A 72,089-nucleotide genomic window follows, 5' to 3' on the forward strand; every position below is an offset into this window, starting at 1 on the left:
AAGTAGGAGAGCAGAATCCAGTTCCCTCTGCCTAAGTGCGTATGAATCCACCCTCTGCCATCTCCCAGAACAACTTAATACCAGGCTGTAAGACTTCCCGGGACAGTGCCTAGTCTTTTATTAACATACTCTTTGCATAAACACATTTTCAATTGAGACAGACTGGATTCCAGGCTACCAGCAGGGCAAGTGCCCTCAACATCTCAATCGTTCATTCTTCGATCCCCTTTTCTAAACTGTTTCATACTGTAGAGGTTTCTTCTGCTGAAGATTTTCAAGACCTCATTCAAGGATTTCCTCTTAGGTTGGCAGCTAAAGCACTTGTACAGTTTTAGATGGCATCAGTTTAAAGCTCTTAGGTGAGCACCCCAAAGGTCAACTGGGTAAAATTGGGATTGTCATCCCCGTTCTTTTCTAGTTTGTGAATTGAAGCAACTGATTTCCAGTGCCTTTTAAGCAAAGTGTTAAGCTTTGAACCAAAAAAAGAAAAAAAAAAAACTTCACTTCTGAGAATCAAAACTGAAATTCTGCTTGTCCTTAACACCTCCCCCCCCCCCCCGTCTCCATTAGAACTCCAGTGTCTGCGGTCATTCCTCACGCTCCTCTCACCTCCAGGCTAACATGCCACACCAGAACAGAGTCCGTGACAAAACCCACAGGAGGGAACAGATACCACGTCCCACTGCACACACTCACAGTTCTAGTGACAAAGTCTGCTGGGCTCCAGCTGGAAAGCTCTGCCACGGTAACACACATGCTTTATAAACTGCAGTCACTGGGCACCAAATGCTACGGTATCTTTTACTGAGGAAAAAAGTAAGACAAATACATCATCTCAAAACTAACCAGAAAAGACTTGTTTTGTTCACGAGTTTGTTTATTAAAAAGGTAGTATAAAACACAACCCCTTTAAGAAACAAAATTGAAGACAAATCAAGGGATTCTTAGATGCTGTCACAGGTCTAGATATTATTCAAACGATATTTTTTTGTTAAAATGTTGGTTTTCTAAAGGATGAATGAAAATGATCAGTTTAACTTATGGAAAGAAAATAACCTGTCAGAAAAATTCCAAGACAACTTACTGAAAAGTTTAATCTAACAATATACTTCCGTATTACAGAATGAGCAAAAAACAATTTGCTGCAAAAGTTTTCATAATTCTATAAATATTTTACAGACCTTTCAGAGTATCCTGACAGTAAGACTTCAAGCCTTGTATAATGAGCACTAAAGTACACACAAGTCAAATCAACACAAGTACACAACTTACATAATTCATTTACCATACTGCAGTATGTTTCCTCAAATTCAGAAATAAAAATAAGAATTTTAAATCCAATTAAAATCTATAGGTATGTACGTATTTTTTTCAAAGAACTTGATTAGGTTATACAGTTCAAGAATCCAGGGTATGGATATTGATTTTACTGGCAAATTTAAAGGCAAGTTTGCGTTTCTATGAAGCATCCAATACCTTTAAGTTTTCTTAAGTGAATTAAGCTAAGTATTTATAATTGTAAATAGATTAACCTTAACTGAATAATGCCTAGGACATGTTTTAGCTAAAATGCACTGCATTTAACATAGTAATGATTTTAAGTGAATCGCAATCCTTATACAAAAGGTAAGTTGTACGAGGGACTGAAATTCAATTAAAAAAATTAAAAAAGTCAGCAGGAGAAACAGATAACATTTTGATGCAAAATGAAACTAATTCTCTTTACAGCTGTATGTGAACTTTCGAGAACCTGCTACAACTTATGTGCCTTTTCTTTTGGGGCCTTTTGTTTCCAGATGTCTACCTTGGCCATGCTCCTCAGACCATGTCATCTCTGAGGAACACTTGTAACTCTGTACAACTACCCTGCCAGCAAACCACTAAATGGCATTTGATTTTGAAGCAAACTAGCAATATATCTTGAAGCTAAGCACGTGATTTTGTATTGCATGGTTAAGAGTGATTATCTACGTTGAATTATGCTGAAGTATCAGTTAATACTCTTTCCCTGCTGTTTTATTTAAGTGGCTTCACAACCACTTTTTTACACTGTGTGGATTAGTAGAAGCAGCTACTTCTCTAGTTCAAAACTGCGCAACAATGATTATCCACAAATTGTTTCAACCTGCTGCTGGTTATGGTTTTCATAATATACGGAGGGAAGGAGACAGTTTTTCTTAAAAGGAACCTCTCGCCAAAAGCCTGGGGATGAAGGATACTGGAACACTGGCACGGAACCTAAGAAAAATTAGAAACTGAGCAAAAAGGTCGATTTTGTCACTTCTAATGAGCAAGACAAGTCATTAGAAAGCACTTTTAATTAAACAATTAATATAGTGAAAACAGCAATGGGGTTTTAAATTCTTACCAATTTATTTATGATGCTGCTCAGTCACAAAAATCTAAGTTTAAAAAGGAACTCAGCTTGTTCAGCTTCAGATTTGTTAAAATTTGGTATTAAACTGCTCTATTCTACAAGATTTTCATGATCATACTTCAAAATAGTAAATTTAACTTTTGTGAAAAAATTTTATTTATGTTAGGATTAATTTATAAAAATTTGCATAATTTAAAAAAGGAAAACATCAAAAGAATTCGGTCTCGATGAAAATCTGCTGAAAAGAAAGTCACAGCTGCATTAACCTCTCCATAGACCATTAAATGCCTCAATAACTCACTGAGTAGTTTATAAAAATAGATTTTTACATTTTACTGGGGAGTAACAGAGGTAGACAAAAGGAAAATACCAGTTTGAGTGTAATGCCGCACTTCAGAACAACGTATTTGCATGGAAAAAGAGACTTTATTTTCTTAAGGATCCTAGTTAATAGGAAAACCAGTAAAGCATTTGGTCTCAGTCTTTGTTGGTGCTGTACTTCAGTGTGAAGTCTAGAGGAAAAGGTGAAAAGACTAACATCACATTTCACTTTTGAAGCAAGCCAATCAAATCTGTACATCGACTGGAGAGAGGAAGGTTACTGCACATAATGAGTCTTTATTTTTCAAAGTCTTTTTTCAAACACTAACACTAACCTTATTTTTTATATCTGATACCATGATAAGGCTTCATAGAACTGTACAATATTTATACATTTCTCAATAGTTTTCCTATATCAGTTGCAATTCCACTGCGAAACAGGTGATTTAACTGTGTAGAGTGTTATATGACTAAGCTCTCTTAAAAAAACCCAAAAGCTAACAAAACACAGTAGTCTAACAGATCTAAAGCCTAGAGTCTAGAAGCTGGAAGAAATGAAAGGAGCACTGAAAGCAATACCCACCACACTAAATTACACTCTTCATATGGCAAAACCTTCAGCCCTCCAAGGTCTGTGGTGCTTATTACCAGTAAAAGTAACTAGGGCAGAACCAGCACAAGCCAGAGATGTGATGCGAATATGTCACCACGTGCAGCTACACACCAGGCAGTACTTCAGATTCCCTGAACTGTTCAAACACCTGTTTTGCTAAAACATACAATTTGCACACTTGTAAGGATGAGAAAATGGTCTGTCTTAGCTGGCCAAGAGTTACAGCTCTTCTTTATAACACAACTCCAAATTGGAAATTCGTCATGCCAGCGTATAATGAGCCCCGAGACTTTTAAACCCTAAATTCAAATATCACCTCTGTTGTAACACCAGATATTTTGTCACAAAAAGATATAATTTATAACCATGGTGCCAAGTATTAACTTAGATGCTCTGGTTGGCATAGCTACCCATACATATCAATTACATATAAAAAAAACACACAAAAAACACAACACCAAAAAACAACCAAACAACCAAAACCAAGTACCACAGAGTTCTGGAAAAAATACAGATGGTAACCTCAGAGCACAAAGTTTGAAAATACCCATTTTCAGAGTATTCTGAATACTTCAGGATGGAAAGAACTGGCATCTATGGTTTCTTGCAATCCAGTACAAATTAAAAAATTCAAAAGACCCTCCTTACAATTGCACACTAGTAACTATTCATATGAACAGCATGCTATGAATTTAGCACTAATAATTTAATTTAGTGACTAAATCTGTATTCTTCTATCCTTAGGTATCAAAATAATGGGATTCTAAAATCAGAAGGACTATGCCCAAAACAGCTCCCCCAGAATTATTTTTGAAAGCCTGCTACTTATTAAGATATCTAAAGTTAGAATGCCTTCTAAATTCTTGACTCTGCAAGTATTTCTAAGAGGGCTAGCATTTGCTTTTTCCATACAAAAGAATATTATTTGAAAGCATATTTGCAAGTATTCTAACTTTTGCACAACAAACTGTAGTTCAGGTTGCAGAGCCTCTAAATTTTAATCCCCACTTTGAAGAGCATGTAAGGCTAAACTAAAACACTGAAGAGAACTCACACTCATCATCTAACCAAAAGTTAAATGAAAACCTTTACTCTAATATTAAAGCAAAAACTAAACAAAGCAAATACATCAATCAAAAGCCTATTTTGCAGACTTACTGCATGCAGACCATGAGGGTTTAAATCAGTCTTATTTCATTATGGCCTAGAATGTGTGTGCTCATGCATATCTAGTCTCCTTTACAGAATTCCAGCCTCAAAAAAAGATCCAACTATCAACAGAAGATCTAAACGGGAAGAAAAAATAGTTTACTGAATGCTGTGATTTAATTATCTTCACTCAGTTTGCCTCATGTTGGCTATGGCAACCTCGTTTGTTTTCCACTTCCTTTAAGTTTGTGACTTGGTACTACTCTTATCATTTGCTACTTAATGCATAGCAACACGTCCAATGCATTCACCCTATACATATCACAGCATCTGTTCCATAAAATTATCCAAAGTACTCAGGAGAAGAATCATTTTTAAGGATGAGATACTGAGTTCCAAAGGGTACAGGAAAATTAGCAGTAAAATCCAGAAATCGTGTAATAGCTTTGTATAACTGAAGTCACATATAGTTACATGGACTTGGGTGTTCCAGGAAGGGCTGGAACGTATTTCACACTTGCATAATGAAACACTAACAAGCATAGTTAGAACAAAAAAGCCTGATGAGTTTTACCGCATTCTTGGCAACTTTACCTGAATAGCCAATTAATACAAACTTTTAGAGTCTCATTAAATACTGCTTTTAATGAAAACTTCAAAGCACACGGTTGATGACATTCTAATACGCATATATGAATACGAACATTGTCTGCAGTCACCCTGAAGAAAGGGATAAACTCAAACATCACCCTAAAAACCATGCTTTCGTCAAGCGTTAAAGATGTTATGTATCTGCTTCAACATCACTGCCTGCAAGGCTGCTGTCTGTAGATGGAGCACCATCTTCATTAATACCCTCACCATTATTCTCCCTCTTACGGGCTTCATCATTTACATCCTTAGATGCGTCATTAACTTTTGAAGGCTGTCTGCCTTCAGGTGGCTTAACGCTACTTGTTGCGGAATCTGAATCAGATGTAGGCTGCTGCTCCTTTCCATCAGGATCCTCTAAAAATGATCCCCACACCTTGAGCCGTTCTTCCCTCTCTCTTGCAGTCTCCTCCACCTATTAAAGATACATTTATACACACCATTACAAAGTCACACTTGTAAAAATGAATACTTACACAGATAAAACTACACAAACATTTATATTGCAGTAATATCTCAAGACTTCAAGAGGCCCTGTTGACTGTGAACTAGCATCTGTACATCCAGTGGCTAATGCTCTAAGCTGACATCTCCAACACACAATTTTTAACATGAAACAGGTCCTTTAAATTTTTGCCAAATTTAATAATTAAGGGTTTTTTTTTTTCTTTGAGACTTCCTGGCAGTTTGACAACAAGCAAGATGGAGCAGGTGTAGGAAGGGTAGCGGGACGGGAACACGAAGCACTTCTCAAATTAAAACACATTTTCAGTTTGGAAGGAGTATTTGATGAAGTACGACCATGAAAGGCTACCTGATAATCCGTTACACCATCCCATGTTTCAGCACTGAGCTGACGGCCACCAAACCACCTTCCATTTAGAGTTAGCTTGCACAGGTCAGCTTCTGTTGCTTCTTTAAATGACACAGAAGCCACGCCATCAGGGTGTCGCTGTAAGGAGAGACAACTTTCATTCAATAGTTTTCTAAATAGTGTATTTATTCCAAAAATCTTTTAGACAGTCTTACAAAAATCCATCAGGACATAGCTCCCTCCCAATCATACGCAATTGTGTTTGAAAAAGTCAGTTTGCAGGTTTACACATTTTGTTCTACTGGTACAGAGAACCAACATAGAACACAGAAAACAAATCTTCCAGTTAGTTTAGCTACAAATAAATGTATTTATAAACTCTCAAACTTGTGACATTTATCCAAGTTATTGGGAAGAGTCAGAGTTTGCCTTCACATAGGCTGAAATAGATAGGTGCTAATAAATTAATTTCTGAAACAGCTAATTTTAAAATAGTGGATGATTAGGCCAAGTTTCCATGAGATAAACACACAAAACAAAATAAATGCTCCACTCTTATTTAAAGCATCCTACGTGTTTTGCACATTTACAGATTACACCAATTCTGCCAACATGATCTGTAAAAAATACCTACGTCAAATATGAGAACCTTCTTTACTTGACCAAACTTTTCACACTCTGTCCGCAGATCTTCTCTGATCTCATTTAGCACCAAGGGATCCTCCTGCAACACAATCACACAGATTAAACAGGAGCACTTCTCAGCTTTATTTTTGCTCAGTCAATCACCAATGGAACACATCTGCCAATCTATCAGAAGTTCATTAATTAAGTGCTGTTATGCTGCATTTTCAAAGCCACTTGGGAGTTGACAGACAGCCCTTATTTGACTTTAATCAATGTACTTTATTAGTAAGGCTTTTTGTGCTGGCTTCTCCATTCTAACACAGCTACTGTCTACTCCTCTTTCCATCCCAAAAAGAAATATTGTCAGGATACACACAGTGAAAAAGGCTGGTTTGAAAAATATCTTTGTCTTGTTTTCTGGAAATAGATGAATGAATTTTAAACAGATGCTTGGTACAGGGGGAAAAAAAAAAACCCTGCCCAAACAGCAAGTTTAATTTTGTTCTCATCTGCCCAGAATTTTGCTAAAATTCTTACGCCACAAAGTTCAGACAATGTTAACAGCACAATCTACAGTAGCAAACTGCATCTTCCTACCTCAAAGTCCTTTGGGTGAAACATATTCCTGATAATAACGATGCGTTCATGTCGCATTCGAGTTGCACCATCTTTCTTCTCAGGCCTCCAATCCAGCTGTCTAATGAAATGAAGCAACAGTAAGAAGATATTGTTGCGGCTCTCTTCAGTTTCTACAAGTATTTGTTGAAAAAAAATCATTAATTTGGCATTTCTTGCAATACATCAACTAAAACATGTATTTTGACACAAAGAGTTAAATTACTCTTCTAAAAAATGCAATAATCATCCAGTTTTACCACTTCTCCTACAAAGGAGTTGAGGTTTTAAGGTACTCTAATGCTCAAAGAGGGACTATAAATTATGGTAAGAATCAAAGCATTTGATATAACAAACACTGAAAAAAAATCTTCAAGTTTTAACTCCTTTCTAATATCAGCTCAGATACAGGAACCAGCTGCTGGCAAGTATACAAAAATGTCAATATTTTACCATTTTTTCCTTATTTTGTAAAAAAGGAGATCCACTATTCCTTTTGGTAGAATTTAACTGCTTTTATTTAAACAAACATGCAAGAACACCTTGAGTCTTACACAGGCATTGCTGCAAGATGTACTTTGCTCCACAGTGCATAGAGCCACTGCCACAAACCGTAATGTAACTCAGGGCATCTGTTCTATGACTTTGCCTTCTCACAAAAAATGTTACTTCTCGTAGAAGTGCCTACTTCATATCCTATTACAAAAAAAGGACACATTCACTTACACTTCTAAATCTCAAAATCTTAAATTTGGAGTTCCTTCTTGTATCTGCTACTTCGGCTGAAGAAAACTTGGATTTCCAATGAAGATAGTAGCAAGTAAATTATACTCTTCAACTCAAAAGGAACACCAACTGAAGTCAGTTTATTCACAAAAATTGCTGTCAAGTTATTTTAACACTCTTATCTCCACACTGGAGACTTCTTATAGCAAGAACTTGCAATGTATCTCTGAGGCAGACACATTCCAAGCTGCTTTTATTTTTAATTGATGTCAAATAGACTTTTTTCCCCCCCTTTAACTATGCCAAAATACTTTTGCATTATTATTTAAAATGTTTAATGGAATGCTGCTTTCATTAAAGTATTAAGAGCCTACATACTTAAACTTTTTTCTTCTTTAATCCGCATCTTCTTAGTTCCAAAAGGCAAAAAACAATTTTTAAGTGACAAAAGCAATTAATCTAGGTATAATTAAAAAAAAATAAATGTCTTCAAGCAGAAAGAGAGGTCTGGGGGAATCTACAGAGATATTTTAGTATTTGCTCCTATGGAAAGTAGCATCTCTTGCCCTTTGCAATGAGTAAAGTATGGTACAAACAATATGTGGACAGTCAGAGCATTATTACCTTAAAAAATGCTGACAGGACCTGCATGCTCTCACATACTGAGAAAAAGTCTTTTTTTCTCCCCGGAGCTGTAATATTCTCTTCTATAACTGAAAGGACCTTCACTCCCTATCTATTACTTTAATGCATCCTTCGCTCCCTATCTATTACTTTAATGCATCAATCACGAAGAAGTTCATTATGTCAACATATAATTTAGGAGTTCCTCCCCTGCAAATGTGTATATTTAAACTATTTTGCTGTCAGGCAAACTTCAATTTTTGCATAACTCTTAGCATTGCGTTCAAAAGAAAGCAGCGCTTAACTAATAGCATTTAGAATTCAAGCAATGTTTTACTGAAATAAAAAATACAAACTTCTGTTGTTGAGACAACTTCTTCTTGTAGTCTTTACATTTCTTCTTCTTTTTGCTTGCATCATACTCCCCCTTCAGTTGAAACTTTGCAACTTCAACATGCAATTTATAGCCTCTAATTTCTGCCTCATCCAGAAGTCTCAATGCAAGTTGAACTGATTCTCTCTATTCGAAGATAAAACAGAACAAGCTTTAAAGCACATGGCACAGTCAAATTACTCCAATAACATTTAATTAAGGATATTATGCTAAGAATAAATTCCCTGTCACTGAACGCCATAATGCCGTGTCTCTTCCAAGTCTCGACACATGGTTGGCAATTGCTTTCTGTTATCTAAACCCAGTATTTCTTCACTACTGTTACAGCAGATCAATGCTCCCAAAAGCAACAGTGTACATTTCATTCAAATGTGTCATAAATGCTACTCTGCAATGGTCAAGCAAGCTGATGTACTCAAAAGTGACAACAAAAAAAATTCAGGGGGCTGATTTTCTATAAAGCATGTATCACATTTCCAAGAAGAGCAGATGTTGAGTCTCTTAAATAATTTTTAGCATTTTCCTAAAAGTCCCTTATAGAGTGCACGTCATCTTTATACTTGTGCACTAAACAGCCCTAACTACTACAATTACAAAACTAGCATAGATTACAAGGCACTTGATTTAGTACTGCCTGGTGCTTCTTGCAGAATGAAAGCAGATTGCACTTGCAAGCACTAAGTTTCCAAATGATTCACAGGTGAAACACGTGAAGGAAATAGTACTGCAGCCTAAACTTGTACAGGTTAATATAGACTGCAAGAACAGTTCCGAACCTAATCAGTTCTAAACTAAAAGCTGTAGAAACAGGACTAAGGTATGTTCTTTCCTGTCTTGTTATTTCTGTATTCTTGACCACAGAGTGACATATTTTCAAAGTAAAAGGTGAAGAGTCCCCCATTTCACCCCGTAATCACTGGCACCCAAGATAGGAACATGTAAAGACATGTTCAGCGGGTATGGTGGATGTTACTGGGGGAGGGTAAGAGGAAACGAAGGAGGTACACAAGCAGATGAGTGGGTGGTTCTGGAATAAATCTTTAGAATGGACATCTAAATGTTAAGTTATACTTTAGATATTTCAAGAATCTTCTGAATGTGACTCTGAAACAGCAGCCACAAGTAACAATGGGAAGGAAAACTGCATTTCAGTGCACCACTGACCTTTAGATAGCAACAGAGGCCATCTCCTTTAAGGTTTCCTTCCTTATCTTTGTAAAGTTTGATTTTGTGTTCTTCTGTCTGAGGATCTCGCATAATGATACCACATTTTGACATGACTTGTATAAATTCATCTTTTGTGATATCTGGAGGTAAACCTGCAAAATAAATTAAAATAGAAGGCTTGAGTATGTGCAATTTTTTTAAAAACCTCATAAGAACAAAACCCCGCAGTGCTGTGTTTCTTTAAATGAAAGATATCAAACTTAAGGATGAACTTTTACATACACAGTAAGAAGCCACTGCCCTTGGGACCAATATTTTTGCTATTACCTTGTAAATGTTACTTCACACCAATATTTTGAAAATCCTTTTACTTTTTATTAGATGTAACATACAGCAACATCTTTGTGCTCCCTAATATGCAGACCTAGAGCTTTAGTGCTATATCCAATACTGACATTGCAGTGGACATAACGGCCTACAGGAATGTAACTATCCTGCCCGAGTTTTGAGTTCCACTGCAGCTGTAGGGAGTGGAAACAAAAAAAATCCCTGAACCTATAACAGACATATATTTTCTCCACTTACAAATTCAACAACAACAAAAAAGCAACTGATAATATATGAAGTTTTCAAAGTCTGAACTTTGAATTGAGGACAAGGAAAAAACAAAATGGAGGAGAAAATTATGTGAACATTCCATGCTAGTTTAAACTCGATGCATTTTTTTGAGAATTCAGACGTCTGCATTTCTGTGACTGCTCAGACCCACCAAAGGTACCTCTGTGTATGCACCTAAAGACAGCACCCTGCCATCCAAAACCCGTGGAGAAATACCATCATAAACGCAGATAGTTTTGGTTGATCTTCCCCATTAATTTCCAGCTTTTTTGGTAGTTTCCTCCTTCTTATCCATAATTTAATTATGTATTTATAAAATAAAAATAAAAAGTAAAGAGTAAAACATTAAGTGATAGTATAGTCAATGCAATCTTATTGTAACTTATTCTCATTATCCTATTCCTCAGGAGTTCGCAAAGATTGTTTTTCTTGGCTGTAGCTTACTTTAAAAAAAATAAAATTAGTGACTTGGCTGATACAGCTACAGAATATCACATTTAAAAGATAAAAGCATGGAATATGTCCCTTACATTACTTTGCCACATCTGCTATTTAAAGGTCACAAAGATGTTACACAGTCAGGAACATAAGTTTAAGTGGCAGTCTTGCAAGTGGCAGACTGAATAGGTAATATTAGAAGTCAGTGAGACATATACAAGTCTCTTTTACCATCTTTAGCTCAAAGAAGATAAGTAAACACTATTACTTACCAGTTACATAAACATTTGTGTTTCTGTCTTCTTCAACATGAAACCATCCTAAAAACAGAGTTTTAATTCAGTTATGCCAACATATTAAACATGGGAGCATACACTAATGTTCACATTCCACCAGTTTTCTGAGAATTTTTGCCACTCACAAGAAAAGCTCCGAATAAGCCTCATTTTGCGTTTTTTCCCCACCCTGTAGATGGGGGTAGGAGGATACCTATGAAGTACCACACAATTTAAAAATCATTCTGGAGATGTTCAGAACTACATGGTAACACTGAACTATTGCCAGTTTCCATTCAGCACAACACAGGTTGCAGCCTACACAGAGGGAAACCCTTTGTCACTTACCTGGCTCAAGCTTCCGTTTTTCTGCTTTATGTTTGGGATCTGTTTGTTGTGGTCCTTTCTCGTTTGCTGATGGTTGTGTTCCTGATGTCTTAGAACTGACAGGTTGCTTACTTTCAGTTGCTGTGCCAGAAGCAGATGAACTGTCTGTATTATCTGCATGGAAGCCATAGTTGGCATGATACGTTGCAAGGAAATCTTCTGTTATCTGAAAAGAAATTAGGAAAATTAATCTAAAATTTCAAAGAGCTACAAATTGAGGTTCGTAAATGTTTTAGTTAGTGAATCAATGATGGCCGTTTTCTAATCCAGCAACCTAGAACAGAACAGTATTTTAAAACTTTTTATATCATCATTGTAAAGCTATCCATCAGTTCAGACATTACCTGAACTAGACTAAGATACTAATTCCATACAACATATAAACTTTTCAAACAAGTATTTCACAAGTTCTACCTTTTTTTCAAGCAAAGCTTTCTGCTTTCAGCATAAATTGGATTTGCCTGAGGGACAGAACCAAGCACTCCTGACCGCGTTGAAGACAGAAATTGGCACTGAAGGTAAGCCAACAACTTATCCACAGATGATGAGTGGTTGACATTTGTTGACATCTGCCTTTTCATAGACAACATATATTTGCGTTGATAGACAATAAATATTGCACTTAGAGATGTATCTCAATGCACTGTTTATAAGGCCATACATCCTACTTTATACCCTGCTATAACAAATAATTAGCTCGCTCTTTTTTCAGAAAGATGATATTTGGATAAAATACAAGATTGGCTAATGCCCATCTTTTAGACTGAAACAAAAACCCCTACGAATTACACCCAGTATTTCCAGCCAGGCAAATTTTAATACTAGCCACTAGTAATAACATGCAAAGAGATGATACATCATAGCTGATTTTGCCAGCTTCGCTGCACTACGAAGTACTTTCTGAAGTTACGCACTCTGAAATGATTTATTCACAAAGCTGAGCCTTAACCTTTGAAAACTGTACCTGACTCTGACCTGTGCTGCACTTGCTTCATCTGTATTCAAAAGGGAACAAAACTTAGTGTCATTCAGCTATTGTAAGAGAGCACAACAGACAGTAGCGCCAATGACAACAATGCAATCTTGTATCTTCCGTAATTATTTGAAGCTTGATGTTTCAACTCTAAGCTTTTATTACGACAAATACAAAACGCAGAATTGACAGTAACATCGTCATGAATAACGCAAGATGCTGTGGAGCATGAAATGTGTTTAGCATGAAATAGCTCCTACACTAAACAAGATTTGCAACCTACCTCGGTCAGGAATGTAAGTGGCTGCTCATACAGATATGACATAACGTCAAGAGAAAGCAAGAGTACAACCTTCCTACACACTTCTTAGTGAAGAAAAGAATACTTGTTCCAGTGAGGTTCACTGACACTAGCAATCTTAGCAAATCCTTAGTTTCACAGTTGATGAAATCCAGAGAATTAAGCTTTTAAACTTTCTGGTGAACAATGTTATTAACTTTCATCAGACAACCTACTGATACATTAGTGGTTAAACCTGCAACAACTAGCCACCTCCCTGCAGCAGTATATTTTTCAACTTCAGGGGGAACAGCATTCTCATGTAAAGCTATATTTATTCTTAGCAAATTACATACCATGGACTGGCAAATTTTGCAAGTCAAAAACAAAGGTTTTTTTCTTCCATAATATGTTATCATCCTACCATAAATACCCCTATACTTATTTAACTTTAAAATGCGTTTTTGCAAGCATAAAGGAATCTATACAAGTATAAAGGCTTTTATTGGAACTTATGCCATACCATACCTGGATGGAAAACAAGCACTCACAGAATTTCTTACTTGGGGCTTCAATCCAGTTCTGGTGGAGAACATCACAGAAACAGATCAGTTCTACCTCCGTACCTGCACAGCTGTACAGTTTGGGGCAATCAAGCTTGTTGGAAAAGACATACAATACTACAGGACATGCTAACATGTAACTAACTACTGGTCACGCTGAAATGGAAAGGAATAGATTAACCAGATGAAGGACAGATATCCTATGCTTACAGAGACATCCAACATCTGCTTTTTCATAGCAAGTGATGAAGGCAGGCAGATGAATTCAACACATGATTTTATGCTGTCTGTGAGGGACTACAAAAAGTTGGCAGCCATCAATAGAGTGCCATTGAAAGAAAAATCATTATAGAATACACAAAGTTGCAATTGCTTTTATTAAATATTTGACTGTCTCCAAATTTTTCTGAGGAATGTTGACAGTTAATATCATTAACTCTGCACCACTTTGAAGTGCACTTTAGTAGACGTTCAGCAGATAGTCTATTCCCAAAGCACAGCAGCAGCGCAATACTACTCTGTAGATGATGATTACTTAGACCAGTAGGAATATTTTCATCTTTTCTCAGACAACAGAGATAAGGAATTTTATTACTGCTCACAGAGTAGAGAAAGAACAATAACTTCTGGCTCTTGTGGTCTCTTCAATCTATTTTGATTAAACACTCTGTTGAATAATCATCAGCAAGATGGTGTAACCTGAGATACTATGATATACAGCCCGGTGACCTATCTATAACACACAGTGCTTTGCAACAATTCTTTACCAACTTCTACTATACATCATATTTACTAACAAACTCTGCTGTACCTATATAATCCCTCCAGCCTATATAACCACTCTAATGTTATCTCTTCTCTGAGATGGAAATTTGAGATCAGAGAGGCAATTAGGAAAGACCAATGCTCCTGAGAAGAAGAGATAAAACCCCTTTAAAAGTTACCATCCTTACTGGATACAGCACTCCACGGGGAGCCAGGAAGATTCAGTGCTCCGCTCATCTGCTTTGTGAGTCTGGATTCTTCACGTGTTTTTACCCCTCTGTAAGCCATCTGCTACACGGACACCTTACTAGGTTTACACACATACAAACTTGGCACTACAGGCTTCATTCTCACTCAGATTCTCTGAATTGCAATGAATTCAGAGTCATGAATAAGAACCTGCACGTCACAGTTACCAAGTATATGCTATAAATGTCTTAACATTTTTAAATTAAGTAATTGCCCTCATTCATTGTTACATTGTAACAAAATTACTATTTCATTTGCAGATCAGTAGATTGGCTCAACACATTAAATCTACGTCCCTCCTCACCTTGAAGAGCCACGCTGCTATAGTAAATTCGTTTTTTATACAGAAAATATTTAATTATAAAAAACCAAGATGAAAACCTGTAACGTATTTCCATTCCGTAGAATGCCTCTAAGCCAAACACACTTAATTTTCAAGTGCACTTCCAAGACCTAAGGAGATGGAGCAAGACACCTCTACACATGCATCGTTTTCGAATAGTAGAAGAGGGATATACTAGTCCATTTTCACCCAGACCTCTTAAGAAGCTTGTTCATTTCTTCACTGCCGACAGGAAGATAAAGATCGGCAGAGCTCCTGTGATAAAAAAAGCCCCTAAACATGTCAAAGGCAGTTCCAATTTGTTAAGATCCACAAATATAACTGTGACTTCATGCCAGGCCCGACCAATTCTACAGATTCGCAGCCAAGGAGAGAAGCCAACCTACAGCTCTTCACAAGAGAAGAGCAGAAAGCAGCCGGTCAGGGTACAGATGGTGACAACAGCAGCTGCCGCGGGTTTTGCCTGTAAAAAAGAGTGTTTTGGTGCTACAGAGACTTTGAAGCAGACGTCTACTTGGCTGACTGAACGCAGACAAGCGAGGCGCCTCCGTGCTGAAGGCACCCAGCATCAACTGCCCTTCTTTGTCACCCTTCCTTGGGGACCCTTCGGCACTCCACCGGGAAGGGGCTGCCCCGCGGCGGCCCGCGGGCGGGGGGAGAGACCCCCGCGAGGGAGCAGCGAGACCGGGGGGTGGGCGGCGGGGCACCGGGGCCACTGAGCCCGGGGGGAGCCCGACCGACGGCCCTCAGGCAAGGCCGAGGCTCGCCCCGCACCCACCTTGGGGAACCAGGCCTTCTTCTCCCGGTCCCACTCGTAGGCGGCCCCATCGGCCGGGTCCACGTAGGTGAAGGGGTCGGCCTCGGCCTCGGCCTCGCCCTCCTCGCCGCCGGGCCCGGCCTCGTACTGCTGCTGGAGCTGCAGCTGCCGGTAGAACTCCTCGTTCCCGTCCTCACCGCTCATCCTGGCCTGCTCGGCGGCCCTCGGCAGGGAACGGGGCGGGGCGAGAACACCCGCACCGGGCCTAGGCGCCGAGACACCCCCGCCGCCGCCGCCTGAGGCGCCGGCTCGCCCCTCCCCGCCCCCCCACCCTTCTCGGCGGCGGGGCCGGGGCGCGCCCGGGCGCGGGCACGCGCAGCCGGGAGCGGCGGGAGCGCGCGCGCTGACCCCCTCCGCCTCGCGCTGCCGGTGACCGCCCCGAAGCCCCACCGCGCGCAGGAGCGGAAGTAGCACCCTCCCACCAACACCCGCGGAAGGGCTTTTTTTTTTCTTTCTCCCGCCCCCATCCACGCCGCAGCCACTGAGCCGTGGGCTGACTGATGACGTGCGGGCAGCGGAGCCAATGGAGAGGAGAGCCCTTCCCGGAGGGCGGGGCGCTCGGGGCTGCGCGGGAGAGGGCGGGGCTCGCTTTCCCGCCTCTGGGCGGGCAGAGGCTTGGGGCTGTGGCGGCGGTACGCGGCAGGGTACTGCCTGAGGGAGCTCGAGCTGGCGTGGGGCCTCCTTGCTGCTCCAGGCCGGCCTCGCTCCTTTTCCTTAGGCTGCAGCCCTGTTTCACCACAGGCGGGGCCTTGGCATGAGGGCCTTGAGGCCCTGGGCCCATTGCGGGTGGGGAGATGTGGGTGTCGAGATGGGCTTTGCATGGAGGCTGTTGAAGTTAAACCTGCTAAGGGGCGTGAAACACTGAAAGTACTCCTCCTGCAATACTTTTCTCTAGTGTGCCTTGGACAATACTGACCAGTCAAGGTCATTCTGTCAGGTGGGTGCTGTGCAGTCAGCTGGCCCTGAGGCATCACTAAGATGGACAGTATGTTTTCATATCCTACTAGAGGTGAAGATAAAAAGAGGTAGATAATACTTAAATTGTATGCTAACTGTCAAAAAAAATCACATTGGTCTTTGCTCCACCCCGGCACAGGTTGCTGGTGCAAATGGTTTGACCGGTTAAGCCTCCTGGGGACAAGGAGCTGCTGCTTGTGTCTACCCGGGTGACATAAGTGTCTTCCTTCCACAGAACAGGGATGTGACAGGCAAGAGTATCTATAGAATCATAGAATCATGGAGTGTCCTGGGTTGGAATAGACCCCCAAAGATCACTGAGTCACCTGTCCCTGCACAGGACAACCCCAAATTCACACCATGTCTCTGAGGGCCTTGTCCAAGTGATTCTGGAATATCGCCAGGCTGGTGCTGTGATGCCTCCCTGGGGAGCCTGTTCCAGGGCTCCACCACCCTCTGGGGAAGAACCTTTTCCTAATAACCTAACCCTCCCCTGGCACATCTCCCTGTCATTCCCTCGGGTCCTGTCGTTGGTCACCAGAGAGAAGAGATCAGCGCCTGCCCCTCCGCCTCCCCTTGTGAGGGAGCTGCAGACCATGATGAGGGCTGCCCTCAGCTTCCTCCGCTCCAGGCTGAACAAACGGCTGAAGTCATTTGATTTTAGCCGCTCCTCATATGGTTTCCCCTCTAAACCCTTCACTGACTTCACACCCCTCCTCTGGACACTCTCCAGTAGCTTTATATCCTTAATATACTGTGGTGGCCAAGACTGCACCCACCACTCGAGGTGAGGCTGCACCAGCGCAGAGCAGAGTGGGACAATCCCCTCCCTTGACTGGCTAGCAATGCAGCGCTTAACAGTCCAGCACAATGCTGGATAGTGCTCAGTACAGTGCTTACAGTCCAGCTACAGCTCCCTTCCAAAAGGGGTGGTACGTTGGTGCAATGTGAGGGATGAGGCTTCTTTTCAAAATGTTGAATTGGCTTGCATTAATGAAGCCTGCAATTAGTTATTCATCAGTGTAGTACTCTATCTGTGGATACTTAAACACTTTAAATAAAATTTTCTTATTCAAATCAGTTCTAAAAGACCTTCATTCAGTGCCATCTAGTGGTTTTCACAGTGTAATCCTGGCGGCATTACATCAAAAACAAATTTAATTGCTAAAGTATGTATTTAAAAGTGTTTCTTTTTATTTAGAGGACGACAATGCACACTGATTAGGTTTTGTTTTGCAAAATTTAGCCTAGAGCTATAAACCCCAGGTATTAAAACAGTGTACGTGTTTTAAATGCAAATTTAGCTGAACAGCCGCATTGAAGCTGGTGGTGGCTGGTTGCCAGTGGCAAAGTAATCTTTCCACTCAGAAATGAAAATTGTATTCAGTACAGGGGTTTTCTGGAAATTAGTATTCCAGGAACAAATGTATCTTTACTGTCATACAGACTGGAATGATAATTAAAAAATCAATGACACAGTCCTGGGCCTGTGAAGCTCTGTAGGGAGAGACCAACATCAGCTAACTGGCTGGTCAACAGACAGTCAGATGAAATTACTGAGGATATAAATACAGACTTCTAGTAACCTTTGGCTGTTACACAAAGAACATCCAGCCTAGTTAATGACATCTTTCATGCTTCAGGGGTTTTCTCTTGGCAGGGCTATTACGATAGTTGTCCAAAGATTGTTTTGTGATCACTTGCAAACGGACGGTTTAAGAGGCATTGGTATTAGCTCTCAAATAGGTATTGGGTTTTGGTGAGGAGCATGAAAGGCTTAACATAAACTCTGCTTACCTATACAAATTTGAATTGGGTATATGTTTGGATGTAAGATAATCATAGCCTTAAACATTGCAAGAGCCATACAATTTAAGTAATAAACTGCTTATTTGATTTTGGCAGAGTATTTTACTTTCATGACCTGAGCAAATGTAGTGAAGACTGTGCCCACACAGTACAGATTTCCCCTGTGTGCAGACCTGCCTACAGCAAGTCACTGGGGCACTGTCCTGGGGAGCAGGAGATCCAAATTTAATCCCATTCAGATGGAAGTGAGCGCATGCTTGTGTGCAGTAGGGTTAGTGCATGGTAAATCTGATCTGCACACTTTAATGTAGCTGTGATGACAAACTACCTCAAGTTCCCTCACCCTTTCTTGCAGATAATGGCATGCATGACGGCAGCTACTGCAGCACAGCTTCTTACCGTGTTGCCATCATAGAATCGTTAAGGTTGGAAAAGACCCTTAAGATCATCGAGTCCAACCACTAACCTGTCACTGCCAAGTCCACCACTAAACCATATCCTCAAGCACCACATCTACCCTTCTTTTAAATACCTCCAAGGATGGAGACTCTACCACCTCCCAGGGCAGCCTGTTCTAATGCCTGACAACCCTTTCGGTGAAGAAGTTTTTCCTAATATCCAACCTAAACTTCCCCTGGCACAGCTTGAGGCCATTTCCTCTTGTCCTATTGCTTGTTACTAGGGAGAAGGGACCAACCCCCGCCTCGCTACAACCTCCTTTCAGGTAGTTGTAGAGAGCAATAAGGTCTCCCTTCAGCCTCCTCTTCTTCAGACTAAACACCCCCAGCTCCCTCAGCCGCTCCTCGTAAGACTTGCTCTCTAGACCCTTCACCAACTTCGTTGCCCTTCTCTGGACACGCTCCAGCACCTCGATGTCCTTCTAGTAGTGAGGGGCCCAAAACTGAACACAGTACTTGAGGTGCAGCCTCACCAGTGCCGAGCACAGGGGCACGATCACCTCCCTGCTCCTGCTGGCCACGCTATTCCTGATACAAGCCAGGGTGCTGGTGGCCTTCTTGGCTGCCTGAGCACACTGCCGGCTCATGTTCAGCCAGCTGTCAGCCAGCACCCCCAGGTCCTTTTCCTCCAGACAGATTTCCAGCCGCTCCTCCCCAAGCCTGTAGCATTGCATGGGGTGGTTGTGACCCAAGTGCAGGACCTGTTCTCTTCCTCTTCAGCAAAGGCAGCACAGTGAGCCAGCTCAGGGAGCTCATTTGTCTGGAAACATATCATTTTGGGGGGTCAAGACAGCTTTCCTTTCAGTCACATCCTTGAAATGATATAATTCATGGCCGAACAAGCACTGCTGCTGCCAGCTGCGTGTTCTGGGAATGGTGCAAAGAGCTCGAGCATTACACAGCTTGGACCAGTCTAAGCTGTCAAGCAGTGGTGTTTTAAATCCTGATGAAATGTCTCAAAGTAAATATTAAAAGGAGGCATTAGCATGATGAGTTTGTATCTGTGTCTGACTCCTCTGTGTGATAAAAGGCAATCTTGGTTCATCAGAGGTGATTGTTGGCCTACTGAAAGTACTGAAACCTTGTTTTTTTTGTAAAGGGGTGTTTTGCTGTTGATTTAGAGGGGAACCATCAATTCACTAGCTAATACTTAATTCGGTAAAGAGTTAACACTCTTTTCATGAGATACTTTGTTATGTTAAATCAAGGAGGCAGTAACGAGTGATTAAGTACAGAGAGGTTACTCCTCTTTGGGCTTTCCATGGGGCTGGAGGCTGTAGCTGTTACACAGACTAGTGAGAGTGAAGACAAACCTTCACTGTGCGAAAAATGTCAGGCCCAGATCCAGATGTGCTAAAAATTCAATACCCTTTCCTATGCTGGCAAAGGAAATTCCACAAACCAGTTCGCCTTGCACTGAAGGGACCATCTGTGGCAGAGCCTATAACCTAAATGCCGGTTTGGGTTTGTTTTTTTTTAAGTACCACTGAGTGAAATGTGTAAGTGCTGTAGCTGTGTGTAACTTTAGCTTATTCTGTAATTGTAACATTCTTAGCAGAAACATGAGAGTGTCAGCAGGCAGCCATATTTAACTATGGAAAATGAAACACTACTTCCTATGAAAAGAGGCAGGTGAGCTTTAAAATGGCTGTAATTTCATAACTGACTTTAATATTCCATACCATTTGCTAGAGATGCAGCCTGTTACACTATATCTGTACTTTGACATGGTTTTGTTCATTTTTATGGATTTTTTTAAACTAAACCAGATGTCATAGTGACAGCACAGATTAGAGTACTGATACTAAACCTGTTGCTGACACGAACATTAATTGTCATATTTATATGTATTAAAGCTGTTAATGTGGACATCTCATTCACAAACAAACTATAAAAAGATACATTCTAGAAGCCATGTTTACTTACTCAATAAAACTCCACGTGAACAAAACCTTTGATGGAGTCTTGCCTTTCAGTATTTTGTGCCTTTTTTCTACCTGTTCCTTCATTTGTGGATATAAATAGTAAAACCCTAATTATTCATGCCTGTTCTTTGCTAAATAACACTCAGTATTTCTGTAAACAGACATTATACCCATATGCTCTTAATAGAAATACACTTGTATTACCTAGGGGTGAAAGAACTGGTTTTTGGAACACTGAGAAAAGATTGAAAAGGAAACAACCCTTTCCCCCTAAATCCAGTTATGGTAATGTGGAGACATTTTATGGATAATTATATTGGGGGTATAGATGGAAAGAATAATACCAGATTGTTTAGATAAAAATGACTGTTGACCAATATATCACTCCAAAACCTCATGAAGATTTGAAAGTACAGAATTATAAAAGCATAAAGTACACAGAATAGTTAAATTATGGCTTGAAATATTGCCAGCCTTTAACCAAAGCATGTGCAGCATATAGCAAAAACATCAATTTTGTAATAGGATATATTAACAATAGATAGACCATCCAGTTAGAGGAGTAGTTACACAAGCAAAAAGTAGCTGCATGCAAAGCAAGGAAAATGGTGAATTAGGAAACTGTGGTTTTTAAGGGCTACTGTGAGGTGTAGCCAAGGATTTTGCAGTGAGAGATTTGGTCTCCAACAGAGACAAATTGTGAAGTCCAGAAACATGTGGCAGATTTGTTTTCCAAAGGCTTTGATAAGCTAGAATAAAGAATGATATAAGGAGCTGTAATGTTCATTGATTTTTCTGTTGTTTAGAGTTCCCTATATTAAGATGCAGGAAGATAAAAGCAAGCTCATAAGAGTGTAGGCTTATCTAATTTTTTCAGTCTCACCCTGCAGCTCCGTTAAGAAAAAAAGAGAAGGGAAAAATAGTGCAATATGTTTTTTATATTTGTACATAGCTCGCTACCAGGGAATGTGTTATATTAAGAGAGTAAAATAAGGTCTCTGGAGTCTGCTTTGCCATAGATTGTATTTCTGTGCTGTTATATTTCCGTTTATTTCAGTGGTGCTGTCCTGGTGTACCATTGGTACAATGAAAGGGAGAATCCATTTGAAAGTTAGTCCTTATAGCCTTGCAGCTTGTAACATGAAGAGTGGAGTAAAATAAGGCTGGGCCTAAAGGCATTAAAACGGGCTGTCATTAAACTGACAGAGATTGTATTCCAATGCCCTTGGGATTTATAGTTTGGTTTTATTATTCTGATTAGGGCAGTCAACAGAAAGAGACTGCAAATAGATTTTCTTATCTTAGAATTAACTCAAATAGTGGTGCATGGATAGATGGATTTCCAACCATGTGTTGTTCTGTGCAGCTGGAGGGGTGTTATATCTTCAAGGGTTAGTTAAAATTGAACCTTCTGTGACCGACAGCACTATTTTGTGTAATTTGTATGTTGCAACCTCTCCTCTATACTTTAACACACAAATTCTTTCTTGAGATAGAAGTCCCTTAGCTTAAGCCATGGAAAATTTATTGGGTTTTCTATCACCAACTCCCACAGAACAAAATTTTCGTTCGTTTATTCATAAAAATAAGTGTCATTCAACATTTGCGTAATGTGGGGTAGGAAGACTTGCCTCCTGTATTTCCTAGTGGGAAGACAGTCTCTGCCAGCAGTGCCGCTGAGCTTTTTAGGGATGCACAGGCTGCCCATGATAGGCTGCCACTGACTTGTCTCTGCACGCAGAGGCGTAAAATCAGTGGATTTGAGATTAGAAGGCCTATCTCATAAAGACAGTCTAACCTAATATTAAAAAAGGATAATACTTGAATAATTTGAAGAATAGAAAATTAGTGCAATAGAAAAATCCAGCTCTCCCAGCATGCTTGAAAATGTGCAGACCACTTAGATATGACCACTTACACTACAGCAGGAGTGGATCTGTGGAGGTAAATAATTATGCTTTTGGGGACTTTATTTCAAACTCGCTCTAGTCTGGTTCTGTGGACTGGACACACAGCTTCATCTGAGAGTAATCCAGGTTGTGCACGCAAGACCACTCTGGGAGACAGAGCAAAGTAAGGCAGGAGGGGACATTTGAGCGGTTCGCTTCAAAAGTGCACTGATGAGCCAAACTAGAACTCTAATACAGATCCACTCCAATTTCATGATGTTAAATTACTATAACAATAAAGAACTTTGCACTGTTGAGATGTTTCACCCATAGATCACAAAGACTTTTACAAGTGTGGTTAAAGATGATTATAGCTTTTTAAGAGAGATGACCAAGCTGCTGCTTCCCTTGACTTCCTTAGGAACTGGGAAGGACATCTCTCTACACAGCAGTCAGCTCTTACCCGGAGTTTCAAAGTAAGTCACTGACAGAGCAAAGGCTAGTGTGGATCTGGCCCATATTGCTTTCCTTTTTTTTATTACACCAGACTACAAACCTTACCTTTCCTTCATTTTCTTTTACCTACAAAACCTTAGTTTTCTTTCATTTTAGCATGCTTTCTGATGTGTTTACCAATTTTTAACATTCGGCACAAGAAAATAAATAAATTAAAAATCTGCCTGGTTGATTGTGTTATGAGGATACATGGTTTTGCTTGCTGGCTGTAGAGGCAAGTGCTTCACAGAGGGTGCTCTGAGTTACAAGTCAAAGAACAAGTCACCAAGAACAAAACCATCCCCACAGCCAATTCTCACACCAGCTCTGCTGACTCCTGCCGTGCCCAGTCCAGGAATGCCAGCTAGGGAACCGTGTTCGTGCTTGGGAACATGAACAATCCCTTCGAGCTTACTCTGGAAAGTTCAGCTGTTGCAGCTTCTTCTCCCACACAGTTTGGTTTCTTTACTGTGTATTTAAAAAATTGAGGAACTCCTGATGAAAACTCTTTCATAGACAGGCAAGGCATGGCACCTCTTTCCAGGATCCCAGCAGTAATGACTCGATTGCAAAGGCTCAATTTCTGTCCTTCTTCATCCCAGACAGACTAAACGCTTTCCTCTTCTTTTGTGATACTATAATCTGTTAGCAGTGTAACACTGATTTCTGAGCCATGTGTGCTGCCCGTGACTGACAGGGCTCTGGTGGGCGTATTACTGTGGGTGGCACTGGGAGGCTTTGTACGCAATTTTGCCTTGCAGCACAAGATTTGCTTTTTAAAATGTTGCCGGAAACTTTTACTCAGCCAATAAAGAGCAAAAGGATTGACGCAGGAATTGCTGAAGGCCAAGGCACGGGAAAAAATAGTAGCAATCAGATGAAAGGTGGAAGCATCTACAGAAGCATGGTATGTAAAAGAGCGGTATAGGTAGAGGATGTGGTTAGGCAGCCAGCAAAAGGCAAACAAAGCAACAAGCACCAGCACTGTTTTTGCAACTCTCTTGCGGGATTCAATCTACGAGAAAATAATTAATATCTGGTATTAATGGCAATTAGTAACACAGGTTTATGTAGTTGGTGCTGATTTTCAAAGGGGTTTAAGAATCTAAATGCATTAGTGACCAAAAAAGCAAAATGAAAAAAATAAAACACAAAACAAAACAGGAAACCCACAGAAAAATAAATCTATTTCATATTTTTTTAACAAAGTATTTTCAGTGCAGAGCACATTCCCTTTCCATTATAAATCATGTTGCAATCTCATTTAGACTAGGATTTAAAATATAATCATTGATTTCACTGTCAACTGGTAAACAAACTGTTAATTTTGTCAACCAGGTAGATGAGGTCTCAGTGTTTACAAGTCAATGTTGTAATTCCTGAGTTTAAAAGGGTCATAATAAAGCAAAACAAATGCCATCCCTCTGTAGGAAGGCATACACGCTCACAACTGTTAATGAGTCATGAGCATGTGCTTAAGTGCATGGCTGAATTTGGATTGCTGATATGGGCTGAGTTTATGGAGCTTTTTATTCTATTACCAGGTAAAGGTTTTGCACTCAAGAATTCACACTTCATCATCATGATGACAGATTTTGGAAAGCTGGACACTTCAGTGCTTGATCATAGCTTACCTGCTTACGGGCATGACCATGTTCTTCTGCTGGCATGTTGGATGTACTTTTATATAAAGTTCTGGCAATAAGAAAATAGTAGACAGAAATGACAGCTAAGGGTACAATATAGAACACTAAGAAGCAAACCAGGGAGTGAGCTTCCTGCAGGATCTTCTCAGATACAGGATAGGGGGCACATGCCTCAAAAGTTACATTTTTCTCAGGATTGCTGAAAGAATACAAATCTGAAAAAACAGCCTCTGGGATAGCAAATATCATGGAGATGATCCAAACACAGCCAGCTTTACAGCAGGTCTTCAGGAGCGCATCCGAAGTCTGCAGTTCCAAGGGCTTAACGATGGCTCTGTACCTAAAACCAACCAACACCGTTGTCAGAAAAAGTACAGAAATAATACAAGCACTGACAATGCAAACCGCGTGAGGACAAAGCCACCTCTGTTCTCACTAAACTAAGGGTGGTAGAAATGTATTGGAAATTAAAACAGGTACTAGGTCTTTGTAATTAAGATGGAAATACAAAAGTTAATTTTAAGCATGCATTTTAATGAACTGGCTGGCAGGACTTAGCATTAAAGCCTTCATAAGTAAAGATGCCTTCTACTGTTTGGATTAGGATCAGCAAGGGCAATCATCTCTCCTATTCATATGGCGCTGCCTAGAAAGGTAAACGAGGGACTTAGTATGCAAAACTGGTAAAGGTACGGAAGAGGTTATCTATTTTATAAACACATGAAACCAAGCATGTACACCCCTCTTTTCTTCCATGTTCTTAAGATCCCAGCTGAGTGCAGAGATCTGACTCAAAATAATGCTCCACTATTCATTCATAATTACAAAACAGAAGCTAACACTGCTGTTGATTCATGGCTGTGATTCTGCAGCATGTGGACTGAGTAAAACAAACACCCCCACAGGGAACACAAACTAGAACAAAGGGAAAAAGACCCACAAGCAGCGTCTGGGGAGTGGAGAAATGAACTGTGGAGGAAAGCATTGGCACTGGGCATTCCCAGAGCCATGATTAAGGGACAGCCTACTAGCATTATCCTGAGCCTAATTCAAGCATTCCAGAAACACTATGACGGTGAAAGGAGAGAGTGTACTCTGAATACTCTGGTGCCATTGCCAGCTCGAAGAAAGAGGGGTAACCCTTTCCTTTTCCTTAGGGGTGAATCACAAACCTTGAGATCAAAAAATCAGTAACACCAGGATGACAACTGGCCCTGTCCATCCGGCAAGTGGGCGCCTACCAATGGCTAAATGAAGGAGGGCCTTACATTTTAATTCCAGTTGGCCCTCAATGACAACTGATAAAATTTCTAGTAGATACGGGAGCACAAATTTCAGTACTAACACAACAGGATGCTGAGAAGCTGGGTGTGTGACCCAGATGGCAGAGAGTTCACCGGGAGAGACAAGTGTTGTTTGCCAAACTGCAAAAGTTAATTTATGGCTCCCGGGCGAGAAGCGCATGTTGTCTACTAGCTTTGCAGTTAAAGATCATGGTGAAAATATTTTGGGTTTTGATGTTTTGGAACAATCAAACATGGCGCCTGCTGGATTGCAGTGTGTGGCCCTTCGGTTCAAAAGTTGACCCTAACCCTGAGACGAATGGGGAGGCTACAGTGCATGTGCCCCATGCAGCCCCTGCACTCCCTGATTCAAAGATTACTAATGTACCGCGATACTCAATTTCTGCTGGAGCATGAACTGGAATTTCTGAAGTAACAACAGATTTGGAAAAAAGGCACATTATTTCCAGAACCCACTCCCCATGTAATTCACCAGTCTGGGCAGTCTGAAAGCTGGACGGGAGACGGTGTCAAAAATATCGATTATTGGCCCCTAAATACCAACACAGCCCCGCTAATGGCTGCAGTACCTAATATTGCAACATTAACAGCCACACTACAAGCAGCCGCACATCCATGGATGGCAGTGCTAGATGTCAGAGATATGTTCTTCGTGGTCCTCTTACAGGAGGAAGATAGAAACAAATTTGCTGTTACTTGGAAAAGTATACAATACACCTTTAACAGATTCCCGCAGGGGTATAAACATTCACCCACGACTGCTTGTGCTGCACTTACTGAACTTTTACAGACAATCTCACTCCCTCACGATGTGAAACTGGATGAAACTGGAGCAACACAGAGGTGGTGTTCTAATCGGAGGGATCTCCCATGAAAAAGTGGGAGAAGCGGCAGCAGCAGTGTGGCAGGCAGTATATAAAGCAGAAGTTGAAGTTCCACCTGAAAAATGTCAGAGACCAAGTAGAGAAATAAAATTTTTAGGTCCTTGGTGGATTGCAGGTAGTGCAGCAATTCCACCGGACACCCGAAGTAAAATAGAAGAATTGCAGATGCCCCAATCTAGGAAGGAATTCCAACAACTGATGGGTACTTTAGGGGGCTGGAGGAGATATACCTGGATTCTTTATCATTGCTCGCCCACTGTACTGACTTTTATGAAAAGGAAAACTGTGGAAATGGAACCCAAAACATGAGGAGGCAGTCAAAACCCTAATACGGGAATTAAAAGCATACCAGTCACTGGGGCCAGTACACCCCCGCAGCCCTATTGTAGTAGAATGGGTTTTTGTGGAACATGGTCCTTTTACTGCAATTTATTCCAGACCAGGCTGAGTTGGCCAAAAAGACCTTTAATGTTTAGTTCAGCTGCGTTCAAAGAGACAGAATAGAGATATTCCAAATCCAAAAAGGGACTTTTCTCTTCAGTCCGAGTAGTTAAACAAGTTGAGAAAATACACGAGGGGGAACCTCTTCAGGCTAGAGGGTCATTTAATATTCTAGAAACAGACACTTTATTTGGCAGCCCAAAGGCGAGGCTGGCCTCTAAACAGGAAAACATGTGAAACCATCCCTACAGAATGTCCCCAATGTAAATTGAAATTGCAGACGGGCCACCCTGCTAAAACACCACCCCTCACATTAATAAAGGAAAAACCCTATGGCCAACATGGCAAATTGATTATGCTGGACCCTCTTTGGGATATCGATACATTCTCACAGGAGTAGAGGTCATCTCAGGCCTAATTATGGCAATTAAATGTTAGAAGGCTAATGGTCAGAGCACCATTAGAGGATTATCCTCTTGGATTTTAGGCCTGCCAACCCCCAGTGTCATCCAAACTGACAATGGCTCACATTTTTCCAGCAAGGAAGTGTAAGAATGGGCAAAGCAGGAAGAAATTCAATGGGTATTTCATACCCCCTACTATCCTCAATCAAATGGGATGGTAGAACGAGCTAATGGCTTATTAAAAAAAAGCCTTAAGCCACACGAGGCCCAGTGGGATATTCTACTTCCCAAAGTACTTCATCAATTGAATAATCGTTATGGGCCTACTGGGAGCCCTGGGAGCCAAGCATTCTTTGCAAAAGCTGAGCTTAGCACTCCACCTATGGGGAAAAGAGAGTATCTGATAGCATTACAGCCAGGAGAACCTGTCATCATAAATTTACTACAATTTGGAATTGTACCTATGACTCTAACTAAACCTCATGGCCCACTGACCTGGGAAGCTACTGATAGCAATGGTACAAAACACAGAATCAGTGCACAGTGGATTTTTCCTTCTTTGTAGTGGGGTTACCTATTTGAACTCTCCTCACCAAAACAAGTCTTTATTCTCTCTGACAGCACCCCACAGCGTGGCAGACGGAAATGCTGTGTTCATGTTAGTCCAAACCCTGACAGTGCTGCTCCTCCTAAGCTGTGGCCAAAGAACCCTAGAATGGCCAAGGTCTCAAGCTCATATTAAGTACATCAGGAGTATGGGAACACACGCTAACAGGAGAAATTTAGATCTTTCCACCATGGTCATGCATGAAACTGTAGTATACTTAGAGAATGAGTGGAGCTGGAATAAAGATGGAGCTTATGGCAAAGTTCCCCTACTTTGGGGAACAGCAGGGGAAGAAATGAAAATAGGATGCCAGATGATCAATAGGTCTACCCATGAGAAGGCATATGAGATTTCTGTGCACAACATTACATCAAACCCAATAACAAAAGATATAAAACTTTGCGCTCTTGAAGATTGGACTGTTGGTAGAATTTTGCCTTAGTACAACCTGTTTTCATAATCTGCATCTGGGCTCACAAGGATGTGGGACTATCATTTCACTTCAAAATAGACATTGCTGAGCCTAGCACAACAACATCCACCACTCCTCACTTAACATCTGCCCCCATTGTGAAAGATAAGAAAACTCTATCCCCACAAATTTCTGAAACTGAACCTTACATTATTAAATACGCAGGCCAACAGCGAGTGTTGTTTAATCCATCATGGCACCTCAAATTAATGGAACTCTCAATGCAGATCAATCTCTTCTGCAATTAAACCTACTTGTTCGCCATTCCTAAGTACATCCTATGCAGGATGGTTAGCATGATTGCATGGACAAACCCTCACCTCTCCAAAATGATCAAAAAGAGATGTGGCTCATATATTAGGAACAGGATCGGGTGTATTAAACAGCATGGACGCTGAAGTTTTAGCAAACAAAATAAGCTCAGCAACAAGTAATTTATGCAAATTAGAGCGTCTGTTGCAATCTTCTCTATGGGCATTGGGAACTAACCAACGGCTCTTATCTGATATATTGCCCCAAAGAGAAAGAATTAATGAAAAGAACCACAAACGAATTGTGAATGCAGTAGGTGCAGCAACTGTGGGTACAATCTACTGCGGCAGTGATTGTAAGAGAAGGTGAAGAGAGCACCTACCCACTGAAATCTGAAAGGTAACCTGGAATAATGCAACCGAATTTGAAAGAGAATTCCAATCCTGGTGGCGCCTGGTCAACCTCACTTCTGACCCCACCTACAGTCAAGCCACAGCTTTTGTTTTAACAATATGCAATGCTCGGTACACACCGTATACCAAATCGTTGCACTGCAATTAAATCACAATGGAACTGTCCTCTATGCGTTAGAACATAGAGTATGGGTCCAGTAAAATGGGAACAAATGGCAAACTATTGATGTTGATGCATGTGTTGTACAGGAGCAACAAGGATTTATTTGTGAAAGTAATACCATTAAGACCCAAGACATTTGTCTTGACACTGAACAAAGTGTTTGCCTTTTTGAAATACATCCTGACGAAAACCCTGAAGCTCTACTTATATATGTTGGAAATGGGTGTGTTTGATTTGAGAACCCTTTGTAATTCTGTATTTGCAGACACCGCCGCTGTAGAGACATATAATCACTCAAATATCTGTATTTGTAACTTTACCAAAATGGACAAAGAACCCCAATTAACTTTCATTTTGATGCAAAAGAAGTGTACCATGTTCTGGAAAGAGTAAAAAAGGATTGGTGGGATACCTTATCTGGATGGTGACCATGAGCAACAGGAACTTTGACTCAAATGCTTCATCCAGTTGCGATTTTATTAGCTCTAACATTGTTATGCTTATTACTTATAATCCTCTATAAGTAAAGATTTGGTATGTAACAAAGCAAATACTCCTTGCTCATTATTTGAAATCACCCAATAATGCACAAAATGAAATTAATAGTAATATTTTATACTAAAAATATTTGCTTACCATGGATCTGCAAGCCTGCCAACATGGTATATAATTCACATTAATTATGACACTTAAACTAGGCAGCTTATCAAATAATTGGACTCTTACCACTGATCTGCAACACACCACATATTTATGACATAGAGGCAAGAGGTAACCTTACTACCATCCTGTAAGTTGATAAAGTGGACTGACTGTAGTTACGGGGTGGAGTGTGATGGATGCACTTGACCCCGTAGCCAAACTAGCAGTAGTTTGGTATAGGCTCTGAAGGAGGCAAAGGCCTGAGCTGTAGCTGGGCCAAGAACTGCTCTAGTTTCAACCTGTTCTCCAAAAACCCATAAAGAAACAGAGTGACACAGTAAACATCAGTACATATGAATTTGGAACACCGATAATGCAATTAACGCATAAATGACAGGTGGCTTTTCCAAAACTCATGTATCAAAAACCAAAGAAGTCATGGGTATAAGGAGTCTCATGCCTTCCTTTCCATTGCATGTGATTTGACTATGACCCAACCACTTTATCCCATAAATATGACAGCCTAACTGAGCCTTCTTTGAGCTCTCCCTGCTAGGCAGCATGGCTGCATGGTGGTGGTCCCCCTTGAGCTGGGGCACCTTTCAAAGTTGGTCCTCAGGGCAGAGAGACCTTTTATCAACCACAGACAGTTGGACGAGCCCGATTTGAGCTCCCCCTGAATTGCAGCTAGATGGCCGCCAGGTGACTCTCCCCTTGAGCAGGGATGGCTCTCAAGATTTGAGACTCCTCACCTGACACTCAGAGATCCTTCCTTGCCCAAGGGAGAGAGATCCCTTACTCCTCGACGTTGAGAGATTGCTTGCCACAACAGGTCCTCGCTAAGTGACTAATAGCTTGTTAAACTTTGAAAGTTTCGCTAACTCAAAATTCCTTTGTATGTTTCTTCCATTCAATAATTAATAAGGTGAACCTTGCCATCAAAGTTATTGAACCTTAGTAAACCGCCATCAAACTTTCTTAAATTCCACTGAATTTATTGAACTCTGTCAAATTATTATTTTACCTCAATAAAAAATTTGCTGCTTCTCACTTTGGAGTAAGGTGCATTCCACTAATCCGTGACAAACTGGCGTAGTTGGCAGGATTCTAAATCAGGATCCACAACAGACATATGAGAAAAATCTGGGTAAATCTATAGATGTGTGAAAATCTCTGTGGAAAAGGGACATGGAAAAAAGACCAACTGCCACGAAGGTGGATGAAGCACAGGAAACAATATATCCTGCTCCCAAAGTATGAGAGACTCTGGATGCTGCGGAAAGAAGAGACCCTTCTAGAGGGGCACAAGACTGGCCTGAAAGGAAAGGCAGTGAAAAAGGATCCAGAGGGTAAGACAGCTTAGCTATACCATTTTGCACAACCTGACAATTTGGTCTTTTTCTCGTCTACGCAAATTCAAATAGAAAACTGCCAGCTGGGCTGCTATTTATCAAATAAATACCATTTTTATCGACTTTGAGCTCTTCTAGCATACTGGAACATGATAGCCTGGCATTGTGCACATGACTGATGTTCTGACCTTTCTCATTAAGTTTACCATATAGTTACCTTGTGAAAATATAGCATGGAGTAGTTACGTAACAGCTACCATGAAGAATTAAATGCAGAAACACCTGCCTAGATCATAGGATTGTAGAATATTTGGGGTTGGAAGGGACCTTTAAAGGTCATCTAGTCCATGATGGATTCTGAACTGATGTCATAGAGGACCAAGACCTTGGAGCTATGATAGATAGTTCAGTGAAAACATCAGCTTAATATTCAACAGCAGTAAAAAACCCACACCAAACCCTAAAAAAGCAACAAAAAAGCAAAATGTTAGGAATTATTAGGAAAACAATGAAGAGCAAAAGGGACTATTGTGCAATTATCTGTATCTCTGGTTCATGCAACTCTTGAATGATGTGCGCTCTGCACACCTTAACTCAAAAAACCCCCCATACTAAGGGTTGAATATAACATGAATAGCCTGGAGAGATGGATAGGGATCACCATCTCTTCTGGCACAAGAGCCAGGACCATCAAATGAAGCCATGTGCAAAGCAAAAAAAAGGAGTTGTTTATGCAACAGGCAGTGAAAATCATTGCTAAACAAGTTCAAGAAGAGGCTGAATAAGGATCTTAAAAAGAAATCCATTGAGATTAGTAAACAGACAGAAAACACTTCTGCTCAGGAGGTCGTCTGAAGGCTTAGGGTATAAATGTAGTGTTGGATAGTGGTTTTTATTCTTCCTGTGTATCTTTTCTTGTCCTTATACTAGCACTGCTGGACTCTGGTGTTGACCTACACGGACCCTTGAACTGACCCAGTGCGGCCATTCCTGTGTTGGCTGACTTTTCTGAGTACAGTAACAGCAGCATTGCTTAAATTCTGGACACATGGACTACTTGCTGTTACGTACAATCCACAATTCCTGGCATAGAAGATGAAAATCTTTTTCTCTCTTAATACTAAAATTCATTGTGGCTTTTTTCTGCTCCTTGACATATTCATGCTGATTGAACTGAAATCTCATCTTAGTTTTGTTCATTCAAAAAAGAAGTGCATGGAAGACTCATTGTTCAGCTACTCCTGACAGCAGTCAGATGGAGCAGTGATCCCTACTAACGGTGCTGCCATTGTAACCTGAGTTTAATTTCAGGACCGCTGGGCTAAAATGTCTCTGGAAAAGATATAAGAACTAGAAGAGAAAATATTCAAATTGTGCCATGTCACACTAAGCACTTATCAAGCTGAAAATTGGTATAGTATTGCAGTAACCATCAAATCATGAGAGTCATTCATGTGTCCCCCAGTCTGTTCTATGTTTTCTTTTGGCTTTTTACCCCACACATTAATCTTTTATGTTCTAGGATTTTATAGCCTTACCAAGTGGATAGGATAAAGGATTTCCATTCAGTCGTTTTCACAGTTTTCTTTTTCATCTTCTGTGACTACTTTAATGCACCACTAGATAGCACCAATATACCATCTTTTCCATGCCTTAAGCAATTTCCCTTTTCTGTGTAACTGAGAAAAAAACCCCGTACTGTACTTCAAGCTAATAAAAGGTCAAAAGACTTAAAGAGTCTTTCTCACTTCACTCCATTAAAATGAACTGCTCCAATTTTTCTAGTGCATTTTAAGTGGTTGGGTTTATGTTTTTTTTAGTCGATTACCATGTGCCATTTAATATTGTGCAAAATTATAATTTCTGCGCTTTTATTAATTTCTAACTTAACACCTGCGGTACCTCCTGGAAAATCAGTCACATCAGACCCACCTGTCAGCACTGAGAACAGTCAGGGTAAACACTGATACTCCAACTGAGGTTAACTGGATGAAAGACAGCAGCTTGCACCCAATCCTTCCGAAGAGCCAGGTATCCACAATATAACGTGTTGCATCTACAGGCACACATGTTAGTAAAAGCAGTAGGTCTCCAAATGCCAGGCTGGTGATGAAGATGTTTGGAACCGTCTGCATTGATTTAATCTTGAAAAAGACTTTGATGAGTATAGCATTTCCAAGGAGACCCACTGAAATGATCACAGCGTATGTAACATAAATTGTGCACAGTATTTCTAATCCTGGAAAGGAGTCTTCGGTCCGTTTTTCATTTGCGGTTTCATTATCAAAGATTGATTTCAGTCCTGTACCATTTGTAGATGCACACAAAGTCTGATTAGCTGAATGCAAGTATACTTGAGACATTTCTTTAACCGTTTCTTCTCCCCAGGCTGGACTTAAACTGATCAAAAAATGGTTTAATATTTAGCTTGCAGCATATAGCAAGGTCAATAGAAAGGTACAGATTTCTCTCAGAAATTAAGGTTCCCGTTGCACATTAACTACTTTCATCCCCTTCTGGGTCTCAAAACATGCCTAAGAGAAATGCACACAGATCTTGTTCTGAACTGTGTAGGAGGTGGAGAATTCTTTTATTGGCTTTTCAGCTACTGGAGCAAAGAGGGAGGAGGAAAAAGAGAAAAGGGGTTTCTTTACAGCTACTAGCTAAAATGATGCTTTTTTTCTTGGAAGTATCTGGCAAGTAAATATTGTATTGTAATTACTGTAGCATTAGGGTTTGTGTATTACATAGCAAATGTTTGTTAACATTTTTCAAAATATTTTAAAAGGAAATAAAATGAAAACCTGAAATAGTTTTCTCAATAGTAGAGATAAGCATAAAATTTAACACAAAACTCTACAGTATACCTTAACGGCAGATAAAATATTTCACAATATAGATAGCATTTGCTGAAAAAGCCATAGAGACAGCCTGTGCTTGTCTATGCTCTGATTAGCCTTTCTGTTACAGAAATGCAGTGACCTTCCAAAAGGCAGTGCAAGATCAAAATTTATGGCCATAATCCTGCTAACATATTAAAGCTAGGTTTGTCCCTGAAACAGTCCCATTGCCATCAAAACCACAACTTATGCTGAAGTTTGAACAGATGCTGTACGAAAGCCTGTTATCTGCAGTAATCCATGTATTTATTGGCTTTGGATGGAGAAAAATAACTTTTCCTGATGCTATCTCAATTGAACGTGTTAGTACTACGGGTTTTCTTATCTTTAGATTAGTCAACAGTCAAAACTTAAACTCTGCTCTCTGATGAACTCCTGATTAATGTAAAGTAAGGTACAAGGATATGACCTGTTGAGTTAAATCTGAAATTAAGAGGGCCAAGATCTAATTTCTAAGTAGTGGAAGTGGAAAAGATATCAAAGGACTGACCTTGACAATGAAGATCAGTAGCTGGAGTATTTTTTACTCCAGATTGTTCTTCAGCTGTGATGTTCAAGTGGAGAGGGTGCCCTGCTCAGATCACTAAAGCAATCTTTTAGCTGAGTCCCTTTATCTTTAGCTGCACGCACAGAGACACACAGACACACAAAATCAAGCTTGTTTCATTTTCTCAACAAAACTCCTCTAAGTACTACGCATGAAAAGTCTAAAATTTTCCCTCTCTCAGTCCTTGCAAACACAACTATGCCAGAGGGATCCGGTGGTGACAGACCAGATGGTAAATCAGATGGAATATCAATGGTGTGGCCAGGTAGAAGAAGGAGTCACTGACAGAAAAAGGATGCATGGGTTAAAAATTCCAGTTATGTTTTTTTGAAAATGCTTTTAGAAGAGAAGTTCTTGTCACGATCGACCACAATACATCCTTTCATGCAGGCACAGTATGTAGGTTGCTCACAGATTTAGGTGCCTTTGAGGATGCCCTATTATGTTGTCCACCCACACTGGCATAGTACTGTGCATTATATTTAATATAGAGTTCGGCAACTGTAGCAGATTGTGACAGCTTAGTGTCAGATAGTTATATAAAATGTTTAGATTTCCTGTACAGGAGAAGTAGGGTATCACCAGACATTGGAAACTAATTGCTCTCCACCAAGTGTTGAATACTCAAGGGTGGCATCTGAATGAAACATCAGGTGTTTAGCTGAAACTGGAATTCAGCTGAAAGAGACTTGTTACTTGCCTTGAATTGCACTAGAGGTTGGTTGATGCTCCAAAGTTCAGCTAGCAGCATAGATCCCAACCTCTTACAGTCCCCCAGCTTTCAGAGCCATCCGAGAGATTAGGGCTGACAACGTGAAATCTGAGGCTTGGTTTATTCTGTCATTCGATCATTGTGTACAGCAGGATAGAGGTCCTGAACTGATATCCTTCTGTGTAAGAGATAATCCAGAGGGCTGGAGACTTCCGAGCTGTATGAGATGCTCCCAGCAGTTGGTTTGGAGGATGATTCAGGTGTGAAGGGAAAGGTGACAGTCCTCCTAGCCCTTATTTAAACCTCTAGAGGACACCAGCATGTGCCACAGATGAAAGCAAAGCTGGAAAGCAGCAAGGGCTTAAAATTCTGTTTACTCCTGGTACTTCACGTGCTGATTATTCCAAACTGCACCTGAATTCATATAGCTGAACCTGAATGCTCAGTCCGATGCTTCACACTTTAGAAGCCTGCATTACCTGGAAACACAGACACATTTTTCCTGCTCTTTCTCTAATAGACCACAGTATATATGTCTAAACCAGCTCACAGCAACACTGAATTCGACTTGATTTTCTCTTTCCAGTGAGAGATTGTATTTTTCCCAGCTTTCTGCCTCCTTGGGGGAATCCAGCAGAAGGAAGCTCCTACCTTTCTTACAATTCTTCCTACGGTCCTTGTATTACTGCGGGTTTTAGCTAGTCAGCCAGGTTCTCTCTTTAGAGAGCATCAGATCCTGACTTGGTTGATCGTTAGGAGATGAAAATTATTATTTTGAAAAAGCACACAAAACAACATTCTCCAGACCCAAGGAAATTCAAGACGACTGAAGGACAGATAGTAAACATCCAACATGCAATTTGTTTATGACAGTAGAATTTCAGTGTTTCTTTCCATCAGTTTTGTGTGCCCTTCACTGGTGTCATGGGTAGAAACCAGGCAGGAGAAAACACACCACATTTTTAACACAGATTCTGATAGCTTTCAGTTGTGCAAATCCAGCTGAAAAGGAAGAGAATGGCTTCATTATTCCAAACAGTAAACAACTCTAAGGCGTTACTTTAGAGCTCTGTCTTCTGGTGAAGAGAAAAGCCATTTGGGTAATTCTGGCTATTGTTTAACATACCAGAAAATACACACAACATTCACAGAAAATGAATGTTCCTTTTGAGCTCCATGCTGAAAAAAAAACCCAAGTAAAATACTCAAGAGTACATCACTTCACTGTATTTTTAATGCAAATTTTCTCTTTTAATGCAGTGTGACTGCTGACTTCAGTCATTTCCATGTGCCGCATAGTGTCACCCACTCAGAAAAATCTCTTTCAGAACCATTTGCTCTGCACCAAGCCAAAATATGGAGAAAACAGCCAAAATCTTAACTCCCATTAAAGAAATTGATTTTCCAAAATTGTAATTAATTTGTGCAACGCATTTTTATTATTTCAGTATACATCGGTCATGCAGAGTTGATATTTATTTATAGAAATATGACAAAATCTTTTGTAGCTAGGGTGCGAGGAACACAAAACTGATAACAGTGAACTACAGCTGTATTAGCCAGCCTGGGGTTTTTTATAGGATTATTGTAACTCATTTTCTTAGGTCATTATTTGTATCATTTCTGCATAGAACTATTTAGTTGTCTTAATTCTTCTTTTATATCTCAAACTCATTTTCGACCCTTGCTTTAATTGTCTCTCCTAGCAATTTTGCCATCTGTTTATTGCTGGCTGATGTATCTCTCTGTCTCTCTGCTAAGCAAACTGACGTTTATGTTCTTTGGGTGTTAACGGCAGAGAGATACTGAACAGCTTGTCTGTCCTAGTCCTGAATTTTGGTAGACTCTGTTGTGGCATCCCCTCTTATAAAGGGCTTTGCTTAGATTAAGATCTCATCTACAGATGAGTGTGATATTGCTGTCCACATGCCCAGGCTCTTCAGCACAGAGCAGGGCTCTGGCATTGGGTCACCACAGGCACATTCCTCTTACTCTTCCCTGGAGGCAGAAAACTGATTTGAAGTCCAGCAGTCTGCCCATATCAATGTAAATCTTTCCCTTCCAGCAAATCTCAACAGCCTTTCTTTTACGTCATCTTCTTTTGACATAAAGGTGAAGGAAGGCTTTTTGCTCCTGCATCAAGAAGGCCTAATCTGAAGTCCTTTAACAACTCTAGTTTATAAGCTAGGCTCTGCCGTTATAACTAGAATTACGTTATCTGAAATATCTTTTTTTTCCTAGTGTTTTCTGAACCTTTGTGCTGGGAAGAGGAGTCCTGGCTCTAGAGACAGTGGTCTCTCAGGGATGGGTGTGCGTAAATGCCTTATTTCTGACTTGCAGCTGTGTTGCAGCTTCAGTGTCTTCCCTTTAAACTGAAATTGCCAATAGCGTGACAAATAATGGCGAGGTGAGGAGACAAAGTATCGTAACTCACACCAATAGTAAGATGAAGCTTTTATCTGACAGTCGTTTGACAGGCTGACGCTTTTCAATCCATTTTCTAGTGCTCAGGCAGGCAAGTATTAAATGGGAAGGCCTGAATGCACACCCGGAGCGAGCGCTGATGTCAGAGGCAGCGGCCCATGTTTAGACCAAATGGCTAACACATCCAGGGCTGTTTCCTTTTCAATAGTAGTTGTTTTGTCTCCAAGTGCTGAGGACACTGGGCAATGGTAAAAAATCAAAATAGAGGATAGAGAAGATGTTCCCATTTAGTGGGAAAGTATCTTTTTAGGACACTTTAGTGACAATTTACTTGGCTGTGTCACATTCATAGCAGAGTGTAACCATTCATTGTCAAAGACTAACCACGTAGGAGAAAAATACATTGGTTTATTACTGGGTTTATCTCCCTATCACTCCTGTGCGGAGTTGATTCTACACCAAAAGCAGAGGGAGCTGTGCACTCAGAGCGTCAAATCCTGCACCAATGTTTGATTGGAACAGCATTCCTTGTTTTTGGAACTGAAGATGAGCTATCCAGTTACACTTTCAAACACCACAAGACTTATCAGCATGTCTAGGAACAAAAATAATGCTACTCCAGCCCTCAGTGTTACAAAGGTGAGATGAAAGTCCGTTCAAATGAGCTGGCAGGAGCAGCATTCAGTGATACAGCAACAAGACGGATATCTTCTTGGTTAAAATCTAAGAAAACAGCTTCTGATTTCGTTATGATGTCTAAATGCAGTGGAGTTAGTGGGACTCGGTCTGCCTGTGACAGGATCTCAAATGCTGTCATTAATCAATGGCTCCAAATACTTTTTACCTTGTTTCTCCATTCTTGTGTCCCTTCCATCCTCCTTTTCTAAGAGTTTCCTCAGCCAGTTTCAGTATGGGAATGGCCAGTGAAATGCTGGTGTCATTTCTCAGAAAAGAGAGAAAAATAAACACTGGAATGTATTCTTGAATTTGTTCCATTACAAGAAAAATCAGGCAATGAAATAATAAAGCAAGCATAATTCTTTTGGGCATTCTTGAAACTCTCAATGATACATTTAATTCAGAACCATTAGCGTGCCATTACATGCTAAATACTTTCTGATATCTAAAAGCACAGAGTATTTTGCATTAAGACTTAACAATCATCTTACGCAATAGGTAATTATCTTCCCATTGTTTTGATTTTTAACCTCAAATCATTTTCCATAACGACATTTCTTTCATTGTCCCAATAATAACTGCCTGCTAAATTTAGAGAGAATTCTACATCTTGGCTGTTAGTATATACCTGTATTGCTAACCACTACCAGAGATTCATAAACTGTCAGAAGAAAACTTAAAACAAGCTGTACTGACCTTTAACTGTCATCCTATGTAATATTTTTCTATCACATGGCTATCAAAGCACTGCACATACATTGAGCTAGAAGGCAGCTTTAGCCACTTGTCCATGGCGAGTCATAAAAAGTCTCCAGGGACCCGAGTGAGCTGCCTAGACCTTGGGTCTGCATCCACTGACTTGGTACGAAGGGTGGTGGAGTTTTGTGCGGGTCTAAATAGCAGGATGGGAGGGGGGAGAGTTTTGCCTGAGTCACCACAGCTGCTGCAGAGATTTTTACTATCATTTTCTTTTTCTTTTACATCATCTAACCTATTGTTAACAACCCACTGAGATCTGGCATGAAATAATTGTCTTCATAGACAAATATACTTTCAGAATCCTTTCATTGGTTTAAAATAGAGAATGCATTTCCTGGTGTATGTATTGCTAAAAATAATCAATCTAGGAGTAAATGAGAATGACTTAGAAATCAAAGGAGCTTTTAGATTGCTGCTTTCTCAGAGAGCAAGCAGAGTCAACTGATACAATCAAAACCACGCCGAGGAGGATGTGTTTGTATCAGTAATGCACTGCTGCCCGCCAGGTCACGTTCAAGCCAGAGCTGCGGAAGCTGTTCCCATCAGTTAAAATTATTGGGATGTGAATCACAAGCGCATAGCAATTTTTTATTAGATTTGTCTTTGTGCATGTCCTCACCCTGTGAAAACCATCAATGCACAATTCTGTGACAGAATGTCAGCATAGATATGTTGGAGAAGAGCAAATGGAATGGTACCGGCACAGAAGATATTATTTCAGCCCAAAGAAAATTACACATCTTCATTCCGGCTGACAATCTAAACAATGCCATTCTTGAAACATAAATGATACACTGTTTAGCTGGAAAAGCCATGAGGCATATCATGGAGAGTGGAAGTGAGCTAACCACCTTCCCAGAACAAATAGCTCTCTGCATTTTACATAAGCAAGTTGACAGGTTTTTAAAAATTTACTTCCAGATTTTGATTTTTGAATAGAAAAAAAAATTAATAGCAAGAATGGAGAACTGACATGGCTCCACGCCGTGCAGCTTGCTCTTCTTCCCACAGTTACACCTCCAAAGCAGGAAACACGCTGATGGATCTGCCCAAGAAATGGCATTTCCAGCCATGGCAGCCTGATAAGCCTTAAGGGTTCCAGCACTTTTGTCACTGCTTGTCCAGCTTTTATCCAAATCTTTGTTGCTCCTAATCATTCAATAATGTTATGAGGGCATTTAGCAAAAACTTTAGAAAATTGAGGTACATTTTGTCTTTTATCAGGAATGAAATAAAACAAGTACGGTATGCAGGAGACAAGGCCAGTCTCATGTTGCTCTCATATTGATCCTCTTTTGCTGCCTATTTATTTTCAATTACAATATTAGAAAATAGAGTTGGGAGGACTTTCAACAGGTCTTCCAGTCCATTCATTGCCCTAAGGAAAAATCAGCTTTACTTATACCAATTCTGGCAGATATTGGTCTTACCACTATGAGTGTGTTTTAAGATCCACTATGATGGCAATTCCATGTGCACTCTAGACCACTTAGTCCTTAAAATTAGAAACAGTTACCTAATGTCTAGTCTAAATTTAAGTCTCTTACCTTCTGTACATAAAGTGTATGCAGACGGAATTGCTGCACAAAGGAGGACAGTGAGGGTCAAAGGGTGGAGAGAAGGAAACAGGGTCCATCCACCAAGACTTACCGACGTCATAGCAGAGACAAACTGATGTAAAAGGGACTCCAAGGATGACTAAAGCTCCAGTTCCTCTGAAGACCTTCACAGCTGCCTTCCTTACCCTCACAGGACCCTCCTGGGGTGTGCAGCAGCCAGATTAGGGGTGTAAGGGGAGGCAGGCACAGCTTTAGCATGCTGCACCATGTATTCAGCAGCAGATTGTGGAACAAAGAGTTTACTAATGAAAATAAAGAATACAAGCAGAGAATGATAGTTCAAGGGTCCAACATATTGAACTATATTTTATATTAAATTTCTTTTTCATTGAAAGCAATTTCCAGTTACAAATGAGTGGGTACGAGGTGGAACTTGTTGGCATGTTTTTAATGCTAACAATTCTCCCAGAAAGCCAAGGAACTGAAGGTGATCTGTCTAATTTCAAATAGGCTGGCTGTAGCTACTGTACATTGAAATACTCATCTTTTTCTACTAATTGCTGTGTGGGAGTTATTCACAAAATGAAAGAACCTTTTGTATTTCCTATCGTACATACCCGCTCTAAGACATCATTCCGTTTTATTTTTTTTACTTCTTTGTCATTGGTACAGGTTAGTATTTTACTGTATTAGCAATCGTCAAAATATCTTTACTTGAATGATACAGAAAAAGGCATTCAAAATGGAAACTAGGGTTTGGTTGAGCAGGCAAGTTACCAGTTCAAACACATCTGTTGAAAGAAAGCCCCTCTTCAGTAGGAGAGGAAAGGTAAGTCTCTCTTGTGATGTTATGGAGTTTACCTCCTGCTGTATTCACAACAAAGTATTACTAAAGGGGTGAACTTCTTAAGCACCACCCCCAAAGATGTTAGGATTTATCTGCTATTGGTCTGGTTTTTTGCAGGAGAAGTAATCTGAACCCTTTCTTGTAGACATGGATACCCATTAGAGGTGGGAATTTCTGGTTCCCACATTCCATTTGAAGGTACTGGGCAACATTTTCAAACATTTAAACACGCCTCTACATCTCTTTAGAGATCTAAATCCAAGTAATCAGTGCCAGCATGTCTGAAAATAAAAACATACAACTGAAAGGAATATCTGGGAAAGCTGAGTCCAATTTCTTAATGTATAAATTTATCAAAGTCTATCTCAGAAAAAGTAAGGAAAGATAATGATTGAGGAGCCTAGATGTCCGTGCCTGAGACAGCTAACAGGCTCAAAAACATGACCTGAAACTCAGTATTATGGATATCAGGTTCTAAGGATAAGTATCAGATGAAGAAGGGAGGAGAGGGATGGCAGGAGGGTGTAGAGAGAGAAAAAAAAGAGGACAGACTATGACAAGGGCTAATGATGAGGAAAAGAATGTTTTAAGTCTCTGTTTAACATGAGGGCTAATCTTGGAAACACAGGAGGACCAAATCCTTATGTGATCAAAACTGCCACTCCACTAAAGCCTAGAGAGTTGAATCATGGGATGATTTAGCTCTGTAATTGTGTTCAGAGCGATAATGGTACATTAAAAGTAATTATTTAGACCAATGTTTATTTCTACATGCAACAAAAAAGAATCATCATTAGATAATCAGAAGAAAACAAATTCAGTATCAATTAAAAAATCTTATTTTCTGTGGGTAGCGCAGCCCTGTATCCATGAGGAGTAATCTTCCTGAACAAGGGTGTTTGGTCTCACTATCTTCTGGAGGTACAGCACTCGATTTGTAATGAGCTTCAGCTATGGAAAAGAATTAGGGCAAATTTTCCATTATTAAAATTTGGTTTAATCTATTTAGAAGGAAACCTGTCTCTGCAGAACTCACTGATTTATTGTCTTTGGAGAGATAACAGAAATCAGTGTGTTTCCAAAAACAGCCTGGATTGTTTCACGCTTAGGTCAGAATTCCTAGAAAGGCATCCCCTTTTCAGAATATAGGTCTGCAATGATTTTTCCATCTTGGAAGGCAAAATCTCTTGCTGGGATTCTTCTGGACTAAACAGGCTGACAGCAGGTCCTGTTCAGCTTCCTGTAATCCCCAAGATCCTTGCTCTTTCAGGAATGCATGAGACAGACTATAGTGCTCCCTAACTGGAAGTAGGTCCCGTGACAATGACAGCCAGCCGGCCCAGGGTAGAATATCTCCTAGGTGCCTGAGGTGGAGGCTGAGCAGAGAGTTCCCTTCCTTTTGGAAAAGAGCCATACCAGGATCTGAAGAGCTTTTCTACTTCCCTTGTTACAGCAAAAGCCGTCTGTAACACAGCCATTAAACCCCCAGATTAGGTCTGGCATAGACAAAGCAGTGAAAGGTTTCCTATTTATTTCCATTGGTTGGGATTTGACAGTCACCATATGGAACCTATTGCATTCTACTCTACAGACTACCCACTGTTTTTCTTCCCGATCCTAAAATTTATATCTAGAGAAGTCCTGGGGAGAAAATCTGAACCATTGAAACTTGAGCTTGTTCCATCAGAATTTAGACTCCACAAAGCCTGGGATGATGATCTGTGGTTTGAACGCCTTGGTGTAGATCCAGCAGTTGCATCTGACACACTCCAGTCTGAAATCAGAGAGTGGAAGGCACAGGGATGAAATTCTGTATGTGTGTCACATCTCAAACTACTAGAGATCAGGGAGGAGAAAGGTCTGTTCTTGCTTCTTGTGCCATCCTTGTACAGGCCTGGACGCTGTGAAGCACAATGCACAATTCCTGCAGTTAATTTTTCTGCTAGCTGTGTCACGCTTGTGCAGGTGGGGCTGGATACCAGCAATTCAGTCTTCTATTTCCCCTTTAGGGACCCAAACCAGTAATACCAATTTGAATAAAATCATGCCGAAGAAGACAGGAGGTTCACAAAGGAGAGGAATGTCAGCATTACCCTTATTGTATGGTACATCATCGAGCTGCCCCATGCTCAAGGGAGAATACTTTATGCGCTACTTAGAGCTGAATTCCCCCTCTGCAAATGGAAAGCTACATCTTCCTTGGCAGCACACAGTGCACAGGACTACTGTGTACAGGACATATATGTTCATAGGGGATTTTCAGGCTGGCTTCCTGAAGACTCAGCTGACTTAGCTTCTCCTTGGTTATACCCATTCTTTATGTCAACTAATTTTGATAGACACATAGAGGTACTGAAGTTATTCAGTTATTCAGTTCTCCCAGATTTCTGTGAAAAATTATGTCAGTGTAATATCCCAGAATAAGCCACAGCACATGTTATTTCTTGCCGAGCCGGTAGATAGCAGAATCTTAGAATCATTTAAGTTGGAAGGGACTTTTGGGAGTCTTCACTCCAAACTCCTGCCCTAAGTTGGATCAGGTTGCTCAGGTAACTCTCGCCACTGCCTCTCTGGGCCACTGTCAACTAGTTAACTACCCTCATTGTAAAGAATGTTTTTCTTCATATTTAATGGGAAATTCCATAGCTATTACTTGTGTCCATTGCCTCGTCTTCTTGCTGTGCACCTCTGAAAGGAGCCTGTCTTCCCCTCAGACAGACAAGTACAGCAATTACAACTCCTTTCTTCTTCCCCGGCTGAGCAAACCCAGTTCCCGTGCATGAAAAATAGCTACTAGTATGTCCAATATCCTGAGTAAGTTTCTGAATTCAGCTTTATGAAGACTGGAAGGCCACCAAAAACATAGCTCACATAAGGGAACACTGAATAGCACGTGAGAACAGAATTAGAGACCAAGCAGAAATCTTTTTTGGAAATCTATGTTTTTTACTGCATGCTGGCACCCCATCATCATATCATATAAGTAGTTAATGGAAGAGGATAAAGACTTATTAAAGAACAATTATGCAATGCCATGCAGAAAGGCTACTGAGGGGAGCCTTATTTCTTAATGTAGAACAAAAGTGACACCAGTAGCAGGCAAAGACTTATGAGTCAAGCTAAGCAAAACCCCTCAGTGCTTACCAGAATAATTACTGAGACGAAATCTTCCCCAGCAAAAATGTACTCGGCACTGCTTCACTACTTCTTCCTTCATTAAGCAGTGAAACACAAAGATAAAGAACCCTAAAGAAGTAAGAAGAGAAATTCACAGGTTTTCCGGTGGATTCTCCAACCTGCCTCTCCCTTTGCTAAACTTTTTGTATGCCACTCAGTTACCAGTGTGTTATGTGTGGGCAGAGAGGTGGTCCCTGGGCCAGCATCATGTTGGCCCATAAGTGCACTGAGTCGTCTGTGCATAGGAAAGGGGAATGGGAAGAGCTTGCTGCACACTTGGTATAAGAATAATCTGCAAGTCACTGTAGATTCTATCAACTATTTTTATGCCCAGATGAAAAGTATTATGCCAGCTCCTGAAAAAATGCATTTATTTAGACCCATGTTTCAAAGGCACGAATTCCTGTCTTTAATAGTGTATCTATCACAGCAATGCTATCTAAACAACACTGTCATCCCACTGCAATGGAGCTTTCCTATTGAAATAGCTAAACAGTGTAACACAAAAGCTACATGAGCACTCCTCTTCCCCCATGCTTGAATTACACAATGTTACAGATTTATTCCTATTCCACAGTCCTAAACTGTTGTATTTAGAGCAGTACTCCTTTCAGAAATTACCTTGCAAGGTGTTAAAAATGCTGAAGAGATACAAGAAAAATATCCTCACTGCTCCCCAGGTAAAAAAGACAGAGCCCCAAGTTAAGCCCAAAAGGAACATCAGGCTGAAAGCACTTTTGAGGTCTTGGAGAAAACCCCATTTACAGAATCTGGATCTCTTTTGTGTCCTTGATTTCAGAGTGGATTTGCAGGAGAACAGTGATGAACATGGCTGTATTTGTCAAAAAGATTAAGAAGACATAGGCCACAACGGAGATGTAAAACACTATGTTCTCTTAAATCCAGCAACTGCAAGAAAGGGATGTATGTATTTAATATGGAGTTTTGTGATCAGTGAAGCTAATGAAGTCTGGTATCCAGGATAAGTCTCCCGTATGGTGCTCCAATACCTAGTAAAGGGCATTCCTTAATGCCCATTACGTTCCCCCAGTAAAGATATTCACAGAATCTCTCCACTTGAGTTTTTTATGGATGTTATAGAAATTCAATAACTTCGAGACTTTAACATTTCTGCCAAATTCAGATAAGCCTGACAATTGTTTCATAACTTAATAAGGTATACACAAAAAGACACACTGCCTTAGAAAAACTGAGCTAAATATGACTTAATTAGGAGTCTAAATAATAGTAGAGCAGAAGATGAGCACTGATTAGCTTTTCCTCAGACAGCAGCTAGTGAGTTTTGCTGCCTTTTTGCTAAAAATGGGTAACAATTTTCCCTCTGAGGTGTCACAGGTGTGAGTTGTCCCTCTGATGGTATAGAATTAAAATATTCCATTTAATCTTCACCGCCAAGAGATCAGATTGTGCTAAACAGAAAGCAGGGGGGGAAATGGAAGCATCCTTTGCTATAAAACCCTTTTGAAAAAGGATGAAAGAATGCAGTGTTTTCTCACTGGAAAAGGGAGGTGGTTGAGATGATTTAATTTGACATGATGAAGAGACAGGGAGGTGAACTGACATTAAAAAAAACAGAAGCAAACATGTAAAACACTAGAACAATTATTCTGCCTTTAGGTTTTACTGGAAATCTAGAACATGCAGGAGCATATACAAATGTCCCATCAGACTGAGTTAATGTCATGTAAAGAAAGAGATTTTCCAGAAAGTAAAAATGGAGTTGACTGGCAGAAACCCTCCCTGTCCTCAAGCCCAGTCCACTGACATGAGGGTTACTCCATGTAGCAGCCATACATCCAAAATGATCCTCCGAACCAGAACCCCTAAAAGGAGAGGGTTAAGATGGGGGAGTAAAGACAAAAGCAAGAGAAGTTGTTGCCTTCTGGTTATTTCTCCTATCTTTACAATAAGCTGGGGATCATCAAAAGGCTTAAAGTATTATACTCACAAATTGCTGAATGGATTGCTCTCAGAATGTGATCCATTGCCATAGAAGTCTCTATTTATAATGAGCACAACAGTAATTACAACAGCTGGTATTCCTAATATGGAAGGCAAGGGGAAAAAGAGATATTTAGATTAAAAAGATAAAATGGAGAATATGGAAAGATGTCAGATAATCCCTGATGAGTAATTATAGCAGACGTACATCTTGGGATCGAACTCTACCCCTGAAGCTCCTTCTGAAACGAGGGTAATTAAATAGGTGGCATAGCAGGTTTAATCTCCTTATTTATGTAAATTACAAATGAGTACGCATAAAAATATCTGTGTTTGCAAAATGTTTGCGAGTGTTCAAACATCTCCAGAAGCAAACCAATCTGGTAAAATAAACCCAACTGATTATTACAAAAAGCACAGTGTCAAATGTTAAGCAGACCACAGCACTTTGCGTTAAGATCTGATAGAGACAGACATTTTGCAGACAGTGTTTTAACAGTCCTTCCATTCATTTCCCATTTCCCATATTTCTTTCAGTTCAGGCTTCTCTGTTGAGAGTGACCACTGCCAACAACGCCACTGCAGACGGCTGCCCCTGAGAACAATTATGTGTGACATTAAATCTAAGGATAGAGATGATGATACACTGCATACTATTCAAAAACCTAAAAACCCCTTTAAAACAGCATCTAACAGCAATGCAGAAAGTACAGACCAAATCCTGCTCTGGGTCAGTGCCTCTGATAACACCTTTTCTAACAGCTGAGCCAGCATTTATGGTCCTTTTTGTTGTTTTTCCCAAACAACACTGAAGGAAAGGTGAATCAGTGAAGTCCTCAGAAGAGCTATAAACAAAAGCCAAAACCACCCTGCACAGGGGAATTGTGCATAGAACAGCAGCTAAGGACACAAGGCCTGGAGGAGATGATGAAAATCACCTCTGAGCAACACCAATGCAGGGATGAAGGCTGTGGGCAGCTCATACTTCCTCAGGCACACCCACTGACATGAGGTACCATGATAAATCATTCCTGTAGAGAACAGAATGGGTAGGGAAAGCAGTTCTTTTATGCCCACTTTTGCCTTTCCTTGCATAGGACTCTGTGCGGGAAACAAGAGGCGCTTTCTGCTAATGTTTCCCTGGACAGAAGAAGCTTAAGCTGAACCTGCCTGGGGGAAGAAATCCATCCTCACAGCTTAGGGCATGCTCCACATCTCTACTAGCTCAGTGTCCTAACTTACTTTTGCAAATATGCCCCTATCTTAGAGAAGTCAACAAGCATAGAAGTGGAAAAGAAATCTGTTTACTCACCCCAGCCAGCAATGGAGCATTTTAGGATGTACTTTGGGACATAAACATTGAAAACTTTGACAAAAGCCAAGTAAAAGCGAACAGACTCCAGGCACATCCATGTGAAAGCTGCAAGCAAGAAGTAGTGAAGGAGCACAGCCACAGTGATACAGAGACCCAGATGGTTGAATGAGGACAGGCAGGAGTTGATGAGGAAGACCATGTTGAGTATCAGCAGTGCAGCACCAAGACTGAGCAGGAGTTTTGAAGGATTGTCTCTACGCAGCTTTCTAGAAAGAAGGGGAAAGTCCACACGGTTATCACTGCGTGAGTTGTGCTGGGTACATTCACTAATGCAAAGTAGTACAAATGTGTATTCAGCATTTTATAAATTGGCTTTCTGTCATGTAAGTTGTGTCTACCTTAGTGTTTTATATCAAATCACTGGTGTGTTTTTGAAGCAGATCTCCCAGCCTGAAAAAGCAGAGCTTCTATATACATGGAGACCTGCTAGGTTTTTCACACTTGGTGGAGGAGAGACAGACTTAGCATCATCTTTTTTACTACTGCATCAAATATTATTGTTATTGCAATATTACTGGATTATGAAAGCACCCAAAGTTGCCTAAGACTAGGGTCCCATTGTGCCAGGAGCTACTGGCACATACAGCATAAAATGAAACCTGTCCAAAAGGACAAAACACAAGAAAGACCAAGATCAAAAGAGAAAAGTTTCCCTATTTTACTATTGATGTCATCCAATGTACAGTCTATACACAGGGAATATTCCAGACTCTTCATGTGAAATCTTACCCATGTCTGTGGGTAAGTTTATGAAATGACAGAAATTTAGGAACATAGAAGTTGCTGAACAGTTCAAAGTAGTGCTTGTATTGAAGCATGAGTATTTGAATCCCTCTTATTGCACCACAGTCACAGGTCAAAGCAATATTTATACTGTCAGCTCTCAGTCTTTCCTCCTATCCATCACAGCATCAAATATTACCAAACATTCTGATAGTTGCGGCAAATTCATTATTGCTAAAATATTAAAAGTGATATAAGAAAAAGGATCAGACTTACTCAAGGGCTAGATATGTCACCAGTGTTATACCCAAAAAAAGAGAAGCAGCACCACATCCTGCATAGCTTATCAGAGTTAATATATGATCATGTGTGGTACCTGTCGCTGTCCGGGACAAGTCCTATGTTACAAGATAAAGAATCACAGTTGTTTGCCATAACAGATTAAAAAAAAATTGCTTCCCACATTTTCACATTGATAAAGAAATCAATTTCTCTTTGGCTTACTGCTACTTTTGGAGGGTTTCCATTAATATTTTTATGTTATTTTATAGTCCTACAGAATATCCAAACTAGCAAAAATACACAGTATTTAAAGTATCCAGTAATAAGCTGTGAAGCTAGAAAAGCTGTACTTCAGGAACCACAAACTCAACAAGGATTCCAGGATCTTGCCAAAATTATTCCACTGGGAGCTCACTTTGTAGGAGAAACTCTACTTCGTTTCAATGGCAGCTGCCACTCCTGGGAACTGCACAAACCTGCTAAATGTCTCGGAGCATGGGAGGGTCCTCCACGCCCAGAAAGCATCCCCCTGCAAAAATCAGCTGGGAGGCTGGGCCCTGCTGATCCACAGCTGCTGCCAGGAGCAATATGGAGAGCATTTTGTTGTTCCCTGCCACAGTTTCTCTTCTGTTTGGTGAAATTCAACCTTCAGCCTAGTAACCTGTATCTCTGACGTGCCATCGATGGTGCTGTTAAATCTTTGTAACTGTGCTGATTACTAAAGAGGCAGTGCAGAAGAGGTGTGATCTTCATATCAGACTGAATTCTCTCTGCTTGAATGGAAACTTTTGCAAGTTGTCTGAAATCTGTAACATCTAAATTCCTTCCTGTAGAAGTCACATTTTTACTTCCAGGGAGGGCTTTCAGCAGGGTAATGCTGACCTCTAGGGGAAGCTGGGCAAGCATCTGAAGGCAAAGGGTTGGCCTTACCACATCGTGTAGGTTGCACCCTACTGGGATTAGACAACTTTAACCTACTCCGTTCGCTCCCAGCTTGCCTAACACTTTGCATTTATTGCAGCCCATTCTCAGGCAGTCAACTCATTTTTTGACATTCAACTTTTAGAGGCAGTTTTCTCTGTATTACAGAGAAATAAGAGATGATAATGAGATCGCCCATATTTATATTAAACTTTCCTCTCTGATGAAGCATACATAAAACTTTCAGAAAGATGTGATGTCAGTAGTTGCCACTGGCAGGTAATAAATCTAACACAATATTTCCAATGCAGCAAATAACCCATTAATGTTGATTAAGTTACTTTGCAAAGTACAAACTACATCTGTAAAATGAATTTGCCTTGCAGCAAGTGACATTTAGAGGACTTTATACCATAAAAATGATCATAACTGTTTTGTTTGTTATTACTGATTTTGGCAAAATTGCAGATCTCTAACAGGTTGTATAGATATGAATTTCCCATCTCTCCCCAAAACTAGTGATGGCTTTGTTTAGTGCCATGGGACTTATTTGGAGATGATTCACAGAGTACTTACCAGTAGGACTCCAAAATGGGTAAGATGGTTACAAAAACAGATTGTGTAATTCATATCTGTATATTCCATTTCACACCCTGATGTATTCCAACCACCCAGTCCATCTGTGTAATAGAGAAAAAGGGATTTTTAAGTGGAGTTAGTCATGCTCAGTCATTTATAGCTCTGCAGCAGGCAGAATGTGTGAATATGAGCTCAAGTTAGTACAGATTGCAGGGTCATTTAGCAGCACGCAAGTGAGATTTCACACAGGAACACATCTTATATAGATGCCTGAGAACCTCAAAACTTGGATGAAATTCTTAAGTGGAATGAAGAACCATTTAAAGTCATTTACATGCCTGTGCACAGAGAAAGCAGGAAGATAAGGAAAAGTGTGCTGGTCTAGATTACACTGCAGGGTATGGAAACACAGAAGGCAAGAAATATTTACAGGGCAGAGGATTTGTTTAGGCAGGGTGTAGCACTGAAAAAGCCAGATCTTCCCTGGTAAGATTAAATTTATGACCCTACTTATGTGGCGTGTATGATGTATTCAGAAGCTAAGCTTCTGATTTTAAAAATATATATATATTCTAACACCAATAATTGCAGAGAAAAACCTTTCCCACGTGTTCTGAGTTAACCCAATACACACTTATCTTTCCACGTCTGTTGACTATCTGAGCCATATTCAAGACTTGACTACAGCAGAGCCCCCACCGACTTCCCTGAAGTAACTGTCATCTGACATTTCATTGCATTTCTGCTTTTTTCTTAGACTGAGTTTCCCTAGTCATGTCGATGCACCATTGTACAGTGCCGGACACGTGTCCCCTAGTAGTAACACTGATTACTGAGGTGTCAGCGTCAATGGAAACCAGCAACACATTCAACAGGACAGCCTGAGAGTTTCAAACTGCAACGTCAAGGAGCCAAAGGCTCTGTGAGGCTGGTGACCGAGCAGGCGTGGCAGCTCTGCAAATAGCACTCACTGTTCTTCTGAAAGTCCCAAAAGACGCAGTGCACTGCTGCATTACCCTGAAAGCGGAGAAAAAGGAGGCTGTGACATTCAGTACGTCTGTACCCCGCCTGCACTTGCAGACGGTGCGTCTTGCCTGTAACCAGGGTTTATAACTCAGGCAGTTTGATTTGATTTCCTGTCTACAGCTCGACAAGAAAGCAGTGATCTCTGTGATTATTTGCCTGGTGGTGCTGCATAGGGTCTCTAGGTCACTGGAGATGCCAGCAGCTCTGGGGCCATTGGACACTTGGTCATTGGGAACCAGCGGGGATATCGGCCATCTCATCCACGGCACGGAAAAGCAGCAGAGGGTCCCAATTTTCACCTTCCCCTTTGCCAAAGGAAGTCCTAGGAGTCAGTGATTTTCTCAGTTTTACCAGTCTTTCTGTATCTTGTAGTCTTTTAAGGACAGCAGAAAAACTGACAAGTTGTCCAGTTTAGACCGATTCCTATGTCTAATCTCGTTGGCTTCACGTGGTATCTGAGATGTCATATCAAATTACTGGTGAAATTCAAAAGTTATGACTAAGACCTACAATAACAGCCTGAGATTTTATACAATAATAATAACAAACAATTCTCAACACAAGAAAGCTTTTAATTTAGAATTTTAGCGTTTCTTTTCTCTCTCTGAAACCAGGCAGGGAAGACACCTAAGACAAAATAAAGCACAGATTTATATGGGTATTCAATGCAATGTTTTCTCTTGGGGACATTCTAGTTTATTACTCATAATGCTGCAGCAAACTTTCCCAAGGCACAGATCCATTTTCTTTTATTATTAATAAAGTTTAATAAAGCACAGAGTTTACAGGACGCCACCCTAACAGATAAGCTGTTAAGACGAGTGTTCTGTAGACTGTCAAATATAATTAGGCACAGAGCCAAAGACGTAGGTTAGGATGATATCTTATTAAATATTTAATTAGGATATTTTTTAAAGGTCGAGGAAAAAAAAAATCTGAGAGTTGCCAGATGGCCTGGTGAAGTAAAAATGACGGAAGAGAGGGAATATCTCGATGAAATTTCTGGGTATATATTATTTGCTAGAACTGAATGGAAAGAGCATATTGCCATAAAAGCAGCATTTCCAAGCTACCAATAACCTGAACTTTAATCAAATTCATCTTACTGAATAATTTTGTTCTGCCCTGGATTTGCAATATATTGCAATATATGGAGGCTGGCAACACAAAAATGCTAAGGAGGGACTCAGTCAACAACTTTGACCCATGCCCATTTAAAAATAATTTAACAGAGATTTTTGTTTTGGAACATCATTTTGAAACAAAATTAAGAAAATCAATTTTGAAAACATCTATGCAATGTTTTGATTTTTTTAAAAAAATTTACCTCTTTTTGTGACTGAAACAATTTGCTGAATTTGGAGCAACTACAAATCATTTCAGTCAAATCCAAAACCTGCCATATTTTGGAAAATAAACTATTCCTTGAAAAAAAATGTCCAGATCAAAACAAGGAAACAATGAAAATGTCCCTTGCTGCTAAGCATGGACTTAGAGTGGAGATACAAGCTTTACTAATCTGCAGGAATTAAAAACAGAGATCTGTGTGGTCTGTCAATGTTTTGGTTGATATATCATGGATAGGTCAGGCAGCAAAATGTTTTAAGCTTATTCGTTAATAAACTTAAGCCAGTTTATTGTCAGGCTAAGTGAAATAGGCTTTACTTCAACATGTCTCTGATGAAATGAACACATCCTACCGTATTTTGGTCTATGTGCTGAAGAGTAATAGTCACAGGCTCATTAAGGTACTGAACTGATGCGTTTTCAATGCTGGCACTCACAACGTAAGAATTCAACCTTTCCTTCTTTAAACTGTCATCCTGCAGTGGGAAAATACATGCCTGCAAAAAAAGTCCAAGCTCTTCCCTGCTTCCATTTTTTTAAAATTGCATTTCTTGGAAATGGTGATCAGCTAAACACTGTGCCTGATGTAATTTAGCTACTTGCTACTTCATTACAAAATGTAGTTAGCTGCAAATTCAGGGACAGTCTCCACATCAGCTGAAGAACAGAGTTTCAGATGCATCAGCTGGATTGAGAAAGCTCTATAATCATCTCAGTACATCAAAACATCCAGTTGTACATCATTAAGCTCATTAGACAGTAGACAAAATTATGAATGCTTCTTTTGGGTGAAAAGCATTGCTCAGCACACTGTATGCTCCCTCATACCAAAAGAGATGTCTCCCTTTTTAATTACACTCACCCACCCCCCTGAATTAAGAAAACATAGCAAATACTAGAATAGTCCTAAATGCTGCATACCAGTTCTGCTATTATTTCAATGGAAACATAAATCTTGGGATTATTTTCATGATATTTGACATGTACTATGCATATTCCTTCAGCAAGAGCTTACTACCAGAGGAAGATTAGGGTATGTTCTTTTCCTACAGAAGAGCAGAACTGAATAACATCACTTACAGAAAACGAGCAAAAAGCCTAATGTCTACAGATACCTCTTGTAGCATCGTTGCTACAGCGAAGGTTTTGCTGCCCGTGTACATTTTCCCTGCACATTTCTTAGTGCTCCATCAGACTGATGCTAAATGTGCCCAGAACAGATGATGCTATGTACACACTAAGAACAGCTGAACCGACTATTGCCCTGTTAGCGTTTGTTAGGAGTCATAGTTACCACAAAGAGTGAAGTAGTCCCAAAAAACTTAAACTGGATCTTTGAATGCTTATCTGGGTCAGAGTGCTTGATCCCTAGGAATTTCTTCAGTGATTTTGGCAAAAACACCAAGGTCAAGGCCTTTCGAAAGGGTTTTCTTGAAGATTGATCTGGAGGAGAGAGACGACATGCTCAGAGCTGCCTTCCTCAGGCCAAATACACAACGGTACAAAACAGCAGAGGATTGTCTTGTTTAATCAAAGGTCCCTGAGGTGATACTTTGCTCTCACCTTGAGATCCACCCCTCTGTTGTACGAGGTAACACCAAAGGCCAATCCTCCAAATATGCTGGGATCTGGACGCGTCACCAACAAAGCCAAGGAAGAGGTTATGACCGACGTATTTCTTTCTGTGTAAGTCACCTTATAGCCAATCTCCTCAGTTTTCTTCAGGATACTTTAGTGGGAGCAACAGCAAGAAAAAAAAAAGATACATCTCTTGATATGTTCATCTGGCTTCATAATATGCAGTCAGGAGACAATCAGATGATTTATGATCACAAGGAACAATCACTAGAGCAGAATAGGTCCATTTTGGGGTAGATAGCATTTTGTCTGGCACACGGTCAGGTGATGGCAAGCATGTTTGCGTAAGCCAAAACTCTGGCAGGTGGAAGATACCCTCCTGCAGGGGCAACATGAGGTGGCTCTGGGAAGACCTGAGTCAAAATTCACACCCAGTCAAATAGTCCATTTCGTCTGGAAGGCAGTAACTTGTAAAACCTGCTCATTTGATTATTTACAATCATCTAATTGTACCCACAGGTAAATATCAGAGCCAGAATAATTTAGTCTGCAAGGGAGCTCTGGAGGTCCATCATTCAACTCACCACCTCCCCCAGGTAGTGCATACTTCAGAGGTAGGTCAGCTTGCTTAGGGTGTTATCCAGTAAAGCTCTAGGTATCTCCAAGGATGAGATTTCATAGGCTTTCTGGGCCCTGCTCTCAGTGGGTTGTTTTCCTAAGTAGAGGAAAGAGGCTGGAATCTGAAGGAACCAGCAAATTAGGGTTGTTTAATGCTCATGGGTATTAAGAGTCAAAGACAGCTCCATGTCTTGTTTGGTCTCCCTTAAGGCTATTCAGGAGTATGCAAGAAGGGATAATTATTGAAAATGTGTATGACAGCTGGCCCTGAGGCACTAAAGGAAAACCTTCCTGTCCTCCTTTGGTCTGGTGTTATCTTCACACATCATCGGTCCCAGCCACACAAGGACACCCATGGGATCCTTTCAGCCACAGCTGCCCTAGAGCTGCAAAGTCTGGAGTTCAATTTCCTCAAAATATCTGGGATCCAAAGTTTCTACTGAGGCCTGAAAGAAGGAGCACAACAGGCCTCGTGTGGCTATCATGCTAGCACTTGTCAGGTATCATCACAGTGGTCATGATCTTTTGAGGTCTGATTTATGCAAAAATTAAAACACCTAAGGTTCTTCTGTCCACAAAAATTGTAAAGACATTATTATTACAACTTGTACATGCCAACTCTATCTCCATTAAGGATCAGGAATCCAAGGCCTATTAAAGTATCATCCTTGTCCCCAAAAGCTTACATTTCATGGGAGGAGAATTCGAAGTAATGGATATTTCACTTAAAAAACCCCACAGCCTATTTGAGCAGGCAGAGGTGTTGAGTGCTGGCAGCTATCACAGCCCCCACTCCACGCACTGCAGTGTGGTAGATTTTGAAGAGAGAGCATACAGCCAAAAGGATCACGATGCTACTCCATGCTTTCTCTCCGGCAGATTTTCTAAGGTATTTTTGGCTACTTCTCCTTGAAAAGGCAATGCATGGTTGTCCAGTATAAAAAACTGGGCTGTTAGGTAGTCTGTGCCCCACCTAGAACTTAAGTGGAAAGTTGATTTTTCTTGCTTTTAATATTTCTCACTTTAATATTTCTTGTATTTCTTATTATTGTTTTACATTAATTGAAACAAAAAACTGCAGATACACACAGTCTTTAAAACGAGAGACGCTGAAAGACTTTTTAGTGTGATGAATACCTCATATCTTACACTGTCCGTTAGTGTTGGATTGGTCAGTGCAAAGTAGCATAATCTTCCCTAGGCAGAGCCTGAGGCTGTGCAGTGAGAAGTGGGTAAGCTATCTTGCCAAAACCAGAAAGGGGTAAACTCTGTGTACTTGCATTTGCCTTTGTAAAGGCTGGCAGTAGCTTTCTGGACAGTGCTCTCTCTGCTCAGCAACAGAAGCCAGACATTTCAAAAACAGGTAGTTGAGTTACCTTTAAGATCTCAAAGGAGAGAGCTGTTTTTCCAGTTATCTAGCAACCTCAGTTTTAGCATGCGTGAGAATCACATAATGGACGTAGGATCCTAACTGTAGATTTTGAAGCCTAACATTGAATAGCTATGATTGAAAAACCTTTATCAGCACAGGTACAGCACTCCAGCCTGGTGTGCTGGTGGAACAGATACGTGTTGCCAGGCTGACCTGCCGAGAGACCTCACTGCTGAGCTGTAAAGATCACCTCTGAGACGAGACGGCAGCTAGGCAGTCTCCCTGATCTGCCTCCAGGCTGAGATACCCATAGAGAACAACTCTGTGATGGTGACTTCTGCTGAACTAGTTCCAGTAAAAGCACCTTTGACAACACAATAACCAATCCCTACTGCTAAGAATCACAAACATGTTTAAGATCCAAGTACAGAAATTGCTAATTCATGTGGTGATATTTTCAAAGACTGAATTCATTACTCCATGGTGCCATTTTAGCTTAGGAAGCCACTTCTGGGCAGGTTATCTTACTTACCTATTGGTCATTTTTCTAATGTTCTGATCTTCTATTTCTTGCAGCAAAATATAGTTTAGTATAGACAATATAGTCTCTGCAAGTGCCATGCTCATATCTACAAGCTTTATGATATCAGAAATTTTACTTGCAATGATTTCTAATTCTTCCACGTGCAGTGTTGTATCTGGAAAGAGGTGTAAAATATGCTGTACAACATCTTGTGCATTCTCTGAAAAAAAAAAGACATTACAGATGATTTATGTGGCACAGCTATATGTCAAGCTATACAGCTAGCTACGTGTCTCTGTGTTAAAGCAAGGAGCTAGTCTGCTTCTCCTCTCTTTCCACATGGCTGTAATGTTCCTGATCTATTACAAAATTATGTCCTAAGAATAAGTCAATAAACCCTCAACATGTCAATGAAACTGGCAAAAACTTCAAGTAAAATCTGGATATCTCAGATTATATTTTAAAGGAAGAAAACGATGTACTTTTCATAAAAATATTATCACCTGTTTTTGGATTAGAAAGATTATCTGTAAATAATATTTAGTTTTAACTTTGGTCATGTTAACAAGCATTTGTGAGTTCAAAATTAGACAAGAACCACCCCTCTCCCCAAATGCTGCTTAACTGATATAGTGGCAAAAGCAAATTCTGAATGGTATAGTTTGAGAAGTTGTATTTGCCATTCATCATCTCATCATCCTTCTATAATTTTTTTATAGAAGCAGAGTTTTACACCCTGGGAGTCAGACAGACTGTATGAAACTGCAGATATCTTTCAATGATCTATTATTTGATGCTGCTGCTCAGTAGGTGGATAAGATATGGTATTGTTTTTTTCACAATTCAAACAACTTGCGCTGTTTGGCATATCTTCAAAAAAGATATAATCAGGTGGTAAAGGTCACCTTATAGCTTACATGAATTACAGCACAAACTTTTCCATTCCATACAATGATTTGTGTATGAGATATTATTAACTACTTTGATGTTGTAACAGAGAGAGTATAGTCAGGCAAAACCTGTCACATATTTCATTGGTTATTTACTCAGTTCTAAAGCTAAGTGTAGGATTTGAGACAAGTCTTCAAAGTGCTAGCTAGAGAATTCTGAAGCACCTGCAAAATTCTTCTACGCTAAAAACACTTTTTAAGATGACCAGGTGAGTAGGATACACATAAAGCAACCTTATTGCTGCAGTTCTTCAGATGTCCAACATAAGCAATATCTGCATATAACTATTTTTACTTTGATTCACTGACCTTTACAATGAAGTGTCTGGTGCCTAACCTTCTGCTATCGTGATATTATGGAGGTCTAAAATATTATTTGGAAGTTCTTCCAGTAATTTACATTCAGTCATATTCAGTTTCTTCCAGAAAGATTGCTCAAGTTCAATATTAATTGCACTGAAAAATGAAAACAGTGTACAATGTTACAAGAAAAAATATATAATAGTTGATATTCCTCATATTTCCCATATAAGTAGCTAAGAATGTAATTAATTAGCCCAATTTTGAAAACTGACTTGCAAGTCAGATCTGACTTAGCACTCATTTAGCAGAGTGGGAGCAGAGCCCAAATGCCAGAGCAATTTGAAATGCATCTGGAGGTACTGGAGGACAGAGAGCCACAAATGGATGGCATAAAATGCTACAGTGCATCTGCTTCCCCTCCCTGCTCAAGCAGAAAGCCAGCTTCCTGCTGTGCTGGCTCACACTTGCTGCAGGTGATGGAAATGATGCAACACCCTTTTCCTGCAGCCGGTGCTGAACTGGCCCTGCGTACTTTGCATCTGGGCATGGCACTGCTGTGTGCCATGACAGGCTCCCATCTGGTTCCCCATCACACAAAGCCTGGCACTCCCTCCTGTTTCCCATGCAAGAACCCAAATGAGATAGATGATCTCATCACTCACCAAGTCCTTTGAGCAGACTGCAGAGGGTTTTTCCTGCAGCTGACCTCTGCTTTGGTAGCTGGGCTTGTTAGCGGCCAGGAATAATTCCCCTTGTAGGTCGTGTGTGAAAAGCTTTCTGGACAATCCATTAGTGCTGAGGAAGAAATACATAAAAGCTCTTTAAAAAGATTTAATAGTCAAAACCAAGACCCTCCTGACACCCAGGGACATAGCTGTTCCCTGGACCTCCTTTCCTAATGGGACTCAGCTGTAATTTGCAGACTGTATAGGAGCATTTTGCCAACATTTTGCTTAAATATTTAACCTGTTCTTCTACGGCCTTCTTCACTTTTGTTTGACAAGGTCAGATCTCAGGTAAAGCATTAGTTTCCCAGCATCACAAACTGTATTTAATGACAGAACATGCTGCAGGCTTCTCTAATCTATCTGAAGCTGCTTTCACACTGCCCCTCATTATACCATCAATGCCTTTCCTCCAGGCTTGTAGTTTTGTTGTCTGCAGCTCATCTTTTGTAAGTCTTTGGTACAAAATGTGGTTTTGAATTTCAGGTACAGTCTGTTAGCTCTTATCTCTGGCTTATTTCTGTATTTTAAGGAGTGATAGAGATTGTAACGAAACAAAGAAGTTGTTTGCAATCAGAGACTTGATCCAATATGCACTGGAATTAACAGAATGTCTGCAGTGGGCCTGGTTTTGGTGTTTGGCTCTGGTCTTCCTCGTTAGCCAGGCTCTGGGGCACTGGCTGTGAGCAGGAGCTCCTGGGTTTGCAGCTGCATCATCCTGGCCTTCCCTTCATTGCAGAGGTGCTCAGACCTGCCTTGGCACCAGGATTCAAGTGTTAGCTTACCTCCATTTGTCTAGAACGCCACTTTTTGATCATGCTGTCATTGCATGATGTTCTACAGCTTGTGCATCAGATGAGGTTAGTCTGGCTACTTGTAAGGATGATTTGTAGCTTAATATCTCCCCAGAATTTAAATTTGATAAAGCATCTGTAGCCAGAATTACAAAGCATGTGATTTCCAATGAGTTTTTAATGAAGTATTACCTATTGGCCTGACAGCCACATCTTCAGGTTTCATGTGTAAGAATAATGGTCCCTCTTCGTAAGTGTCATTCAACAACTGTTTGATCTTGAGACTCAGCACTTCTTGTATTTCAAGTGATGTGGCCTTTATAACGGCCTTACAGACATAGCTACAAATATAACACACAAATAAGGCTACCATATTAGTAACTTTTCACAATTATAAGTGGCTACAAAATTAAGGAGTAACCTACAAAATTATATTGAATTGGATAATTTATATATGTATTTTGTTCACTGTAAGCGCAGTCCTATGGTTAAATGCCACTTCTTATGTACACTACTACCTCATTGCTGGAAATGCTTTCTAAGTACAAATTATTAGGAATACAGGTACAAGAATATTTTTATAGTTTCATGATAAATACCTCAAAAAGTTTCCTAATCACTTTATCTTAGCATAGGAACATCTCTGTCACAAGTAAGCATTTTTCAACCATGTTTCAAAGTTTGGAGTGAGATAGTCATAAAACAATGAGGTGCTTGAGTACCCCTGTGTCACTCCAAGGCTTCCTGGAAAACTGAGCTCTAACTAAACTTTTGGTATCTCCACTGTATTCCAGCTTCTTCTCCTCAAAACAGCTATTCTTCTGGATAACTAAGTTTGCTGAACTTAAGAGGTTTAGAAAGACTGTACCTCTCTCTGAGTGGCTTCAGACAGGGCAGAGATAAGCAAGAATCCAGCTCTCAGTTGTGGGTGGATCACCTCAATGGACCTCTAATTTAACTGAGGGCTAATGAGTGAGATTTCCTTAGGACAGGGATGTTTCAAGTGTTTCCAACTCAATCCTGTCTCTACCCAGTTGTTCCCCACTCAGGACGGCTTTAGTAAACCATCTGCAACCCCTTGAAGGTGATGGGAACCCAGCTCCCCTTCCTTTTCTGCCCTGTCAGAAGGCAATTAGGATTTCCTACAGAGGAGGCGCAGGATTCATCCTGGCAGCCTTCTTCGGCACAGTCCACTCACTGTTCTGGCCCCAGTGAGGGATACTGCTCACAGCCAGCTCCTATAGTGCAATACAAATCTCCTGGCTTGCCACAGAAGCATGTTGAGCCTCCCAAGATATGAGATATGAGAGGGAAACCTTGGATGCTCAAATACATTTCCCCAAGTCAAGCATTGCTGTGGTTCTGACTCCACATGTACTTTTCTGTTTTATACAACTACAGGTTCCACAGTTACTCTGAAACTAAAACAGCCAAGGAGGCGTATAATTCCTCCTCACCCTAAAAATGAAATCAGTAATGAACTATGGAAACCCAGTTTATAACCGTGGGTCTTACCTTTGTGACATCTGCTTTACTTCCATCTTCAGTTTGCATAAAAGGACACAAAAAGTTAGAAGCTGGTTAGAATCAACTGGCACAAGTTGGATTTTAAGGAAAGCAAAGAGCAGAAACTCAGTGTGCTCTTAAAATAGAGCCTATTGCTATAAATGTTATCAGCACCTGACTCTAGAGAGAAGCCTTTGTTTCACAGTACTAGAGGTACATCCAGATAAAACAGAACCTCATAGAGCATTGATGCTGCGTCATGCAGACAGCAGAGCAGACCTATACCTAACGTTGTTCAATCACTGTGCTCACCAGGCTATTGCAAAGCAGACTGCGTGCAGATAGTGCACATCCAGCATTCCTTTCTCTGCACAGAACATATCAATATCTATGGAGACACAGTGGCTCTCCAGCCCAGCCTGGGTACATCCACCAGATTGAAGGTCAATATTTAATAATTTCAACGAAACACAATAGCATCAGCATTTAGACCATGCAGCTACTAAGTCTTCTATGCAGAGATAAGAAAAAGTTTTTAAATCAGAGAATAACAAATTACATACATGAGCCCTCTTACGGACATTGCTTTGTGGATAATTACCCCTGCAAGCAAAACAGAATAGAATAATTATTTCATAGTAAGCATGTAAATACAACATGCCCCATTCTGCTGTCACCTAAATAAAATATATTGTGGCCACAACGCAACAGACTTTGCACCAGAGAAGTCGTCTTGAATTCAGCGTAGGAGTGTCTACAGAAATCGCCAGGGCCAAGTCCTGTAACAGATATGCACCCTGACAAAAAATGCTTCTTCCAGAATGGGACCCTCCCTTCTCTTACAGTTTTCCAAACTGGATTCACCCCATGTAAACAGCACAGTGTGTTACTGTACTGTCATTTGTAAAGCAAGCAGTAACTGTGGAAGTCAGAGAAAAAAGTAGGAAGTTGAAATATGCATAAAATGATAAAATTCCATGCCTGTACAAGTGACACTGGTATGAATTGCTAAATACCCCTCTCAGCTGCTCGCCATTTGGATATGAATACAGCTGGATTGGGTTAAAAGGTATGAAATAGAGAAGCCTTTTGCAACAAGCCATTGTTTCTGAGCAGGGTTTTGGAACTATAATATCCTTTCATTAGATACCGCCACATGAGAGCCAGCACGTACCTACCTACACACACTAGACAGCCCTCAGGGTCTGCGACCCTTACTCAGCGGGTGGATGTGACTCCTAAACTCCTTCACACTCACATGCAATCGCTGAAACAGGGCTTCAGCAGGACTAATGTGAATGAATCCTGCAGGTACCAGTGCTCTGCCCTACTTTCCATCTCCTGCAAGTACCAATTTCTGTACTCCTTGAATTGCCAGGATGGCATACCAGATACATCAGCCCACCTGACTCATTGCTCACACACTGCAGAGGCAGTAAAGGTTTCGTCTTCATCATGAACCAATGTATGTGGCCAAAGCTGAGGTCTCAGTTTGGCAGCAGCTGTTTGCCTTGCATTAGGCAGGATATATATTTTCAGGTGAATGAGCCCAGTAAACAAAATGTGGATGTTCCACATGATCACAGTTGTACAGATCCAGGGGTTTGGTTTACACCCTTGTCACAGGACTGGTCAGCTGTGAAATGGGTATTTGGAACCTGGCTGCAATTTTGCTCGAGGACAGAGGGTCAAGGTGACACCACTATACAGCCAGAGGCTTACCTGACTTGAAAGTTTATCACCACAAATTCTTCTCCAGCACATATGATACTAAACTGGAAAGAAAACAAAAACATTTTTATTAATTTGATTTCTCGATACTTTATCTAGGCATGCTTATAAATTTAGAATTGTCATCAAAATTCTAAATCCCGATGAAAATGGCTAAAAATTTTTGCAAAATGTCAACACTTTTCCCTTCCTTCAGAATTTAGTTTTAGCCTGTCAAAAATGCGTTGGATAACATGATTCTGAAACACCACAATATTGTTACATGGATACTCATTTCTATGTTGTCCCATCAGTTTGCATTCTGTACCAGCTGTCTTCATCATCTGATACTTGCTAGAAATACATGAGAATGAGAAAAGCAAGCTACTCACCCAGTTTTCAAGAAGCTTCCTTGTATCACAGCAATCAGGAGCTCTCTCAGTTTTGTAGAAAACAGAAAAGTTCATGTCAATGTTAAAGAAGCTGACTGTAAGAAGAGAACGTAAGTGAGATGCATCCTGTAGTTTGCACAGAAGGTGCCAGCACCCATTCCCATCTCCTCACCCCTCCGTTGAACCACAGTTGTGTTTCCTATTCCCACTGGCACCGAGGCTCTTTGGGAAACCCCAGACTCCGAGGGTCCAAGTCTAGATTACTGCTGCATTGCTAGAAATTTTATAAAAGAGCCTAAGGGCCCAAACACATGGTCGAGTTATCACAGCTTAACAAACGAGTTGTGGTTCACCCTTGTGGGTGCAATAACTTGGCTTTTACTGCCTGCTAAGCATGCACAGGAAGAGATAGGAGGATCTGCTGACATACAACACCTTGCTAAGCAGCAATAGCTTAAACAAGTGACTGAGTCTTAAATTGTCACATGTATGGTGTCAGTCAGTGTCAGTGATGATCGTGTCAGTATTTCAAATGGCCTCGTTTAGCACTTCCATGCAATGGTACCGTTGGTACTACTGGTCGGCGGTAATGGGGGCAGCGTAGGAGCCCTTGTTGACAGTGCTTCACTCGAGCCTGCTGAAAAGAACATTAAAAGGCCTAAGGATCCACAGTGGCAAAAGTGTAAGGAAGAGCGTAGCCCAGGTGAGAGAGGGGTATGAGTCCTCCAGCGAATGTCACCGTAACAAAGAGCTTGTGGTGTTCTACAGACCTCTGCAGGGTGAAGGCGAAGGGGGAAAATACACTGGACGTGGTTTGTTTTTTCTCCAGACATAACTACAGCAAAGCAAGGGAGAAAACAGGATTTGCAGAGTTTAGATCACAAGGCAGACCAGAGTTCAGGCAACATTATCTTTTTTCATTGCTTGTGTTGAAGAGCAGTTATCTCTCTGTTCCCTTCTTGCTCATGTAACCTGTGCCAGCCTTCAGGAAAAGGCATTTGTCAAACACTAATGGGTTAACGTGCAGGAGTGCATGTGAGATGAACATTGATATTCATGGTCTCTGGTTTAATGATAACCTGGCATAAGGATTCCCATTATAAATGCTGGCCATCCTGCCTGTTGTTTTCAAAGTAAAGAATTCTGAAAATTCGTTCGTAGCTAATTTTCCTTGAAGTGAATCACCTTGTCAAACCAGATACTGTTTTTGCGTTTCACATGCAATCTGCCACATCACCAGGCAGACAGGGACAAAACAGGTGATGTTTGTCAGATGTACTACAGAAAATTGCTGGGAACCGAATCACCATATAACATTACAGGCCTTGGTGATGAAAGAAAAGCAGGATCACAACATTTTGCTCTAGAGATACCATTTCCTTGCTATGCTGGTAATTTGTGCTTTTTTCTTCACTCACATGACTGTCAGAGACTTGACATTCTAGCTCTGACTAAGAGAAATAAACTTAACATATGAATACAAAGCCAAATGCCTATGAATAAGGAATGTGGTCGGAAATAAGTAGGATAAGACCATGCTTCATAAAACATTGTTTTCTCTACTGCAGTTCAAGCTACATGTAGTTCATGCTTAAAATATAACAGCCCATCTCTGACCCATTCAAATCAATGACAATACATGCATGGACAACAACAGAAATGGGCTGTTACGTACTTGAAGCCTCCTATTTTTATCCTGAATAGCTTCAAATGATTTTGTGAAGTTAAAAGGACAGCTGAAGTCAAAATGCCCTTCTGAACAAGCATGCTACAGTAGACAAGCTTCTGCTTCCTAGAAAAACAAGCAATTTTACCCTCTGCAAACAGCCACAGGCTGTGCACTCAGCACAAAGTCAAACCGGAGCAATTTCTGAGTTCCAACTTCATGAACAAGAGGACAACAAAGCTATTGGAAGTCCAGCTCCGAGTTGTCTCTCCAAGGTTGGCTCTTGCAACTAAGCTCAGACCCTTCAGTCTTCAGCTCATACCTTCAGCCTCCAAATGCTCCTCAGAGGTGTCAGTCTGTGTTTTGGTGTCATCTCATGATCTAGGAAACAGCAGTTTCAGCCCCTGTAGTGTCATCAGCAGAGGTGGCACACTCAGAGCTGGCAGAGAGCTGAGCCAGGAGGCTCCTCCACACCTGGAGGCAGTGGGACGGGGAGCAGGAAAGATGCACAGGCTGTTCCAAAGATCAAACTGTCCAGCAACCTGCTTTTGCAGAGCAGTGCTCTTTGAGCACAGTCCCTGCTGCTCCCAGGGTGTACAGAAAGCTGTAAAAATAGCAAGCCTGCTTTTCCCATGATGCTTGATGGATCTTAGATTTTCATTTGGACATCTCTTTGCTCAGGCCTTTTGCTTCTGAGATAGTACTAAACTTTTGGAAAAAAGAGGACTAATTTACTCTGCTTGACTCTTCCACTAAAACGCTCCAAGTCCAGGAGCAAGCTGCCACATTGCCATTTCAAATCCACTGCCTGCAGGAGGTCAGAAACATGACCTGACATAATGGGTGTTTGCTGATTCTTTATTTGGAAAAGATCCGCAGGCTTAGATCATCTAGCTGCAAGACAGACCTAGATATTCAATACACCAACCTCCTAGCAATAGCCACTGAACCTGTTTGACATACACAATAATATGCAGAAAACAAGAAACCAAAAGTATCTACTAAATTAAAACCAAAACTGTAGAGACAATGGAAAACAAGTCCTCTAAAGAAAACAGAAGGACCTGAAACTAAGGGGATATGCTTCTTCCACCAGCACCCATGCATGCTAAGCCCTGCCTGTCCTTACAACACATACTACTGTGAGAACACAAAGAGCAAAACCCAGAGAACCTGACCCCAGTGCTGCAGAGAGGCAAATATTCCAGTATTGCCAGTGGCTTTAACCCCACAGGTTAAACTTCTGGTGGGAACCTGTATGTCTTCCTGTGCTGTGAAGCTGCAGAGGTGGGTGCTGTGAGCCCCAGTGTGATGCTACAAATAATTAGTCTCTGGTTTCAAGCTGATAGAAAATGAGTGTCTTGTTATAAGCTTTTTTTAAGAACTGCCATCATAGAGGAAGTGTGATGAGAACGCAGAGGGGCCAACGCTGTGCAGACATGCCCTGTCACTGGAATAAAGTACTTTTTCTTTCCTTACAGAAATACAGACATGATATTAGGCTATGAGTTATCAAGCCATAAACCAAACTGTACACCTAGGGTTTAACTTGTCCTCGTGACTGTTACAGTGCTGCTGATCCTCTCCACATAGGAGGAATCTGCATATAGCTGGGTTATTACAGGCTCTATTCTGTTCCTGTTGTTTTCACTGTAATATTTCAAAAACCATTGCCTCAGGGGTGATGTATGATATCACCCAGTGTCAGCCAGGATGAATCAGAAAAATCTGCTAGGGAAAAAAAGTAACAGAAATGGCCAAACAAAACCCAAACCCATTCTAATCCGGAATGTAACTCACAATGCCATTTTCATCGCCTGACAAATGAAGCATAATTACAACTTCACCCATTCTAATTTATTTCTTTCTCTTTTTCATTATCACCTGAAGAAAAAAAAAATCTGTTTATTCTCACATGTCAAGGATCATTACCAGCAGGCAGGTGTGGGACTAGCCACCTGCACCCTGTAACTTCATTTGCTTTAATTAACATGCATGTAATTCCATTCACGAAATGAAGGCTAAGGCGTGATGACAGATGAGATCTGAAGCTAGAAAAATACTGTACCACTGCCATTTTTAAAGTCCCAGTCATGTATTTTGATTTGATAACTTAATAAATGGTTTATTTGGCATCCTGTAAATATGTATGGTTTCCAATAGAAGAGCGGCAAAATTCAGACCAACCAATAAGAAAACTGTAATAAATATATTTCTATATTATTAGCTCTCATTTTCAGATATTGTATATTCATCCCTCAGATTATTTAAAATTAAGAAGAAAATCAGAAATCAGTGTGTGGGTGAGGTAGGGGGAGGAAGAGATGAAGACTGTGAGTCAGTGAGAGGATGAGACACACACACTTTCGCTTCTACGCTTTTAGCAAAGGCCCAGCCGAACTGGCAAAGTAAAAGATCATCTTCAAGAACTCTAGGAAAAAAGCAAAGGCAGAACAATAACTTTACTCTGGCTATCAAAGCCAGTGCAATTGCTGTGATAATTGTACCACTTATAAAAAGTCAACGCACCTTCTTAAGGCTGCTTCCTGCTACATTCATATGAGAAGTTTCACTCACTTTGCCTAAATAAGCCCTGGCTTTCCAAAAGTAATGTAGGATTTCCAAAACAAAACAGGTTGCCTAACTTCCCAGCACAGTTGCATAAACTGTTTACTGTCAAGGTGAACCAAGCAATGCACAGCTCTATAAAAAACATATAAACATGAGAAGCAAACCTTGCAGCTAGTAATTGTTATAGGGCATAAGTAACAATTTAAGTCATGACATTAGCATTGACACGGCACTTCCCCATGGCATTTCATTGCATAGCAACATTTCAGCACAACTATTTCTCATAGGCATGCTGAAGTAGACTCAATATGTATGACCCCATATGGACAATCCATACGAACTACAGCCAAGTGCAGCTTCCCCTATCTGACAGGCAGGACATAAATCTCAGTATGTATTTACACCACTCGCTGTTATCCCTACCTAGTGTATCGTCAGGATGTCTCAGTATGTCTGTGCAATAGCTAGGTCATGAGTTTCACTTAAAGTAAGGAGTAGATTTATAGTGGAAGCAAAGATTTTCCCAAGATCTGACACACAACAGATTCTCAAACATGATTAGATTTTATGGACACCTCCATAACTAGGGCTTCATAACAGTCGTCTTAGTTATTGCTCTTGGGAAAACGTCAGATTCCAGCAACCCTTCTCCCAGTGTGGAACACAATGTGGATCCAGCGGTTCATGGCACCATAGACAAAAGCAGCCTCGGTGCCTGTTGTGTAATTCATCACTTGTGAGATACGCTGCTGTTTGTCCTTGCTGATAACCTTTGAATATCTGGGCCAACATTTTCAGACTGAATGTCCAATTCAGGTTGCAGTGGAGGATCCTAACTAGAGGAAATCACCTGGTTTGAATGCTTTGAAAATTGAAAATTGAAAGCCTCTCTCTAATATGCTTTGTCTCACTAAAAAGCTGCTCAGATTCATCCAGGTTATTGTTTTTGAAAAATCAAAGTCCAGAAACGCTGAATGGAGGCTTTGATTTTAGGTGCTAAACTTCTCATCAGCAAACATGACTAAGCTTCTCACAACTCCTTGCCAAGCCAAGCACACACCTTTCCCACAGAGCGAATGGGTCCAAGGGCAAAGGTGTTAATTGGAAAAGGGAAACTGAGCCTTCCTCCCTCCTCTTCAGATCATGTACCCCCCACCCCCAGTCAGGGACACAAGTGGGGAAGAGGCAGCGCAGCAAGAGGACTGCCTGGATAAAGGCAGTGGGGCAGGGAGCCAAGAGACAGATGGGAATGTTGCAATTTACAGCAATTGTTATTAATGCCTGTGTTCTTTGGTGCACAGCGAGGGGGTGTGCACTGAGGGAGGTGGGGGAAATCCCTCTGCGCACAGGTTTCAGCAGCAGTTGGTGATTTCCTGGTGTTTCCTGGCTATTAGACAATTCCTGTTGTCCTGAGCAGTGGAGGGTTCCCAACTCTGTGTGTGCCCCAGGAAGATAAAATATTGGAGACACTCACCACAACGCAGCTGATGGTCCACAACGGGAAGGATGCTGCTGAAATTCCAGTACTCTTCCTTCCAGCTGACAGTATTGCCCATGGCACAGTCAAGGAGCTCTTCCTGAGTCATCACACAGTCCAACACCTGGAAGAGGTACAAGCTGCCAATGAAGCTGTTGCTTACCCGCACAATAAAGCCATCTTTTCTTTTGTGCAGATGACCCAGCACCAGGCTACCGTTGGGTTTCAGGCACTCAGCACTGCCAATGGAGACCACCCACACCACCAACAAAGAGAAGATTATTTTAATTCCGCAAAGGAAAAGTTGAAGTCCTGAAGACATGCCAAATAGGAATCAGTACAGAATTCAGGTCTAGAGTCTACATGATCCGGTACCAGTATGGGTGTCCAGTGCAAAGGTCTTGGTTCAGCACACTCTGGATAAAGAGCTGTTTGCAGCGTTGGCTCCCAGGTAACATATCACACCCCCAACCTTCAGTTTTTAGGCCAAGGTTTCTGCTAAAAATAAAAATCATAAGGATTGTCCTTTTCTCAGGTTCTGGAGAATTTGTTTGGTCACCTTTTTTCTTCATTAATTTAAATGATCTCTTTTCAACCTACTCAAAAAGTTTTGCTGACAGAGGCAACCTCCCTGACTAATACTAACCGCAGACACACACAGGCAGTGAGTAACTTGCCTACGTGTGGCCCCAGCTCTGACCGCTGAGTAGCAGAGTAGTAACTCAGCCAGCCTCGCTCCCTGGAGCAGTTTGGCAGTGGCACCAGCAAGCTGTGGAGGGTCTTTCGCTCTGCTTATCTGGGTTTTGCACTCCACGTTAAGCGTCTGTTGTATACCTGGACAGGAGGCAGCCCGGTGCAACGCTAAGACACATATCCCCATTCTGGCTCCTGGATTTGCCATGGTCTCTTACTCAGCGAGTCCCACTGCATTCACTGACAGCCACGACAAAATCCTTTCCCCAGGCATGAATCTCTGTGAACATGCACGAAGCCACAGAGCAGCACCGGTCCACAGCCAACACGTTTAGACAGCAGCACGCAGTCACCGAAGGTGGGAGCCGATCTTTCCACCAGCTCCATCTGCCACCAACACAGCATTTCTGTAGGGGGTGAGGTGGCCCCATGTGCACCATCAGAGTGGTAGTTAGTCAGACTCAAACTGTAACCCAGGCCCCTCCTGTACAGGTGAGCTGCATCTCTAACCTGCCATTACGCTCACATGTTTACATGTGTTTCACTAGTTCAGGATATATTTCTTCTAGATAAGAACTGCCATTCCGCTGAGTCTTTTATAAGCCTATCTAGGGGCTGTTGTTACAGCATTCTCCTCAAATGAATTCACATTTTTCCAAACCTGATTGCCAGCCATGCAAATCAGGTATTATGAGTCCCCCAAGTCTAACCTGACCAAAAAATCTCCAGTGACTATTTGCACTTCTAATAAAGGCTATACACGTCATGGACTGCAAAAGCAGCTGGCACTTCTCCCCGTCTGCTTCCCATGCTACAAACTGGAGGCAAGTAGGAAATTATCCATCCGCAGAGTCTAATTATCTGTAGGTGATCAGAAGTGGTGCATTGCTGTCCTAGCGCAACCTGGTGCACTCGAAGCGTAAAGAGAACATTTCTATGACACAAAACCACACTCTGCTATCTTTCACGTCTGCCTCAGCTCTAAAGTCACCTCCACTGAACACCTCAGTGTGTTGTGGAGCATGCGCCCACATCCTGGTCAAGCTTCCACCGCTGCCACTGTGCTAAGATGGTGGTTTGCACCCACGATAATTATTTCCCCTTGAGTGGGAGTACATAGGACTCAGAACAGCAGTGTGTAACATCCATTCAGTGGCGGCCCCTGGGTGGGATGGGAGTTTAGTACCTCTCCACTAATATGCCAGCCTCTGCCTTAGTAGGAGCAAGCTCTTGCGCATGAAATCACATGGCCAGTGCTGGGACTGCAGGAGAATATCCGTGGTGGAGCTTTAGGGGATGCAGAGAGGTAGGTGTAGCTACAGCTCAAGCAGTGAGCAATTCATTATAGCACAAGAAAATGCAACAGCCATCTTCAGCTCTACTTTCCAGCAGCTGCAGGGCCCAAAAGGGTAAGAAGCCAGTTCCCATGGGTTTCTCCAAGAGGTGGGAAAACCTGTGGGATGTATGACTGGCAGAACTGGCACCCATTCCACA

General features: G+C 40.9%; 2 protein-coding genes, 1 long non-coding RNA gene and 1 pseudogene across 3 annotated transcripts; 1 reads left to right on the forward strand and 3 right to left on the reverse strand.

Moving 5' to 3' along the window:
* Window positions 1–2,537: 2,537 nt before the first annotated feature.
* On the reverse strand, window positions 2,538–16,189 carry HTATSF1 (HIV-1 Tat specific factor 1). The gene is made up of 9 exons (XM_075106754.1): window positions 15,748–16,189; window positions 11,758–11,962; window positions 11,407–11,454; window positions 10,076–10,230; window positions 8,874–9,037; window positions 7,150–7,249; window positions 6,560–6,649; window positions 5,926–6,063; window positions 2,538–5,526 (listed from the first exon to the last, which is right to left on the reverse strand). The coding sequence occupies exons 1-9, from the start codon at window positions 15,928–15,930 to the stop codon at window positions 5,245–5,247; spliced, it is 1,365 nt and encodes a 454-aa protein (XP_074962855.1). The 5' UTR covers window positions 15,931–16,189; the 3' UTR covers window positions 2,538–5,244.
* A 6,327-nt stretch (window positions 16,190–22,516) lies between these two features.
* BRS3 (bombesin receptor subtype 3) lies at window positions 22,517–34,464 on the reverse strand. The gene is made up of 3 exons (XM_075106758.1): window positions 33,832–34,464; window positions 24,954–25,305; window positions 22,517–24,334 (listed from the first exon to the last, which is right to left on the reverse strand). The coding sequence occupies exons 1-3, from the start codon at window positions 34,260–34,262 to the stop codon at window positions 23,927–23,929; spliced, it is 1,191 nt and encodes a 396-aa protein (XP_074962859.1). The 5' UTR covers window positions 34,263–34,464; the 3' UTR covers window positions 22,517–23,926.
* Window positions 26,568–30,298, forward strand: LOC142063096 (uncharacterized; annotated as a pseudogene).
* A 7,509-nt stretch (window positions 34,465–41,973) lies between the features above and the next one.
* LOC142063255 (uncharacterized) lies at window positions 41,974–49,523 on the reverse strand. The gene is made up of 4 exons (XR_012662701.1): window positions 48,777–49,523; window positions 47,472–47,565; window positions 45,470–45,571; window positions 41,974–44,099 (listed from the first exon to the last, which is right to left on the reverse strand). It is a non-coding gene; the product is annotated as an uncharacterized LOC142063255 (long non-coding RNA).
* Between the last annotated feature and the right edge of the window lie 22,566 nt (window positions 49,524–72,089).

Source organism: Phalacrocorax aristotelis, chromosome 11, assembly GCF_949628215.1.
Source record: "Phalacrocorax aristotelis chromosome 11, bGulAri2.1, whole genome shotgun sequence".
Taxonomy (NCBI): domain Eukaryota; kingdom Metazoa; phylum Chordata; class Aves; order Suliformes; family Phalacrocoracidae; genus Phalacrocorax; species Phalacrocorax aristotelis.

What these genes read in the sequence shown, in the direction of transcription:
- HTATSF1 (XM_075106754.1), bottom strand. Translation starts at nt 15,930, where the DNA reads ATGAGCGGTGAGGACGGGAACGAGGAGTTCTACCGGCAGCTGCAGCTC. An exon ending in AAGTTGTCTCAACAACAGAA is followed by an intron (nt 7,250 to 8,873) that starts GTTTGTATTTTT and finishes TCATTTCATTAG; the next exon opens with ACAGCTGGATTGGAGGCCTG. An exon ending in AGAAGGTTCTCATATTTGAC is followed by an intron (nt 6,064 to 6,559) that starts GTAGGTATTTTT and finishes CTCTCCTTACAG; the next exon opens with CGACACCCTGATGGCGTGGC.
- BRS3 (XM_075106758.1), bottom strand. Translation starts at nt 34,262, where the DNA reads ATGTCTCAAGTATACTTGCATTCAGCTAATCAGACTTTGTGTGCATCT. An exon ending in ACTGTTCTCAGTGCTGACAG is followed by an intron (nt 25,306 to 33,831) that starts GTGGGTCTGATG and finishes GGTTGGTTTTAG; the next exon opens with GTACAGAGCCATCGTTAAGC. An exon ending in ATGGTCATGCCCGTAAGCAG is followed by an intron (nt 24,335 to 24,953) that starts GTAAGCTATGAT and finishes ATTTTCTCGTAG; the next exon opens with ATTGAATCCCGCAAGAGAGT.